At 47.5% G+C, this 72,089-nt stretch overlaps 1 long non-coding RNA gene and 4 pseudogenes across 2 annotated transcripts in view; 1 reads left to right on the forward strand and 4 right to left on the reverse strand.

The window, feature by feature from the left end:
* Positions 1-16,751: 16,751 nt before the first annotated feature.
* LOC146209753 (uncharacterized) lies at positions 16,752-18,833 on the reverse strand (annotated as a pseudogene). Its single transcript, XR_014703470.1, has 3 exons — positions 18,721-18,833; positions 17,144-17,778; positions 16,752-16,932 (listed from the first exon to the last, which is right to left on the reverse strand). The product of XR_014703470.1 is annotated as an uncharacterized LOC146209753 (transcript).
* A 7,799-nt stretch (positions 18,834-26,632) lies between these two features.
* On the reverse strand, positions 26,633-39,312 carry LOC146209754 (uncharacterized; annotated as a pseudogene).
* Positions 39,313-42,647: 3,335 nt separating this feature from the next.
* On the reverse strand, positions 42,648-49,273 carry LOC146209755 (uncharacterized; annotated as a pseudogene).
* Positions 49,274-63,494: 14,221 nt separating this feature from the next.
* Positions 63,495-65,118, forward strand: LOC146209756 (small subunit ribosomal RNA; annotated as a pseudogene).
* A 3,800-nt stretch (positions 65,119-68,918) lies between these two features.
* Positions 68,919-72,089, reverse strand: part of LOC146209757 (uncharacterized) — a 5,320-nt gene continuing 2,149 nt past the window's right edge. The window contains exon 2 of the long non-coding RNA XR_014703471.1: positions 68,919-69,267. This is a non-coding gene — a long non-coding RNA (uncharacterized LOC146209757). The remainder of the gene's footprint in view (positions 69,268-72,089) is intronic.

Below are 72,089 nucleotides of genomic sequence, written 5' to 3' on the forward strand. Positions count from 1 at the left end.
AGCAAATTCTTTTTTAGGGGTAATATATGGATCGCAGACAGCAGTTACTGTGATGTCATTATCTTGAATGCATTTAACCATGGGGGCAGTCGCGCAGCGTGTGTGATCCAAATTTACTTGTAAGAAATTTACATTAAGGTTGGGACGAGGGGTTGCCTTGGTCCTAAAAGGCATAGTTGGTTCTTGCCCGTATGCGAGCCACTCGATCCTGCAAGATAGTGCAGGTGACGTCACCAGCAGGATGGGCACAAGGGCGGCCTGCCGTTGCGCATGGGGCGCATTTTACGTTTGGGTCCTTAATCGATCTGGGACACTGTGCAAGGGGGTGCGAACCGGAGCATCGAGTACAACACGCCTTATCCGGGGAAGTTTTTTGTGTACAAGCTCGAAGGGCATGACCGTACTGTGCACAAAAGGTACACAAAGGCACATGTAGATCCTCCTGGACTTCTACTGAAGTCCGACCGATCGTGACCCTACGTGCGGCGCGAAGTCGGGAGAAGGCGGGATGGTCGACCTCAATGATGTGCACTCGCTGCCCAGATCGCTGAGTAAAAGAAAGTCTTACCTTGCATGTTTCTGGATCGAGGCATAATCCGGGGTTCGGTTGACGACCGCCACCAAATCATCCGGGAGGACGTCCGGGTCAACACCTGATAGCCGAACGTGCGGGTTCCTCCTCGAGGGAACCCGGACCTTAATTGAGGCATTGGTGGCCTCAATGCGGGTGATGGCTGTCCTCAAACGCTCAAGATCTCCTGGGTCCTTGGAAGTTACTACCAAGGCACGACGCGTGAGCCGGAGGGTGAGAGCGCCAATCCCCTCGGATTCTAGGTCTATTGATGCCTTGAGCAGAGTTGCAACTTCCTGTCCCACGTGATTTGTAGCGGCCGCAGACGTTAAGACCATCTGGTGAGGTTCGACAGTATGATGCTCGTGAGGCTTTATAAAGACCTGAATACCATCCGTGGATCTGCGAATTGCTTCGCGAGGTGCCACGGAATCTGGAGCGGCCCGCAAAGTTGCTGCGAAGGTCCGAGAAGCATTACGTCCAGTCCTCAGCGGATTAACTTCGCAAGCAGATGTCCTACAAGAAAGCTCCGCGTTGTGGGCCTTAAGAGCTTCTATTTCCCGGTCGCGAGAACAGATTTTGTCATGTAAAGAACGGATACGCTCCCTGTCCCGTACAGCACAACCAAAAAAGTGCATTGCCTGTGCATTAAGAGACGAAGCCAGGGAGACGAGAACAGCGCGAACTCCAGGGCCAATCTTACTTTTGCTGGCGTTGATCGTAGAAATCAGCTGCTCGTGTGCCCTCAAAATGGCAGCGTCGGAACCCAGCGGAAATTCATCAAGATCTGTGGACGGCTCAATGGCCGCAGGATGCTGGGAGAAGCCAGGTAAGGTAGTCAGATGAGTCAAACTCGTCCCCGAAGGCGAATGCAAATGGCAATCAGCATTCACTTCCGGGGCAGAATCTTGCAAACAAGGAGTAACATCCGGAAGGTCAGCCTTACTGTCGGAAAAGTCCGCTGTGGCTGGAGGGTTCGCGGTAGAATCAGCAAAGATGCTAGCGTTGCCCGCAACAGCAACCGTGTCAGCCATGGTTGTTCGAGCAACTGTCAGGCCTACCCAGGCTGCAGCTGAGCCCTGAAGGTTGCAAAGTATTGCTGCAGCGTGGACGGACGCCAGTAGAGGTCCCCGGAGGGTCCCTGGAAGACGACAGGGGCCCTCCGAGCAAACGCACTTGCAAACGAGACCCTGGGAACTCGATAAAACCAAATATTCCGGAGCACCAAGAGCTGCTTCCTTCTTCTTTCGTCTTCGTCTTCAAGCCCGCGCTCATAATGCTCGCCGGATAGCTCATGCCAGGCTCTCTGCATCTCAAGACTCTCAAAAGTTCCGGTACGACAGTCGCCACCGTGATGTCCACTACACTCCTGGGTCACTCGTCTTGCTGTGGCTCCCGTGCCGTCGCGTGGGCTAGTGTGAAAAACTTTTGCCCCGTTACACAGGCCCTTACAGTTTTGCGCCCCGTGACAGACGTCACATACCAAGTTGAATCTGTGCCTCCGAAATCCTCGTCCAGAGCGCCATCCTCTGAAATAGTGCATGTGTCCCGCCTAAAGCCCTATTATGCACGTTCTGTTTCACAAACGTAGAACGCACCGGGACTGTGCTTTTCCCGAGGGGGGTAGTGTTATGAAGGGTCACGAAGAGTCGGACATGACTGAACGACTGAACTGATCTGACTTTATGTGTTGCTGTTGAAATGTCATTTAGTCTGGAAAGTGCGTTGTTGAGGCGGAACAGCTCGTGCGTTTTCTCACTCGGGCGCCGACGCCGCCAGTTTTTCGCTGCATGTGGTGCGGCACGGCGACGGTGCGTCAGCGTTGCGCCGCACCGCATGAAGTTCGCAGAGAAAGTTCGCTCCATAGGGTGGCCTTTTAGGCGTTAACTTTGCATTTCAATGAACTTTAAAAATCTCCGAGTGTTGATAGAAGAGTTCGAACGTTTCAGGAGCCGCATCGACATACGATGTCTCCTTGCGATTTCGCACTTTGCTTTCACGTCCAGGGCCTCGTCGCTCATGGTTGTAACACGCACATTGATTACGTTGATCGAACACAACCTATTAAAATTAATTCGAAATTCGCACAAGTAAAGTATGCTTCGCACGCGAGCACGCGGAAGCAAGCGGAATGACGAGTGCGTGTCTACCGTGGTCAGAATGGAAAAGAAAAAAGAAAATCTTGTCTTTAAACATCTGCTTCAAACCTTCATCAAACCTTCAGAGTCTTTTTATAACAATGAGTCGGTTACTTTTCCTAACATAAACAAGGCCAGTCTTGTTCACTTATCATTTAAGGTGAAAGATATCGTCTACTTAAATTTTGGTAGCTGCTACTAGCGCCATTTCAAGCGCAGCGGTTGACAGGCGTTGTGATTGCCGCTCGACAGGTGACGCTCACGAAGAATACCTGAATTATCATCATCATCTATTTCTTTTGCACTTGCCGTGTAGCTGCGCTGCTTCTCCTTTTTAGTTTTGCTCCTTTAATGCAATACAGCTATTTTGCAGTAAAGACCTTGGAGAAGTGCTGTGTGACTGGGGTATAAGGGCCGGCGCCGTCGTTTCGCGACACCTTTCTTGCGAACGTCACCTCAAGGCAGAGTCACCAAACAATGCCCCTTTGTCTGGACGCTACGCGCCCACTTATCCCCCCCCCCCCCCCCCCGCTGCATCGGCTTTTATCGCCGAGTCAATGAACGCCCCCGCGTCGCCTCCTTGGAAAGCGCGGCAACGACATTCCAGTTTTTCAATGTATACCGTGTGATAGAGATAGGAGGAGCGCCGATGGGGAGAGGTTGTTAACCCTCGAGTGGAGTGAGTGAGCAGCATGCACACTGCTTTTTTATTTTTAAAGAATGGAAAACCTGAGTCCGAGATAATGGCTATCCCACCGGGATGGGTCGTATTAATCAACGGGTTTGATTGGCTGCGTAATTTTGAGGCCGATCATGTGAAGCGACCACCCTCATATCTTTGTTTGTCGTTGCCATGAAAAAGCGGTCATCAGACCCGGTTGAGCAGTTCTGTCTACTCGAGCACAAGCTGGCTACTCTGTGCTCGGCACCTAAGCTTTCCTCTATGTGAACTAAGCCGTTCTCTGTGTGAGATGTGTTGTGCTTCAGATGTACCCTTTTGCTAGGGCGGCGGCAGCTCTGTGTGACGCCACCAGTGTAAACCCAGTTGTCATTTGTGTATGTAAACTGTATATATATATCATCCCTTTTCGTTCAGCTTCAACACTGCCTGAATTGTCATCTTACTTCATCAACCTGCAGAACACGAACTTAACATTACTTGAGCAGTACGGCAGGGTTCAGCGACCAGCGACCACGAGCATCACCCAGAGCACCCAGGACCTGGGAACCCACTAGGCATCAAGCGTCCGCACGTCCTGCCAGAAGCAGTAAGGTGATCTAGGCCCCGAATCAGAGACAGCGCTCTGGGGAAGGAATCCGACGAGGATGCGGTACCTAGGGACGGAGGCCCCAACCGGCGACACCAGCACGGGTAAGCGGGATTTCTTGCGCTTTCTTGAAGTAGCTGTGGCTCAACTGTAAAGTGGCGCATGGTTCTAAGACGGAGCATGATGTCGAGCTTAGGCGAGAGAGCAACAGGGGGAGATATAACAGATGACAGCGAGCAGTCGCAGCAAGCGACAACTCAGCATATAGCAGGAGGGCTAGGTGAAGTAGCGGAGAACTCGGTATCCGATTCAGTTGCAATTCGCCGTATGGTTGAGCTGGAAAATTGAATATCATTTCACACGAACGCCTAGAGTTACAGAAACTTGGGCTAGATCTAGCGGTTGCATTGGCGATAGCGGGAAGCGGACAGACGTCTGTAAGGTCAGACATTGATGATCACCGTCGAGTGGGGCCCGATGCAGTCGCCCAATATGCTAAGGTGGCGGTTCCACGGTCGCCCTCTCGGGAATAGTTCAGATTCTGCCACCAGCTGGCTACTAATCGATGACTGAGGAATTGAGTACCGAGCCACCCAGCCCTCTTGACTTGCGCTGCCTGAACGCTTTTCTTGTGTTGCTGCGCGGACTTTCAAAGGTTTTTGTAGCTCCACAGCAGCGTCTAGGCAGAGAATGAAGGGCTTTTGCCCCCATCCTGCGCAGCATGGGCTGTCTCATTGAGCTCCCCTCTTCACCCCATCGCACCGCTACTTCGAACAATACGCGTCCCGCCAATGAGACAAGGGCCTTCCCTCTCTTGCCTATACTTCGTCTGGCAAGATGTTTGCAGCACAGCGAAAGGCAGAGGCACCCCGGCCGGTCCAACCAGGATCACACGTACAATAGGCAATTGTGCTCCCACCTCTGGTCCCCCAAATTGGCAGGGAGCACAATTGTCTATTATAGTGTACACGGGGGAGAGGCACTTAGGAGCACAACTGCAAGGACTCCTCTGCCTTTCTCAATGCTGCAGATATCTTGTGAGAGCAAGTATAGTTTCCGCTGCAAGCCACGAATGCGAATGCTTCCCCGCTGCGCTTGAGGCGATTTGACTTGATTACAGTAGGCTAGCTTGACTGAACACAAAAAAACTGGGTGTCAACATAATTGCACAGTGAAATTTTAGTACCAGTGAAAAGGCAGAGCGAATGGCATATATTTCTGCAAGTTCCTCCATGAACCTTAGTTGAAGTCGGCGCTTGTCTTGTGTCCTTTTGAACCTCGTCTTTAGGGCTGTGCAATCATGTTATCATTAGCGACCTTTAGAATACTGCAACCCTATCCGTAAGTGGAATAGAGTAATAACGGAGCGCAAGTGCGCATGCCCAATATAATTCCCGCACCCCTCGCCTGTTCATCCCAGCACTCGGCGCGTGCGCATTGTTGCCGCTCTATTACCCTGTCCCCTAAGCGATAGGGGTACCATATTCTAAACCTCCCTATTGTTGATGCCATAGATATGGTAGGGATCGGAACACTCCTTGACTGGAGTGTAAGCTGCCAGCTCTTTTGGTCAACAGAAATTTGCTTTATCAAACGTTATTACAAATATGATAATATAGCTATAATTAGCTGAACTTCAGTCAACTGTCGCCCTTGTTTATTTTTGTTCGTGCTTGTCCAATCTTGGAAACTAGAGTTGGTAAGCTACAATGTGCAAATAAAGTAGTAATTGCCAGTTTCTTTTTTCCTTTTGAGATGAATCGATATTTCGTAATAGACGGGAAATCCACCAAGAGGCTATATATCGCGCATGAGGCCGGCATGTATTCATGTTCTCTTCGACACTGAGGAGGCGGTGGTGGTGAAAACGTTTATTTCATATTGGGAGGTTTGACGCGAAGCCTTAAGGGCTTCCGCCTTATAATACTGGGTGGAGACCCTAGTCAGGGACCCCATTGGCGTTTGCCGCCGCCTACGCACGCCGAGTTAAGGCCCTTTGGGCCTGTAGGTTGCAGCAGCCGAGCAGGGTCGCCTCCCAGTCCTCCCGGGAAGGTTTAGGGATGGGGGGAAGGGATGGGTTTTGTTGGCAGGCCCATACCATGTGGTAGGTGTCAGCCACCTCCACACAATACTGGCACTGTCCAGTGAATTGGGAACACTGAGGAGGCGCATTCACACTAAACTATGCGGGAAATAGGGGAACGGGAGTTGATGTTGTAAAGGAAGGTTGCCTGAAGAAAGGACCAAACGGGGCAGTTTTGTAGGCGCTTATGGCGGTTGCTTCCCCTTTCCCAATTGGATGCTCAACAGAGTCCACATTTTATTTATTCGCTCGCGCGTACGTGTATGTGTGTGTGTGTGTGTGTGCAATTAAAGGAACACAGCATTTTCAAGCAATTATCATAAAATTTTAACAATCAATCTCCTATAAACATTTTTCTCCTGCAGAATTTTATTGGACACTGAAATGTGATTTGATAATTAGCATGCTATCGAAGACGCTGACCTGTCATGCTGCAGCTTTCCCTGATGATGCATACGCTTTCTGAACCAACTTATTGGGTGGACTACTGTTCATTATGAGCTTGGATCCTGACTTTATTGTACTCATTTCACAGCGCACACACACGTATGCAACATGTATACTTTAGTGTTGAACCCGCGTTTCGGCTTCATGTGTTGGTAGTTATTAATTTCGTGATGTGGCACTTGTACATTCGCACATTTGCAACGTAATAATCAGCGCCCAATACTTACTCCATGCAAGAGCACCCATGTTTGCCAAATGTTTTTCTAGAAATACTAAAAGATTCGACGCATCGATCAGATCGCCTTCTGTCAGATTTGGCATGCGCTATAATTTATGAATTTTCCATACCAGCTTCATTTCGTCAAACGAAAGCACGTTCTTTGTATGCTTCGAAATTATCACATGCTTCTATGTCAGTTTTGCTAACATGATCGGACACCTTTCAGAGCACAGGAAGTCGAGTTGCTTCAAAACAAGGTTCAAATATAAACGCAACAAATTGGGCGTTGAGACGGCGGATGAGCGGACGCCTGGGTGACACGGTATCTACCTTACTCGAGATAAGGGCCCCGTTCTTTTAGAAACGCTCTGCCTGCCGATGGGCTTTTAAAGCGTTAGCTCTGCTGCTAACTTGCACGAGTGGCACGTTTTTCTGAGAATTATAAACAGTGCCATCACCATAGCAACATCGTCGTCTTCGTTGTGTCAGGACAAACTAGCCTGAACGCTCCACGCCCTCGGCCACAGCGGCGAAGCGCGGTAGCGGGCGATGCTAGGCAGGTATAGCATTAGAGCAAAAATGAACGCCGAACCAGCTTCCCTGCCGAATGCATCAACGGTTTGCCGTAGACGCCGTAATACTTCGGATAATTCGCGGTATATCCCCTTCAAGAAGCGGAATTAGCTAGGAAGAGGACGGGACATCATGCACATGTAAAATAATTAAAATAAGCCCTGTAAGGGTACGTTGAAGCTCAGGTCGGTGTTCCGGTCGACCGTTTAACTAGCGCGTCAGTCTCTTGCGTCTTCTTCTTCGTCTGCCGCCTTCTTTGGAGCACGCGCCTTTCGACTTACGCTCGTCGTCGTTGTCACCATCGACAGTCACCGAGCGTTGGTGCGACACTACAATTATCCCCAGAAGAAAAAGGAGGCATCCTGCCGACTCATGGTGTCGACACAACAGGCGGGTCGTAATAGGGCTTGAGGCGGTCAACATGCACTGTTTCACGCCCGCGGCGACGCATATTCGATGTCGGTACAAGCGGTTTTATAACGTAGTTCACTGGAGATGTCTGGCAAATAAATCGATATGGGCCATGGTATTTAGAAGCAAGTTTGGTAGAGAGGCCGGAGGGGGTGGCAGGAACCCAAAGCCACACGAGGGAGTCTGTGCTGTATGAAGGAGCTGGACAAGACGGTGCGCGAAGGACCTGCTGGTGACCTTGGTTCTGGGTTGTAAATGATCGGGCCAACTGGCGACATTCTTCTGTATATGCTGCTGCTTGAGAGACGGTGGTCGCTTCGGAAGTCTCAGGGCGATAAGGAAGTATCATGTCTATAGTTGAGGTGTGTTCGCGACCGTATACACCATTTTACGAGGAGCAGATGAGAAAGAGAGAAATACTCTCGAACACCCACCCCCGCGCGACGGACCGCTGTTGCCATCCTCCTCTGGGCTGGTAATCCCGCTCGCGGACCAACGCTATTGCGGTTTGTCTCGTGTTCGTCCATTTGTTACTGCGGTAAAATACGCGTTTGCTGTCGTGAAATGAGTGCTCCAGTGCCCTACGCAACACCGACGTCATCTGGCCAGCACTGCGTGGTCGTGGGCTGCGGCAATACCCAGCGAAAACGGAAAAACATTGCCAGCGGTGTCTGCGCACAGCATTCCACGCCGAGTTCTCAGTGTGGGTGCGATATGTTTATGCTACACCGGTTCCCTGTCGACCCGGACTTAAATCGACAGTGGACAGCGCTGGTAAACAGGAAGGACTTTGTTCCAACAACAAACTCACGCGTATGCTCGGCTCACTTCGTGGATGGGAAGCGGACGGAAAAGAACCCGTTGCCCATGCTGAGTCTTGGATACGAACGAAAGGTATGCGCCAAGTTCCTACAATTGATTTGCTAGTTTTGCGCAGTAATCAAACCTATCGGTGTTTTGACCTATGAACTAATGAGTGATAATAGAGCGTGTACTAAATGGAACAAATGTTAACCATTTCGGCAACATCTGTTTGGGCGGCTAACCCGCACTATGTATGGGACTGACCGTACACATTGCCTGCAATTTATCTCTTGTTAAGCTAAGGTGCACCTTGACAGCAATCTTGTTATTGCGAGGGATTTCGTACTAATACATGTCCGTGACTGGTGCCTGTTAATCGGAAGCGTACACGTACCTTTATGTATTGGTTATGACCAATGTTTGCATGTGTTCAGGTGACCTACGGACGCAGGCGTCTGATGCGCGACGACACAAATCCGCCGGCAGCGAAACGAAGGGTGAGCATATGAAGCATGCACATAAAATCTTTGTGACTCAAGTGAGCTTTATTTTCATTTCAGAAACAGGGCATGCCCAGCAATGTACAAAATAAAGCATGCGGCACAACGCAGCAAACGCCTCCAAATGATGTAAGAATATTGTTTTTTTTTCTTTCTTTTTTTTAGGGAGCTCAACGTTGCAAACCGGTCGGGCTATGAGGGGTGCCATAAAGAAGTGTTCCAGATAATTCTGACCACCTTTAACTTATGCTAGTATCACACAGTACAAGGGCGCCTCGCTTTTCGCCTCCATCCAACTGCGACATCCCAGGTCGGGATTGAACCCGCATTATTCGGGTCAGTATCAGAGTATGACTACCAAGCCGCTGTGAGAGCCCTGACTGTGCCTACTATGCAAAACATGGAATAGAGGAAAAGACGAAAATCCTTTCTGCAAACTATCGCAACACTAGGTTGTGCTACATAAACAGAACTACAGCTTACAAAGGCATGGTCACATAAAACCAAATCCTCTCGCTATTTGCATGTGAGCATCAACATTCTGGTTTTAACAATTTTTGCAGATGTGTATTCTAGATTGCTGGCGAGCTGCGTGCTTGTTAGGCAAGCTCACTGTTCTAGCATTTGTATTTTATCAGGCTGCTTCTCCCTCTCTTTACTCCTTTCTCAGCACGGTTCAGGCACCAAGAATAATTACTGTGCCTCTCTTTCCCTCGTAACCATCTTTTTTTAATTTTTCAGGCAACTGCTAGTACTGAGCAAATAACATCTGGCCTGTCGTGCAGTAGTAATGTAAGTGCAAGGACGTGCTTGTTGTATTTACATCCCACAATAATATGCCAACTCACTGTTGTTGCATTGCCCATTTTGAAGGTGTCTTCCAACACTGAAGACACTGCATCACACCTGCACTCAATGCCTGAACAAAATGTAAGTATGCATGCGGCCAGTAGTTTTGATACACTACAGCAACTAGTCAAGCTGAAAGCTGCATTCTATGTGTTTCAACAGGCTGATTTTCGCATGGAGGATTCTTGCAGTCCTACTTCCATCTCCAATGGAAATGTATGTATGAACAAATGCCTTTTAAAGTTGCTCAACTTGGGTGCTGCCAGGTTATTTCTTCTTGGGTCACTGACACACAAAGCACCTCGAGTACTATCACTATGAACAATAGCCTTAGGAAAAGTCCATTGTTAACAAGCTCTGTTCATCTTCATGGACAGGTTGCTGCATTATGCATTGAAGATGCCAGCCTTGCCCAGCCCCTTGCTAATACATTGGATGTAAGTACACACAGAAGCACTGAGTTTGCCTGCACACTGGTAATTGGAAGTCCAGATTCACGGTTTTGCTTTCTCCTTAGGAGATTCTTCATCAAAGTACTTCAAGTGGCACACTTCTAAGCAGTGAACTGAATGTAAGCCCGAACTACTTCTTAGCTTCTAAACTTGATTGCAGATGCAAGAAAGCTCACTGTTGTTTTTCTCCCATAAAAGGTGAATGCTGTTTCAGCTGGCACAGTGCCTTCGCATGAAGATGTGAGTGCTCAAGCACATATCTTTCTTCAACTTCCGTGCATGCCAGAGACATCAGACTGTATTTTATTTCTATTCCAACAGGTGCTCGACAAAGAAAATGACAATGTGTTAACTCCACTTGGAAAGAAGGTACTGCTCTTTTTTATAAGTGGCATTCAGAATGTGACCTAAACATATTTGTTATTGCAGGTCAGGACAAAGGACAGTTGTACACAGTGGCATGAAACACCAACAGATCACACATATGCAGTCACACATCACACTGACACTTCTCTTGTATTGCGGTGCACTCACTCCCAATACCTCACACCACAAGACATATTCTTTTACACTGGGATCCCAGTTGATGTCTTTAACAATCTTGTTTTGAAGTTGCGAAGTATGGAAGCAACTTTTTAAACCTTCAACAACAACTGCTTCTGACTCTAATGAGGCTAAGACTTGGGCTCCTCTGTGGAGACTTGGCAAGAAGGTTTGAGATCTCAGTTGCAAGTGTGTCAAAAATATTTTCAAATATGCTATGCAACTAGGAAGTAATAATGGAAGAAGTCGTTGTTTGGTTGCCACGGGCAGCTGTGTGTGATAGCATGCCACAAAGCTTTGTCAAAAGTGGCCATGGACAAACAACGTGCATCTTTGATTGCACAGAGGCACAACTCCAACGGCCAAAAAAACGTCTGGCAAGAGCCCAAAGTTATAGTCCATACAAGGGATCAAACACTGCAAAATTCCTCACAGTAATTGCTCCCAATGGCCTTATAATGTATGTGTCCGATGTGTACGGTGGCAGGGCCTCAGATAAGCACATAGAACATGCGGCGTAGAGGGCCACCTTCTTCCAGGCGATCATATTTTGGCGGACAGAGGCTTCAAGCTTGAACCTCACCTGGCATCACAAGGTATAAACATGAATACACCGGCCTTCACCAGAGGTGAGTGCTCTTTACTACAGCAAACAGCTTTTGTTGTTTCAGAGTACTCAAAAGCATTGTCTTTATTTTAGGTAAGACTCATCTGTCAGAAGAGGATGTAACACAGACAAGGAGAATTGCATCAGTACGGATACATGTTGAAAGAGCCATTAACCGTATAAAGACTTACAGGATCTTCAAACATACATTGGCGATAAAGTCCAGAACGCGCATTAACAGAATTGTTTTTGTGTGTGCTGGACTGTACAATCTGAAGGGTCCTCTCATCAAAAAGCGTGAATGAAAGCGAAATGACAGCAGAAGCATTGCAATTGTTTGGCATGTATTCAAAGCACAACATGCAACACTGAGGTGCGAGTACAAGACCAAGCACACCATACGCAAGATATCTGATATTGCTCATTCAGTTCAGTTCAGTTCAGTTGTTCAGTCGTGTCCGACTCTTCGTGACCCTATGAACCATGTCACGCCACGCTTTCCGGTCTCTCACTATCTTCCTAACATCACATAACTTCATCTGCAGTGCCTCGAGGATGCCACTAACCATCGTGTTCGCTGTCTACCCCTTCTCCGGCGACCCTCAACCTTTCCCAGCATCAAATCTTTCTCCAGCGACTCCTCTCTTCTCATCAGATGACCAAAGTAGCTGAGCTTTAACTTTAGGATTTGACCCTTCAATGAGCAGTCAGGGTTAATGGTCGACAATATCGACTGATTTGATCTTCTGGCAGTCCAAGGAACTCTCAAAAGTCTTCGCCAACACCACAATTCAAACGCGTCAATTCTTTGGCGGTCAGCCTTTTTCACAGTCCAACTCTCGCATCCATACATCACAACTGGAAAGACCATAGCACGAGTAATACGGATCTTGGTTGGCAGACTAATGTCTCTGCTCTTTACTAGGTGGTCAAGGCTAACCATTGCTCTCTTTCCCAGAAGCAGGCATCTCCTAATTTCATGGCTGCAGTCTCCTTCCGAGGTAATCTTGGAGCCCACGAAGAGAAAATCTGTCACCGCTTCCACTTCTTGTCCATTGATGCTCCAGGACTTAATAGGGCAAGACGCCATGATCTTTGTCTTTTTAATGTTCAGTTTAAGCCCAAACTTCTCACTCTTTCTTGTATGCGCATCAGAAGTCTCTTGAGTTCCGCTTCACTTTCTGCCATTAAAGTGGAATCAACCGCATATCTAAGGTTGTTGATACGTTTTCCAGCAATCTTCACTCCAGCTGAACACTCGTCCAGACCGGCCTTCCTCATGATGCACTCTGCATATAGGTTAAATAGGCAGGGCGGCAGTATGCAGCCTTGCCTCACTCCTTTCTCAATCGGAAACCAATCAGTAAGACCATGCCCAGTTCTGACTGTGGCCTCTTGTCCTTCATACAAGTTCCTGAGGAGACAGATGAGGTGCATTGGAACTCCCATCTCTTGGAGAGCTTGCAACAATCTGCTGTGATCTACGCAGTCAAACGCTTTCGCATAATCAATAAAGCAGAAGTAGATGGGTTTCTGGAACTCTCGCTTTTTCAAAGATTCAGCGAAGGTTGGAAATTTGGTCTCTAGTTCCTCTGCCCTTGCAAAACCCAGCTTGCACGTCCGGAAGCTCCCGATCCACATACTGCTGCAGCCTACCTTGGAGGATTTTCAACATCACCTTGCTAGCATGGGAAATAAGCGTGATCGTGCGGTAGTTGGAACAATCTTCGGCACTGCTTTTCTTTGGAATGGGGATGTAAACTGACCTCCTCCAATCCTGTGGCCACTGCAGGGTTGTCCAAATCCTCTGACATATTGTATGCAGAATGTTAACAGCGTCATGGTTGAGGTTTTGAAGCAACTCAGCTGGAATGCCATCAATTCCGCTAGCTTTGTTCTTAGCAAGGCTGGCTAAGGTCCATTCAACTTCACTCTTCAGGATGCCCGGCTCGAGATCAGTAATCACAACCGTCTTATGTTGGGTTTGCACATTCGGGTCCTTCTTGTACAGTTCTGTGTATTCCTGCCACCTCTTCTTTATCTCTGAGGCTTCAGCGAGGTCCTTGCCTCGTTTGTCCTTTATCACGCCCAGCTTAGCACAGAAGCTTCCTTTGATATCTTTGATTGTCTTATACAGAGCTCTTGTGTTCCTTAATTGGCTGTTGTCCTCAACTGCTTGGCACTGTATGTTCAGGAAGGCATTCTTATCTCTCCTTGCTATTTTCTGAAAATCCGCATTGAGAGCCTTGTATCTTTCTCTTTCCCCCATACCTTTTGCCATCCTCCTTTCCTCAGCTATTTGCAAAGCCTCTTCAGATAACCAGTTTGCTTTCTTGCATTTCTTTTGCTTTGGAACTACCTTAGTAGCAACTTCTTGTATTATATCACGAACATCAGTCCACATCTCTTCGGGCTCTCTGTCTTCTAGGTCTAATTCTTGAAATCGATTCCTCACTTCCACAGCATATTCTAATGGAATTTGATCCAGATCATACCTGAAAGGCCTTCTAGTTTTCTGCGTTTTCCTCAATCGAAGCTTAATTTTGGCAACAAGAAGCTGGTGATCGGTGCCACAATCGGCCCCAGGCCTTGTTTTTACTTCTTGTATAGCGCTTCTCCATCTCTGCCGGCAAAGAATATAATCGATCTGATTCCTGTACAGACCGTCCGGTGAAGTCCATGTGTACATGCGCCTCTTGTGCTGTTGAAAATGAGTATTCGCTATGGTGAGGTTGTTTTCTTGACAAACCTCGACTAGCCTCTGCCCAGCTTCATTTGGCTCGCCAAGACCGAACTTGCCTATAATTCCGGATATTTCTTCACTCCCGACCTTAGCATTCCAGTCTCCCATGAGAAAAACGATGTCTGAAGATGGGGTGCGGTCTAAAAGGCATTGTAGGTCCGCATAAAATCTCTCAACGTCAGCTTCTTCAGCAGTAGTGGTCGGTGCATAGACTTGGATAACTGTTATGTTGAAAGGGTGACCTTGGATCCGAAGTGAAATCATTCGGTCGTTTTTGGGGTTGTACCCTAGCACTGCTTTGCCCATTCTTCTGTTTACTATGAGAGCGACCCCATTCCTTCTCTTGGATTCGTGCCCACAATAAAAGACATAATGGTCGCCGGAGTTAAATTCTCCCATTCCGGTCCACTTGAGCTCGCTGATACCCAAGATATCAATGTCCAATCTGTCCATTTCTCACTTGACGACGTCCAGTTTACCTTGCGACATAGATCTTAAATTCCATGTTGCTATGTGATATATCTCCTTGCAACATCGGACTTTCCGGTCGCTTCCCGACACATCCACAACTGAGCGTCCTTTTGGCTTTAGCCCAGCCGCTTCATTCGTTCTGGAGCTACTAGGAATCGCCCTTTGTTCATCACCAGTAACATGTGGGACGCTTTCCAACCTGGGGGGCTCATCCTCCGGTGCCATATCATTAATGGTATTGTGACTGGCCATAGGGCTTTCTTGGCAGGAAATACTGGAGTGGGTTGCCATTACCTTTTCCAGTGAATCACATTTTGTCAGAACTCTCAGCCGTGACCTGTCTATCTTAGGTGGCCCTACACAGCAGAGCTCACGACTTCATCGAGTTTCGCAAGCCCCTCCGCCACGACAAGGCAGTGATCCATAGTAGTCTAGCAATTCCCAACTTCCTTCACCATGTGTATCATTACCAGTCAAGCTGCAATTATAGCCTAGGTAGCACTATATTTATGAAGAAACTTTCTAGGGCACTGATGTGAGTGTCCATAAATGCTTCTTCCTTTTCTACACCAATCATCATTCCTCCCTTGTCAACGTGCAAGTAGAGATAGCACATAGTGCTGCCTACCAGGTTCAAGTGTAGCTGTGCCTGAACCTGGTAGTAGTACTTGTGCGTTAACTTTAATGTGCCAGTGGCATCGAAACAGAAGTCTGGCTTTGTCTGTCCTGCTTTAACGAAATCATTCGGATGCACATCTCTAAGTGTGTAGAGGCACTTAACCTCAAGTAGTGCTGGAGCGTGGCAGTCACAATAAAACAACCCATCTGGGCTGCAGCCAAGATATGGGTATTTTGGCAGTATCATCAAACCACAGTCATCTAGTCTGCCATTAATGTGCTGTGCTTTAAAGGCAGCAAGTGCACGAGCCTTTGCAAGCTCTTCAAACTCTATGCCATACTGGATGGCTGGACTAAAAATTGGTTTAGAATTCAATATTTTATCAATTAGTGACGCACACTTCAGCTGCTTCGAGCGGCAAACATCTTTGAACATTGAGGCAGTTATTCTGCCTTTACGGTGTAGAAACCATGCAGTGCCTTCTCGTTGTTTTTTTGTAGCTGCTTCAATACTGACGGAGGCGGCCATTGTGATCTTAAGTTTCATTAACGCTTCTTGGTTATTTTCTTTTCCAACTTTGATCACGTCGGCCAGTTTCAGGTGACAAAGGGGCCTTCCCAGTGTGATTTCATATCCTGAACTCTGCAACTCCGACAAATCTTGTACAATCCCAGCAGAGGCAGGTGTTGGGGCAACCTAAATAGAAAAACAAATCACCTTGAATAAACCTTGGTATGAAAGGAATGTTTTAAGTGTTTCAAGAAAGTGAAAAAAGGATATACTGATATGCTTTAGCAAGAGTTTTTGTCAAGCTAGTTGGTGAATGTCTGCAGAAGCCATGGCAAATTGCGCTAAAAACACAGCACACAAGAAAAAAAAGGACACACAGCACAGGACGAGCTCGTCCTGTGCTATGTGCCCCCCCCCTTTTTTTGTGTGCTGTTTTTAGCGCAATTTGCCATGGTTTCTGCAGATAAGTACTGATGTTACTGGCCAACCATTTGTTTGAAATACTGTGTCTGTATGCTATTGCTAAGACTCAGCCAAGCTTAAGTCTGCTAATGAGGGACTGCTACATTCCTTGTTGCTGCTGGCCATCTGTAGCACATTCGGCGACTTTCCAGCGAGAAACACGGGCAATGTCTTCATATGAAGAGAAGTCCCCTTGTTGAAACCTTGCCTCAACTTGTGAACTGAGGGTCCCCCTCAATCCTTGTTCAGTTCTCTTTCATACTATGTAGCCATCATCTTCCTCTAGTTCTATTCTGCAGCTACTCATTCAGCAAGATGGAGCTAATTTGAAAATGTTCAAAATTAAGTACCACCATAATGCAAAATATGAAGCAACATTATGTGTGCATTGTAACTTTTTACACCTACAAGGAATGTGTGCACTCTACTACACTTTTTTAGTATTGTTAGAGCACTATACATTAAAAGTTCGTGCTAAACTGAAACTTCCCGAGCATCCCTATTCACATCTGCACTAGATCCAGCTATAAGCTTGTACATTACTGCTGTTTTACCTTTGCAGCTGGATGTTCTTGAGATAGGGTATCCCCATCTGTCTGTGTGGCCTGCTGGCTCTCCATCTTCCTCCTTGTGGCATCTATTGTAGATTCAAGGAGGGTGCCTGCATGATGGAGCACAACTCTAATACCTGATATCATTTCAACATTTTTCAAATAGCTTATTTTCGCATGTAATTTCATGTAACATTAAACAATGCTTCACATCAGGGTGCATCAATTGGCATCAATAAGCATTTCTATTAACAGAAGGTAGCAGCTGCTTTTTAGGGAACAATAGGCCAGCTGAGCTAAATGCTTCGTCTGGGTACTTACCACGTATGTTGAACAAGTCTCTGAAAGGGGAGTTGTCTACGTGGTCAAAGAGTTCCTCTCTGTTGGCGAAATGCTTTATCTTCCGGGGTGGCCTTGCTTTTTTAGTGCTGGCAGGATAGTCGGCAGTGCACTGAAGCTTGAATCCAATGTCGTCAAAGAAAGCAGGCTCCACGTTCCTTTTGGTGCCCTGTTCCAGGCTGCTGCCACATCTGTACATGAGCTCCCAGTCATACCGCGCTGTACAGCAATTTCAACTTTCCATAAAAGTGCTCCGACATGGCTGCATACACGTGCCTTTCCGGCCATGCAGTCGCAGCCAGCTGTGAGCACTTCACCAGTCTTTCTGATGCAGGCCCAAGCACACCACGGTTTCTTGTTAACGGCCTGAGAGGGCCGCACCTCGGTCTTCAGGCACACAATATCTTGCCCGATATTGTGGCACAGCACTTGGCCTACCCAGCCACTCTGGACATAATTATAGGAGTCCAGGCTCTTGTAGGCTTCAGCCTGCTTGAAGTCACATGCTTTTGCTCTTAACAAGTAACACACAATGTGTCCACTTGACACGTCTGGCCACATCTTCATATCATCTAGCCAGTGTTTCACCAGCATGGGGTGCGTGTATGTTTTGCCATCTGAAAGAAAAAGGAGCATGAGTAGAGTAAGTTGATAATGATTCATTGCAATATACAGCATGAAAAAACACGGAGGCCAAAGAAACGATGACACAGGATGACCACTGCTCTATGTCATATTTTTTTCAGTCTCAACAGCTTGGCTTCCTCGCGCTGTAACAACTCCCCACCCCTCACACTTTTGTTTTAATGTCAACATTCCATTTTAGTTAATTCAAAATCCGCGAATGTGAAACGACTAGCGCTGGCGACGGCGTAGTAGCTGAGAATGCAGATAGTGTGAGCAGTCAGACGCAAGCGCTAGAAGCGACCGAACTTCGCCGGTTTCAACGTGCGTAATACATCAAACGCGGACGCCACAGCAGTTTCAGATCACTGGCGTTGCTGGCTGCAGACGCTCGAAAGCTAGTTTGCGAACAAATTTCTGTAAATCGATTTCGTTTTCGCCGCATCAGATGCAATATACTCAGCTTAATCAGTTGCAGTGCTCACAAAACAGCCTCAAATTTAACGACGTTCGAACGTACAACCGACTCAACAGCTTGGCTTCCACACGCTGCAACAACCCCCCACCGCCCAAATTTTTTTTTATTGTCAACATCCCATTTTAGTTAATTCAAAATCCGCGAATGTGAAACGACTAGTGCTGGCGACGGCGTAGTAGTTGAGAATGGAGATAGTGTGCGCAGTCACACGCAAGCGGTAGAAGCGACCGAACTTCGCTGGTTTCAACGTGCGTAATACATCAAACGCGGACCCCGCAGCAGTTTCAGATCGCTGGCGTTGCTGGCTGCAGTCGTTTGAACACTAGTTTGCGAACAAATTTACTCTTTCTGATCCGGAGCTTTCGGACTACGATCGTCCATTTCGCTCTCGGCGTATGGCCCGTCACATTTATTATTAACGAAACCGATGACAAAAACTATGTGAACCAGCACTTACCTATGGTAATCATTGCCTCCGTCGATGCCTGAGCGTCTCCTTGTCGATTGCTGCGGGCGCTTGCGGTCGCTGACGCCATATCACCAACGCAGATGCCCTCAATGACCTCTTGAAAGGAGTGTGCGAGCGGATATCGATTTAATTAAGCAATTCGCAGCTCAGCAAGCGCCAAATACAACAGCAGCAACGGCAGCGACTGCAGATTATCCGCCCAAGATGGCGCCGGCTGTAGACGGCGCTAGGGTCGGGCAACATGGCGGCACCCATGTATCGAAACTAAAATTGTGTATACAAGGAAAACGGGGGAGAAGCCGGTCATGCTTTGTATGGCAGTATTACAAGCGTACGTGGCGAATGGGAGAAGCCGGTCCCAGTTTGAGTGGTCGGACGCGACGTACTACATGGCCAGCATGTCACTTAAGGTGGGGATAAAACGTTCCGTCATGCCATTTGTCTGCTGATTGTCTGCTGATGGTAGGCAGAGGTAGAACGGTGGACAATGCGGCACTGCTCAAGAAGGGCTTCAATGGTCTCGGAAAGAAAAACACGGCCACGGTCACTGAGCAATTCTTTAGGTGAACCGTGGCGCAGATTGAGATGGTGCAGGACAAAAGATGCAACATCTGGCGCCGACGCAGAATGTAAAGAAGATGTTTCTGCGTAGCCGGTAAGATGGTCAACAGCCACGATGACCCAACGATTACCAGCTGGAGTGACTGGTAGTGGCCCGTAAAGATCAATACCAACACGATCGAATGGTCGGCTGGGGCAGGGCAAGGGCTGCATCGGAACGGTGGAGTGGTGTGGATGGTTTTTGCGGTGTTGGCATTCCTGCCATGCGCGAACGTAATGACGCACGAAGCGGTACATACCCTGCCAGTAATAGCGGAGGCGAAGACGAGTGTAAGTTTTCAACACTCCGGCGTGGGCACGCTGAGGATCGGCGTGAAAAGCGGCGCATATTTCCGAACGGAGGTGCCGAGGAATCACAAGGAGCCACTTGCGTCCGTCGGAATGGTAATTTCGGCGGTAAATCATGCCGTCGCGAATGAGAAAATAATGAGCTTGGCGGCGAAGCGTTCGTGAAGCTGGGCGCAGAGAAGGTGTAGATAGAAGCGTGAGAAGAGAAGCGATCCAAGGGTCTTCTTGCCTTTGTTCTTTGGGCATGTCGGCAATTTCTAGCGAAGATGAGTCACTCATGTTGATAGCTGTCTAGTCAGAGCCGCATTGAAGAGGTGACCTAGACATGGCGTCGGCATCAGAATGCTTACGGCCAGACCGGTAGGTGACCTGAATGTCGTAAGGCCCGTTCACACTTGCGACTAGCAGCGGTCGCGCGACCGTTTTGGTCGAAAAGCGAAAGTCGCAAATGGTCGCATCGGTCGAAAAGCGACTGCCGCGGGCCGATTGGGCACTGCTCGAATTTCCAGTTGCGCGACTACTAGTCGCAAACCATTTCACCAATCAGCGAGGTCCCGGAGTACTCGATCGAGCACCTTCTCAATGCAATTAAAGATACCCCTACCTTTTCAACAAACGGCACCCGGAATTCAAAGGCAGGGAGAAGGAATATATGGCCTGGGAGGAGATTGGAAAGATATTCAGACTATCCGGTAAGTACCATGAACTTTTGAGAAATGGGTTTTTCACGCAGGCGCAACATTTTCTATTGACACCACGGTGATTGACACCGTCTATTCATCGTCGGCGTTCTGGAAACACGAGAGTGCGGCATGCGCACCGGCTCGCCTGAAAAAGCTGAAGCGTCTGGCAAGCGGCTGCTACCGACGTTCGCTGTCATCGCCCAGCAGCTCTCCTACTCCCAACTCGTTCGGAACGAGAAGGCGACAGTCGCAAGTATGAACATCGGTAGTGGCGAGCTCCTCTCCTCTGGTCGCGCGACTGGTAGTCGCGCGTCCTCATCTAGTCGCAAGTGTGAATAGACCTGTACTCTTGTAAGCAGAGGGCCCAACGAGCAAGACGGCCGGATGGGTCTTTTTAGGGTGGACAACTATCAGAGTGCGTGATGGTCCGTAACAACAGAAATGGGACGACGTACCGTAGAGATATGGGCGGAACTTCCTAATGGCCCAAATGATGGCCAAGCACTCCTTTTCGGTTACAGAATAATTGTTTTCGGCCTTTGTTAAGGTGCGGCTGGCATAAGTAACAACGTACTCTGGGTTGCCGGGCTTTCGTTGTGCAAGGACAGCGCCGAGACCTACACCGCTGGCATCAGTGTGAACTTCGGTAGGCGCCGCAGGGTCAAAATGGCGGAGAATCGGAGGCGACGCTAGAAGGCGACGAAGCGTCGAAAAGGCCTCATCACAGTCGGATGTCCAAGATGAAAGAATGGCGTCACCGGCAAGGAGATCAGTCAGCGGCGAGGTGATCGAAGCGGAATTGTGGACGAAGCGATGAAAATACGAGCACAGCCCGATAAAACCACACAGCTCCTTTAGAGAAGTTGGGCGTGGAAACTCAGCTACTGCACGGAGTTTCGCATGATCTGGACGAACACAGTCTTTCGAAACAACGTGTCCCAATATCGGAAGCTGGCGAGCCCCGAAGCAGCACTTTTTCAAATTTAGTTGCAGGCCGGCATCAGTCAAACTCTTTAACACACGCTCGAGACGGTCCGAATTTGACGTAAACTCTTTTGAAAACACGACAACATCGTCCTGGTAACAAAGACAGTCATGCCACTTGAGTCCGCATAGAATGGTGTCCATCATGCGCTCGAAGGTGGCCGGCGCGTTGCACAATCCAAACGGCATGACGCTAAATTCATAGAGACTGTCAGGTGTCACAAAAGCGGTTTTTGGTCAATCGTCAGCTGCCTTGGGTACCTGCCAGTAGCCCGAGTTAAATTCCAGAGATGAAAAGAATTCGGCACCTTGAAGGCAACCGAGAGCGTCATCAATACGTGGAAGGGGGTATAAGTATTTTCGCGTTACCTTGTTCAAATGCCTGTAATCAACACAGAACCGTATAGAGGCATCCTTTTTCCTCACGAGAACAACTGGAGAAGCCCAAGGGCGGTGCGAAGGCTGGATGACGCCACGCTGAAGCATGTCATTAACGTGCTCGGTGATAACTTGACGTTCTCGATGCCCGATAAGGGCGCTGGAGTACCGGGACGTGCGTACCGGTGTCGATGCAGTAAGTGACTAGGGATGTGCGTCCCAAAGATGTCCGAGGAAGGTCGAATGAGGAACGGAAGCGCCGCAGCAAGCTGACGAGCTGGTCGCGTTAATCTGCTGAAAGGCTGGCATCCAGACAGCCAGAAAAAGCTGCATTTGAGTCGTCGTTCTGTACAGAAGCAGGCAAGTCAATATTATCGAGTTGAAGTGAGGTTGGGGCTTCTGAGACGGCATATGTCATAGCGTCATCAAGGGACTCGACATGACCAAGACGTTCTTCACGAAGAAGCGTTGACGGACAAGGCAACGGGTTAGAGACATATGTGGCGCTGTAGCCTCCACAGAAAGTCAGAAGGGCGAAAGGCAGGACTAAGCAATGGCGACGATAAGCGGCGTGAGTGAAAAGAACTGTCGCATCAGAAAAGCAGGGGGAGGAAACGGGCACGAGGATGGTAGAGCAGGCGGGGATGTAAGTATCTTCGACCACGGTTATCTTATCGACGTGGAGCGGTGTGTCAGACGACGCGGCCGGTGAAAGCGGAGACAATTCGATGCTGGCTCGGGCACAATCGATAATCGCATGATGACTGGTGAGAAAGTCGCAACCCAGAATCAGTTCGTGAGAGCAGTGAGGCAGCACAAGAAATTCGGCGACGTACAAAACACACTGAATGACAATTCAAGCTGTGCACGCCGCAAGCGGTTGAATGCGATGTGAGCTGGCAGTTCGGCACAGCATACGCGACAGGACAGGGTGGTGATCTGGCGGCGACAGCAGCGTACGTTAAAGGGGCTGTCACAGGCGTAATTTCAGAGCTTTGCGGTAAAACTTCCGCAACTTGCTCCTGGATGGTGCGTCGAAGTGCAGAATCTAGCGATGGGGTGACTGCGGCAGAAGCGGGGAGGAGCGACAGTTGGCGAGCCACTTCCTCCCGTATAAAGGCGTTGATCTCGGGAAGGAGGGAAGGTGGTTCAGAAGTGAGACCGCGTGCTGTCTGAGGCACGAATAACCAATCGTACACGAGAGAACGCCGGGTAGAAGCTCGTTGCCTCTTGAGAAAGCCATAACCAGTGACAGAGCTGAACCACTTCGACGACGGTTTGCGGGTTTCTGGCCGTCAACATGTGAAATGCATCGTCGGCGATTCCCTTCAGGATTTTGGTGATCTTGTCAGCTTCAGATATAGAAGGATGAACACGTCTACAAAGATCCACAATGTCCTCTATGTAGCTGGTGAACGTTTCATCAGGATTCTGAGCGCGGGCTTCGAGGCGTTGTTCGGCGCGCAGTTTGCGCACAGTGGGGCGGCCGAACACCTCGGAAAAGCTCGTTTTGAAGGCCGACCAGGTGGGTAGTTCGTGTTCGTGGTTGCGGAAATATAAATTTGCTACATCGGTCAGGTAAAAGAGGACGTTGGCTAACTTGGCGGTATCGTCCCACTTGTTGTATAGGCGCTTACGCGTTCGTAGGAGGATAGCCAATCATCTACATCTTGGTCGTCGGCACCACTGAAAAAGCTGGAGTCACGCTGGCGAAGCCCACCAGAGCACAGGATGATAGGGGAAGCGGTGGGATCAGTCGAGCGTGTAGTGGTGGCTGCTATGCCTCAGGCATAGCAGATGGCGGACCGAGTGTGCGGCTGCAAAGCTCCAGCGTGAGAGGAGGGAACGAAGAGCAGCCTCCACCAAATGTAAGGGCACGTTGAAGCTCAGGTCGGTGTTCCGGTCGACCGTTTAACTAGCGCGTCAGTCTCTTGCGTCTTTTCTTTGTCTGCCGCCTTCTTTGTAGCACGCGCCTTTCGACATAAGCTCGTCTTTGTCACCATCGACAGTCACCGAGCGTTGGTGTGACACTACAGCCCAAATAAATGTACCGAACGGGAAACCAATTCAGTGTTTTTTCTCATAAAAGAAATATGGGGACACTGACCAAGTCAAATTATTTGAAGAAGCTATAAACGAATGATTTTTGTCTGGTTTCCCCATTTGGACAACGAAGCTGTAGGGCTTCCGAAACTTTAGTACGTTTTCATGAAACTGAATTGGTCAGTGACCCTGTATATTTTTTATGCCACCACCTGATCTGACTGCATTTCGCCGAACTCTTGATTACAGTGGTTTCTCTCATTTGAGCTAAAACTCGACATTCAGTTAAGCAGAGTTGAGCCTCATCGTTGTTTTTCTCTCATTTGAGCTAAAGCTCGACATTCAGTTCAGCAGCGTTGAGCCTCATCGTTTTTTTTATTTTGAGTGAGGGGAATGGCGGAAATGCGGTTGCAAAACCCTATTCAACATCACGTTTTTGTATTGGAGAAGCTTCACATGGCTATTTGCTACTACCTCATTAACCGTAAACATCCCCGGCTCTACTGCGGCACATTACCTTTACCTTCATCACCGGAACACAACATTCGGAATAACAAACAAAAACATGACTGAAACGCTGGTGATTATCTTCGGCCGGCCAATATATCCTTTTTTCTTTTCTTTGCAGCCTGCACTGCTTGCGCTATATAGCAACTTCAGTAGGAAGGTTAAAGAGGCATGCTTGTGCATGTTCAGGTTTTCAAGTTGTACTTGGCAGACCGTCGAAACATTTTATCTGTACCAGTAAACTGGCAGAGGGTAGAAGTATTTGCGCAATTTCTCCTAAGGAGACGCTCTTTGAAATTATATTATCTATGCAATGTTATAGAGCTGTGCCCTGCTGTTCATTTTATTGTAGAAATGGGAAGATCATTTTTCTTCCTGTAAATGAAAAAAAAAGTGTAAATTCCACACCGCGAACATCTGAAGATAGCTTTGAGGCTGCTGGAGCTAAGACGAGGAATAACCAGCTCCGACAGCATTCGGGTTCGAACTGTTTTTTTTTTCGCTGCTTGCACTGAGACTCTTAGTGCCAAATTCTTCCTTGTCTAGCGCCGTGCTGTTGTTCACAATAAGAGCGCGGGGCGAGCTGCGTTACAACACTACAAAACAAAACCAGAAAAAAATTTCCAATGTCTCCGGCACGATTATATCTTGCTGAGTAAGTAGCTAGATAAACACATTCAGTACACAACGGGGCGACATGTTTCCCAGCAAGCTTTAAATAAACTGCAACAACAGAGGCAGTGAGACCAGCGTTTATTGAAGTCGGTACGAAAATTAGGTCGGTCCCTCCCCACATAACAGGCCAGATTTAGCCCCTAAGCTTGACGCTGCAAATAACAGAGTTGGATTGGAGAGTTGGATACACTGTGCTCAGCAATATGCTTGCTTATCAACATGCTGTGGTACAGAACTCTTTCTGCTTGCTTGACATGAGCAAGGGTAATCAGCATAAGTCGCTATTTTAGCCAGGAAGTGTGTTCCTGAATGAACACAACTAGACAAGATGACAAAAAAAGATCGAAGCATAAAGGGGCTTTATTCTGAAACGGTATATATTGTTACGGTGCAGGGATTATATTCGGTAAATAGACGCATACGGGTTTGACTCACACAGACGCAGCCACGGAGACAGTCACTCCCGAACACCTGCTCCATCCTTGTCTTCCTTCTATCTACCCACGAGATTTCCTATTTCCCCCCGCGCTAGCACCGTGAACGCTTCCTTTTCTTCAATACCGCAACATATTTCCACCGGAGGGGGGGAGGAAAAGAGGGACAAGGAACTCACTGTGTTCGACCACACACACACACACACACTACACAGGAAATGGACGATAACATAACACAACACACAAATCGAAAATCACCAAACAAATTCGCAGTCCAATAAGTCCGTGGAGGCCACTTAATGCTCAAAGATTTCTTCACGTCATACCATCCCACGGTGGTGTGACTCACTCCGCTCACTCCAGTGTGCGATGGCCGTGCGAGGGTACTCAGGTTCCAGTTTTACGCAGTGCTCACAGCACGGCGCGTCGAAGTTGATGAGCGGGCCGCGTGCGTTGTTGACCAACTGGTCAAAGTTGGACTGAATGAGCATGAAGACATTCAGCTGGACGATGACTCCCATAGCCTCAATGTCCACCTCTGTTAGCGTGGAAGCCGTGTCCGGCTCGACCTTCGGCTTCTTGGGCTTACTCTCGTCCTCCTATTCACCCTCCTTGCTCGATGACGAGTCCTCATTTTTAGTCTCCACTTTCATGGACTGGTCTCCCTGGTCACTCTCCCCACTGCTGTCCTCTCCGGCCTTGGTCTCGTCCTTGGTCTTTCCCTCGATGCCTTCAGTTTTCGTGGACTCGTACCTCAGGCGCCAGCTTAGACTTGCCCACATCTAGAGTCGGTTCTTTCATGCCGGAGTGTCCACTGAGCGTCAGGTCTATGTAAGCGCATGAGACCTTCCCTGTGACCACGAGGACGAAACTCAAAACTGCTATCCCAGCCTTCGCCATGGGCATGTTGATTTTTTGGACGCTTCGCTCTCCAGGCACACATCTGCCCAAGCCGAGTGTTGATCTCGGTGAGCTGCTGCAGGTGCTCCACATCTGAAGTGTAGAAACCGTCCTCCGGTGCGAGTTGGCCGCCCATACCACGCCGTAGCTGTTGTTTCTTGAGCCATTCTCGCAGCTCTCTCTCAAATCACACCACTACCTTGATTGCAGGTAACAACCGCTCCAGCAGCTCCCGCTCTTTGCGCTCACCCTCGGCCAACAACCTCTCTTCCAAGCTCTTCATTTTCTTTACGTGCCTGGTCTTCAACGTCTCCAGTTCCATTCTGAACTCCTTGGCTTGGGCTTCAGTTTTTCGTTCGTTTGCCCGCATGGCCTCTTCCTTAGTCTTCATCGCCTCCTGGAGATCAGCCTCAAGTTCTTGCAAAGCGTTAGGGCTGCCGAATGGTGCTTCCGTTCCTCATCCAGCTCCGCCTCGAAGTCCCGAATCTGCAGGGCGAGAGCCCGCTTCAGCTTCTCCAGGTTCCGCTCCCGCTTGGCCAGCTCCATCAATCAGTGGGCCTCTTGGTCGCGGACTCACGAGATTCTATGTAATGTTTCTGCGAGATCTTTCGGCTGCTCATGAACACGGCAGCTGGCACGCCAATGTATGGTGTCTAGGCCTTGCCGTCAGCGTTAGGTCCTTCATGCAACATCATACTTCTTCCTCACTTGTTCCCTTTTTCCCTGGCCTCAGCACTCCTGTTACACACCCGGCGGCGAACGTCCATGGAGCGAGCGAGGCGGGATTGTAGAATTTCTGGAATAATGCAGTCCTTATAGAAACATGCCAGAAATGGCTCCATTTTCTTTGTCCAGAAAGTGTCGCATCGGTGTACTTCTTGCACATGTATCCCTTTCGTTGTGTATACCCCGAAGTCGCAGATATCCCTTCTGGTGACATGAAGCTGGCCTTTCACTTGGTAAAATTACCTGTGTGACCATTTCAGCACTGGATCACTGTCTTTTTGCTTCTTGTCTGCGAACTTTCGTGCTGCTTTCATGGACTGGTCATCCTTCGCAGTGAACGGGCATCTGACCTCCACGATTCGTTCGTCGCCAACTATACCATCAGGAGAAGCTGCCACGAATCCATACTCAAGGTCAACAAAGAGCCCACACGGTCGAACATCTGTTTTCATCTTGGCTGCATACAACTTGTGTGCTACGCGCTCATGCTGCTTCCCGTGTTCCATGGCAGAAGTTGTGCAGTTCTTTGGATGGAGAATGGTCTTGACCAGTTGATCACAGGGTGTTGAGTCGTTTCGTATGCAGACAGCGTGGAAATTAAGAGCAGTGAGGCGGAGCCTTCTTTCTTCGAACCAATTTGAACTGTCTGCCTTCCCACGTGTTTGCGCCTCAATTCGTGCACAGCCGTCCTTATCAATCTGGAGGTCTTTCAGTTGTGTTTCTGCTCTCAGCAAACTGTTCAGGCAGTATTCCAGCTTCATACAATTTTCCCCATAGTGAGCTGAAGAGGTACTATCGGCACGGACCCTGAGAATATGTTGGCTGTTATTATATGTTGTCTTTTTCAACCACTTTCCGCCGGTATACGTCTTGTAGACAGTACAGGGGCTCTTGCAACTTATTGCTTTGATAGTTTTTTTGTGCCACTGAGGTCCCAGCTGGAAGCTTAGCCCAGCAGCTTGGCAGCGATGCTCATAGGAGCCTTTCTGGCATCGGTTAACCTACTTGCCATCAAAAAGCTTCGCAACAGGAGACATGAGGGCTTCAGCAAGGTTGCTAGTATCGTCAGTGATGAGACGGTCATCCTTTTCCGAAATACTGTTGGCAGCAGTCATTATCTTTGTTCTGAGCATGAAAGGGAGCGTCTCGAATGAGGTTTCTCCTTTGCTTCGGTCACAGAAGTAACGGTTACAGCTGTCATGGCAACCAAACACGTGTTTAGGACCGTTTCTTAAGTCAGCGGCTCAATCTCGAACAAGCTTTCTTACACCGCCTGAACATTCGCGCAACAATTCGGCATAGTGACTGACAGCCTTGCGTGCCCCGTTCTTCATCCGCTTTATTCTCGGACCCGATAGCATGGGCCGGCCACCTTTGCTCTCCTTAGCAATAGCATTGAGACGGGAAGTGTAGCACTTTCACCAGATGGTTTACACATTCGTGCTTTCGGACAAAACGGCCATAGCCAACCTTCGATTGAATCTCGTGGTATGCAGATGAGTCTCCGTCGCCTATAAAGGTACGGTATTGAGCGCAGTGCATCTCCATGCTTCACTGGAATCCTTCAACAAGGACATCCGGCTCCATGGCTCCTGATCTTTGATCCCAGTTTTGTAGCAGGTGTGCTCTTTTCCTACTAAGTTTTTCCTGGCATAGAACTGGCAAGTGCTGCACAGCTTATTCCTCACGCCTAAGTAGAGGAGCCTTTTGTGCGCTTACTGATGATGACGGCCACACCAGAAGTTGCAGAATACCGGTGGACATGGCTCCTGTAGGATCAGCCACCTTCAACTACCACTGTGATGTTTGGGGTACAGTCATCCTCGCAGAAATCACAAGCTTCTTCTGCCAGCCGCTTTTACTCCTTGCCAGCTTCGATCATTAGACCCAGGAGCACATCGTTCCATTGCTGAAAGAAAATAGAGCATACGTGAAGCTATTACTGCTCCCAACAGGTTCAACGTTGCTTCGCCACTTGCAAGTGCCAATATTGTATTTTGCTTAGCACTTCAGCATGCCCTAATGAAACTCCTCTCAACATTGCCCTTCAAAATTCAGCTTTTCGCTATTGTATGCATGATACACTGCAAATAAATGTAACGCCCCTTCTGCATGTAAGAAACAAATGAGTTCGCAAGAATGAAATGTCAAACCTTGTCATAATAATAACTGGTTTCACGAATGTCTCTCTCCCACTCATTTATGAAAAAATAACTATAGTTGCGCCCAGAATATGAGATAGCGAAAATAACATTAGCGGAGATTTTCGGAGGCTTCAAGGAGTTTTGACAATTCCTAATATGAAGTGACAAAAATAGAACGAAACCGACACATTCTGAAAACAAAAGGAGCAAGATAAATACAAATTTTGTTCATGCAAGGTATAAAGTTCAAAGTATGGAGCCCGAAACACTTATTATCTATATAGGCTTCGGCAATTTCAATCGCATCTTTTGAAATAATTTGTGTACTTCATCTCTATTTGATTTTCAACTAATTTCTTTCATGTTATATTGATTTCTGTCCATTTCCTATGAAAAGCTCCAAAATGCAGCTTTCTTGTAAAGCCAACGCTTCTTCATCAAGATGGCCGTCTAAACTTTGTGTGCAACTCTGTTTTCTGCTTTCTATGCCTTGTACTCTGTTGGCGTGTGGCGTGTTGTAGGGATGCGTTTCACTATTCACTAAAATCAGTGGATTAGCAGAATTATGCCTAATCCCTTTACTGTGGTAGCGTGAAGTAAGGTGGCACGACATTATTCATTGTACGTTTTCAGTGTTGCGCGCTACGTCTGACCTCATAACCAATACCGGTTGAGAGGACGTGGAAAAAGTTTTTCTCTGCTCAAAGAAACTTAATTCCAGAGTTTGCAAAAGGTCCAAAGTTACACACAGCCTTTCTGCCTGTCTTTCATTTTTGCGTGTGCGTGTGTATGTGTGCGCGCGCACAGCATCCTTAGGTGCTCGGCTGTTTGGTGAGCATCTCATAAACTAATAATAGATCATGTCAGATGCTATAGGATTTTCAGTCTGCATTCTTTCAGTTCAGTTCAGTTCAGTCGAGTCCGACTCTTCGTGACCCTATGGACCATATCACGCCACGTTTTCCGGTCTCTCACTATCTTCCTAACATCACATAACTTCATCTGCAGCGCCTCGAGGATGCCATCTAACCATCGCGTTCGCTGCCTACCCCTTCTCCGGTGACCCTCAACCTTTCCCAACATCAAATGTTTTTCCAGCGACTCCTCTCTTCTCATCAGATGACCAAGGTAGCTGAGCTTTAACTTTAGAATTTGACCCTCCGTTGAGCAGTCAGGGTTTATGCTCGACAGTATCGACTGATTTGATCTTCTGGCCGTCCAAGGAACTCTCAAGAGTCTCCGCCAGCACCACAATTCAAACTCGCCAATTCTTTGGCGGTCAGCCTTCTTCACAGTCCAACTCTCGCATCCATACATCACAACTGGAAAGACCATAGCACGAGTTATACGGATCTTGGTTGGAAGACTAATGTCTCTGCTCTTTACTAGGTGGTCAAGGCTAACCATTGCTCTTTCCCAGAAGCAGGCGTCTCCTAATGTCATGGCTGCAGTCTCCTTCCGAGGTAATCTTGGAGCCCAAGAACAGAAAATCTGTCACAGCTTCCACTTCTTGTCCATTGATGCTCCAGGACTTGATAGGGCAAGCCGCCATGATCTTTGTATTTTTAACGTTCAGTCTAAGCTCAAACTTCTCACTCTCTTCTTGTACGCGCATCAGAAGTCTCTTGAGTTCCACTTCACTTTTTGCCATTAAAGTGGTTGGAACAATCTTTGACACTGCCTTTCTTTGGAATGGGGATGTAAACTGACCTCTTCCAATCCTGTGGCCACTGCACGGTTGTCCAAATTTGCTGACATAATACATACAGAATGTTAACAGCGTCGTCATGGTTGAGGTTTTGAAGCAGCTCAGCTGGAATGCCATCAATTCCGCTTGCTTTGTTCTTAGCAAGGCTGGCTAAGGCCCATTAAACTTCACTCTCAAGGATGCCCGGCTCGAGATCAGTAATAGCAAGCGTCTTATGTTGGGTTTGCACATCCGGGTCCTTCTTGTACAGTTCTGTGTATTCCTGCCACCTCTTCTTTATCTCTGAGGCTTCCGTGAGGTGCCTGCCTCGTTTGTCCTTTATCACGCCCAGCTTAGCACAGCAGCTTCCTTTGATATCTTTGATTGTCTTATACAGAGCTCTTGCGTTCCTCAATTGGCTGTTGTTCTCAACTGCTTGGCAATGTATGTTCAGGAAAGCATTCTTATGTCTTCTTGCTTTTTTCTGAAAATCCGCTTTGAGGACCTTGTATATTTCTCTTGCCCGCATAACGTTTGCCATCCTCCGTTCTTCAGCTTTTTGCATTCTTTACCCATTTTTTATTCCAGACTAGCAGGGTTAAGAAGACGAAAGGCTGAATTATTTGTGTGGCAGATATTGTCACTTATTTTCTGTATTTTTATTGATGTTACAACTTGATAGAGGTTTTCCAGGGTATGGGACAGGTTATGAATTAGCTAATGAACCATCAGTCTCTGAAACATTTCTGATTATAGATCAGTTGCAAAACCTACAAACCATCTTCCCTGTGAGAAAGAAATTATGTAAAATGATGGTAGAACATGACGCAGGGACAATAATTAGGTGCAGTGCATGCATCTACTGCAGTCCTAGCAGCTCCGGATGCAGCCCCTGTCGCATAGGCCAATATGCGAGGGCAGGTCTAAGGCATTATAGACACAGGAATAAAGCCAGAGAATTGCCATGTTGGGGGTAAGGAAAGTACATTTAGAAATAAGGAGATTTGAAATAGGGTAATAGCGGCTCGACAATGTGCAGGGGGGGGGGGGGGGGGATTGCCGAGACGAATGGGCGAGGGGTGCGACTATAATTTTGCCCGCGATGTTTCAGAGCTGCTACCAACTATTACCCCAAAACAAGTCTTTCCCGCCATTCTGCAGGAATATATGCTGTACAGGGAACTTACTTGTAGGCTTTGCAACTGATCTATAAAGTAGGCAAGAACAAAAAGGGTGGGAAACAAGTGCACACAAGGAAAAATTCCAGACTACACATAAAAATTCGCACAGGATTTGGCAACATGCCAGATGTCATACCATTCCAAGTGCCTCCTCTCAACGCAGGAACGTTCCCTTGCCCATAGCAGGGATCTCCATGAGAGAGATTGCCTCCTCCAGATACGAGTGGCCGGATCCGATGCTCGTGATTGCCCATACAGCTGCATCGTTTATGCCAACAGCTGTCTTCTCTGTGAGTGGCGTTGGCTCCACAATAGGGTCGGCAGTCACTCTTCTAAGCTCGTGACATCCATTGCATCGGAATTTGAACTCTGACCACATGCCAATCCTTTGTTCCTCTTGATACTCAAAGCGCCCTTCGTTAGAACGAGGACAGCGGTGGTCGCCAAGCGCCTGTACAGATTTTATAAAGTGGTTTACAGACACAACACTTCTTCCAGGTATGCCTCCGTGCTGCGCTCTGGGAGCTGAAGTTCCATTGAACAGCAAGATCTGCCAGACTCTTGAATTCCCAGGTCTTCTCAGTAATCAGTCATTGTGACGTCACAGCTGGTATCACTAGGTGTGGGTTGTGGAGGTGAGCATTTTGAGGCTTTTGATTTCGGGCTGTCATTCATCTGCAGCACTGCATGTTTCCTGTAAAACAATGTGAGGAGTGAAACAAAAACATTATTGAACGAGGGCACCTATGCTGCTGCAAGCAGAAGTGAGGGTAAAAAATAAATTTGACAAGAAATGCAATTTTCTTAAACCGCATGTGCATTTTGATGACTGCGCTTCACTGTGTTAGTATGAGACTTCTTTAACACGGCGTAGAAAAGAAAAGGGAAAAAGGAACGGCAAGAAAAGCAAGTAAATGGTTATCATATCAACGCTGAGAGACACAGACCAGTGTTCTCTAAATAATGTGCACTATCCTTGAAAGCCTAGCCAGTTGGTAGGCGATAGTAATAACCACGCATTGAAGACAGAACGCAGAAGAGGAAAAAAAAGGCTTACCTCCAACAGGCTGTAGCGGCAAGTTGGGCCCTTCCTCAACGAGCCTTCGGAGCTTCCTTCCTAACCGGAAACGGGTTATGGTGTTATTTAGCCACGATGCGATCGAGGTTCGGGGGCCTAGTCTTAACCACAGACTGGTCACGAGCAGACGAAAGACGAGAATAGAGCTGAGCGAGGATAGCTGAGCTGAGTGAACTGATGGTGAATACAACTCACATTTTATACCGTTTATTGTCCCCAGCTAGGGAACTGTGGAAAAGTTCATGTTGGGCAATCCAATCAGGGAGACACTTATGAGCAGTCGAGGTGCCGCCCACTGCCGACGGTGGTAGTTGAGCCTCCTCGCACAACTTCATGTGGCGAAGGTGAACATCCTTAATGGCGATGGCGATCAATAGCTGGCAGTGGAAAGGCAGTACCAAGTTGAAACAGCCCCGAATTCCGAGCAGTCTGCCCCTGGAAAAGGCCACATTTCCACGCCATCTAATTCTCGGAATGTCGCGGGCACTCCTGTAATACGGGAGCAATTCATCATCATCATTATCAGCAGCAGCAGCAGCAGCAGCCTGACTATACCCACTGCAGGGCGAAGGCCTCGCCCATATTTCTCTAATTAAGCTGGTTCTGTGCTAGCTGCATCCACTTGACCCCTGAGAACTTCTTAACCTCATCCGCCCACCTAACTTTCTGCCGCTCCCTGCTACGCTGTCCTTCCCTTGGAATCCAGTTTGTTACCCTAAGCGACCATCGGTTATCCTCTCTTCGCCCTACATGTCCTGCCCATGCCCATTTCTTCTTCTTAATTTCCACTAGGATGTCGGTAACTTGAGTTATTTCTCTGACCCACTCTGCACGCTTCCTATCTCCTAATGTTACCCCTACCATTTTTCGTTGCATAGCCCTCTGAGTTGTCCTCAACTTAAGTAGAGTTCTCTTGGTTAGCCTCCACGTTTCAGCCCCATAGGTGAGTACAGGTAAGATGCAACTGTTGTATACTTTCCGATACCGGTAAGCTGCTAGTCATAATCGTCGAGTACTTGCCAAATGCGCTCCATCCCAATCTTATTCTTCTTATTTTCTTTTCATGGTCCGGATCTGCGGTTACTACCTGTCCTAAGTAGACATATTTGCCTACAACTTCCAGTGCTTCGCTACCTAACGTAAACTGCTGTTCCTTCCCGAGGCTGTTAAACATTACCTTAGTCTTCTGCATATTGATTTGCAATATGCAGGTAGGCTTGAAAGGGAGTAAATACTTATTGACATTCACCCAGGCGCAGCCGTAAGGCTACAAAGGAAAGCTATTCCCACTTCCAGTTATTGATCTATTTAATCTCGTCCTACCATATGATCTGCTGACGGTGCTGGTTAGCTGGTTGTTACAGCGATTCCGAGAAAGCTTTACTTTGTAGCCGTATGGCTGCGCTTGGGTGGATGTCTATAAGTAATAACTCCCTTATTACAAACCTACTCCGTCTTGGGAGATTACCGAGAATATTCGGGCACTCCCGTCGGCGAAAAGCTGCGTGCATTTGCTCTTGTCTTGCCAACAATAGGAAAAAACGTTCTCGTGATAACCCCTGTGAGCGTCAGGCGGGTAATTATAGAATAATGGGTCGCTTCCCGGGCATTCAGACCCGGCCAGGACGCCGCAGCACGTGGCGGTGATGCTGTAGCACCGTGGTGGCGATGCTACCATCGACACGGTGCCTTTTCTGCTGCTCACCGGGCTAGCTTGGTTCCTGTCGTCGGTCGTTGGAGCCTCGGCTGGAACTGCCAATCATAACAGTCGAGGAAATAAAAAGCTTTTGAGACAAGGACAGAACAAAGAATGGACAGCCCGTGCGCTAACTCTCAACTCAGTTTTATTCAATGCATTACAGAATTTTACACACTGTAGGAACACAGACAAGACATGATACTAGCATGCTATAACTTTTTGTCCTTGTCACAAAAGCGCTGTATTTCTTTGAGGATGAACTAACTCGCGCGAAAATACACCCTGATCATAAAAGTCATGCCTTCTCTCTATTACCTAAAATCTTCAAATATCGCCACGACAGTTTTTCACCACGCCGTCAGAGAGGTCAAACGTGAATTTCGCGCGCTCATAGCTACGTCACGAACCATGGACAGCGGCGCCCCTTAGTCACGCTCATTTAGAGGTTCAAAATCAAATTACATTCGCTTGACTAACAGACATGAGCATCCTCATGAGGGAGTCCGCTCCTTCACCTTATGAGGATTTGACTCAGTGAGGTAAGTGTGAGGGAGGATCAGCGCTGAGAAATTTCTGAGGGCGAGGATGTAGGATGCCAGAAGCGATGAGGTGAGGGAGAGGCTGCGAAAGATAGTTTTATCGTCGTTTATTTTGCGTTTACTTTTTGTCTAAGTTCCATTTCTCTTTTCATCAAGGGTCTCATCTGCAGACTAATACGCTTATGATCACTTCCCAAAGTACACTCCCCTTCTTCGGCTATTTCCATTTTTGTGACCTTGCTATAAATTTCCTGCGACATTAGACAGTAGTCAATGGTCGTCTGCCTGTTGCGGAATTCCCACGTGATTTGGCCTTCACCATTTTGTTTCTCTATTTACTATAACTAGATCGTGTCGCTCACAAAAATCTAGCATTATCTTCCCGTTACAATCCGTGTATCCATCCAGATCGTCGATGTGGCCGTTCAATGTCCCCCAGCAAAATAATATTAGCCCCGTCTCCAAACTGGCTTATATCGTCACTGAGACATTCAATAAGATCCTCGTTTTCTTGCCTGCAATGATGTCCTGTTCCTAAATAAACTACCCCTAGCCATGTCCTTATGCCGGCAAATGTTCCTGACACCCAGATATGTTCTTCACAAGATGATTTCATTATTTGCCAAATTGTTCCCTGCAGTATCAACATACCTACCCCTCCACCCTTTTTTCCGTTCTCGTTCTGTTGCACCCTTCCTAGACGTAGCCTTCTATAAACGGCGGATTTTCTAGATCCCTGAGATTAGTCTCGAAAAGAGTGTGCACACATGGATTATTACCAAGTGGCCCAAACATCGGTGTTATTGGGAATGGGTTTTAATACACGCCTATTTTGTCATCCTTCAACTGCTGTTCTATCTCTAGCCATTTCGCTCTTTTTCTGCCTCCTTGCATGTTTATGTAGCTGATCCTAGTGTTAAATTTCATTTTCCTACTTTTTTTTTCTCGACCTCCTCGTTGCTATTTTTGGGGGCTGAGCCTTGGTTATTACATTTTCTCCTGCTTCACTTCTAACTACCTCTGTGCACGGAGTCCTCGCGGACCCCCTAAAAAAGCTATAGCCCTGCCTGCCAGGCGCCAGCCGATCTCTGCTCCCACCCTTCTGTTAAAATAAATGCCATCTCGCTGAAAAGCCCTAACAAAACCTGCTTTATGCACCTCCCTGTTTACGTCAACCACTTCTAAACGCTTCTCCAGGCCTAACTTCCTTATGTCCTGATTAACTGTCACCACGTCCTTTTCCAGCTTTCCGTTCAATCCTAGCACCTCCGGTAATGTGCATACAACTATCTGCGCTTGCTGTGCTATCTCCCTGAAATCGTCAACTCCCTTAGCTTAACTTTCCACCACTCCTGCAGAGTCACCATTTACGGCATCGTTTAGCCCCGCGGCTACTATCCCCATACTGCGCTCTGCGGAATTTTTCAACAGCCTATTTTTACTCTCTTTCAGCACTGCCCTCATTGTGCTCCCTGGGAAGGCTCCAACTAACACTCTCTTATCACCCTTTACACGTTCGAAGATATCTCGCTTCACCTGCTCATGTTAGAATCTCCGGCGATAAGCACCTGGGCCTTCTCTCTCCCACTCCCAACTGTTGGCTCCTGCTTCTTCCCGACTTCTTTCTTTCTTCCCGGCTTCTTAGTAGCTGCTTCTAAATAGCTCTGTCCGTTCGGATCCGCGCCTGACCTACTTTGCTTATGCCTTCCATGCCAGGGCTTGTCCCAGCCATGCGACCACAAAGTTCGCCGCCACAGGCAATTGGTCTATAAAAGACCCGAAAAAAGAGCATGGCTTTCGCTGGTGTTGAGCTGTGCACCTGAAAGAAGGGCGTATTTATGAAATCTGGGAAGGAAGACTCGGAAGCTCTCCCTGTTCTGAACAAAAGCACATCTAATCTGCGCTCGCGGAAACCATGAACGTTTCCTGTCCTATGTTTATTTTTACATACTACAGCTTCGATGACGCTATAGCAGGAGTGGGCAAACAAAGAAAAGTGTATCCACAAAATACAAACATATAAAATCAAAGAAAAAATACAGTAATATATGGTACTAGGAAGGAATTCCTGTCGAAAATTCATCAATTGGTAGCGAGCGGACGTTTCTAGGCAGCGAATTCCAGAGTTCAATGGTCAGAGGAAAGAAGCTGTGTTTGAATGTCCCAGTGCGGGAGAAGAAAGGGATGATATTCAGGCTATGGGAACTTCTAGTAATGGAAGGCTTGCTAATGTTCAAAAAATTATTTAGTGATAGAAGGCGCTGAGTGTGAAGCAGCATGTTCAAAAACTTCAAACATTCGATTTGACGGCTAGATGATAGGCATTGAGACCTAAATCTGTATACTGGGAAGAAGGGGAAAAATCTCGGCCATTGTTGTGAAAAATGAAGCATATTGATTTCTTTTGAACTGATTCGAATTTTTTCATATCAGACTTCGTATAAGGGTTCCATTCAATACAGCCGTAATCAAGAATGGGCCGGATAAGTGTTTTATATCTGAGCAGTTTGGTATCCTTTGGGGCTCTACTCAGTGTACGATGGAGGTATCCGAGACGTTTAAAAGCTTTGTTTCATATGATGTCAATGTGTTTGGACCATGACATGTCATGAGAGAAATGAAGGCCCAGATATTTATATTCCTTGACTCGTTCTAAGTCCTGACCGTAAAAACTGTACTTGAAATGTGAAGGAGATGGGCGTCTTGAAAAGGACATGGAAACGGTTTTAGAGAAATTAATATTCATTTGCCATTCCTTGCACCAATTACAAAAATTAGCAAATGAGTCGTTAAGTATTTCGTGGTCAAGTGGTGTATTAATGTGATATAAGACGCAGTCATCAGCGTAAGACGAACTTTTACAGATACACAACATGGCAGGTCGTTAATATATAGTAAGAAAAAACGGGCCTAAAACGGAACCTTGCCGAACGCCGGATGAAACACTAACAGGAGTGGAAATAAATGATCCTAAGTGCGACTTCGAACGCTGATTTAAAAAACTGGGTATCCAGCCAACAAGGAAAGGGTATTTTAGAAAAAGTTTAGTTTGTGTAGGAGTTTAGGGTGTGGGACAGAGTCGAAAGCTTTGGATAAATCACCAAAAATGCTGTCGACCTGTCTACCTAGATATAGATCATTGGGAAGCCCCGGTTTTGTTTGGATCCTTTTTTGCGTAAATTAGTCGCTTACAAAGAAAGCCCAGTAAGGGCCAGTGAGAGCGGGCACCCTTGTCATACCCCTCGTGTTACCGCAAACCTGCCTGCGATAGTGCCATTGAGGACGAGTTGGCTGGTAATTTAATTATATAGTGATCTTATGAGTAGTAATAAATCAGTCGGTACGACAAAGCAACTCTGCACTTTAAAACGATAGCTGTATCTACGGTATCAAAAGCCTTCACTTGGTTTAAAGCAACAAATATTCTATTGACCTTTTTCACAATTGGCGTAAGCGAACATCTCTCGTTCACGCAAGTGAGGTAAACACTGACCTATCAGGCACCACGCAGGACTGGTAAGGGCTTACCAGGTTCTCTAGGTAGGGCCGCAGCCTTCTAACGAGGACACTGACCATCAGTTTTTAATCAGTGTTCAGCAGGGTGACTGGTCGCCAAGACGCTGGGCTTTACGGTGTCATGCCATTCTCCTGGAGCAAGACGATACGACCAGCGTTTATGAGGGTGGTTTTGTGCCATTTGAAAGAAAGCAATTCACAAGCTTAAGTAAACTTCAGATCGTGTCGAAAAAGGTGGTGTACAAACCTGCCACTAACCCGTCTCGACCAGATGCAGTTAACTTATTTATGCATCCTTAAACGTAGCGCACCTCCTCAATAGAAGCTGGTGATGTTAAGTGCCACATGTTCCTCTTCAGTGAGCTGAGGGAGGGGCCCACAGAAGGAGCTGACAGCTTCTTCACAGACTCTGTGTTGGTCTTGGGACGAGAACAGGGCAGCGAAATGGCCGCAGAAGATGCGTTGGATATAGGCTTCATCCGAAGAGGAAGTACCATTTTACAAGATTTCTTCATCCACTTGCGGCAGCCGAACTTCAGACTGCCCTTAGGAGCGCGCGTAACCAATATCGGTTGTGTCAACGAGGGGAATGCGTGAACCTGCAGCCAGCGTGAAGAGCGGCGACTGTTCTCAAGGATGCGATGCTACCGAGTGCGCAGTGTGTTGAGATACTCTCGCATCGCGAAAGTTAACTCTCAGCTATTACACGTCCGAGGACACCGTTAATCGCGGCAGTAACACGGACGCGCCGCGCTTACCCCGCGAGCACGAGACCACCTCGCCATCGTGGCTTCAGGATATCCCACTCCGCGGGAGTCAAGTCGGTCGCATTCGCTACCAATGCACGCAGGTCCAAGCAAATCGCAGTAATGCACTCATCATCATGCAGTGCAGATGCGTTCATTCGCCCCATTTATGGGCTGTTCGAGCTTACGGGCGACCCCCGTCGAGTAACCATTACTGCAACATGTGGTTCACGTATATTTGCAACCGCACCAGGAAAAAGCAGCACTTCACACTCTAGCAAATTGGATCCGACCCCTAGTGCGCGTTGCCATAAAATTGTCACCATGTTGTGCGACCCATGTGTTCTGAAGGCACAAGGAGCGATCAAGCTTCCCCAGCTTTTTGACATGATAATTAGAAGCTTCTGGTACAGGCCCCCTGATGCCGAGCCATGAGTCATACAAACACTTAGTCTCTGTGCAGGATGTGTGGAACATTATCCAGAAAGTGTGGTGGAATGGATCTGAAAAACGCGTTCGTCAAATTACGCGCGACAGATGCATAAACGATGACGAAATGAGTTTTCCGACCACAAAAAAAAAAACGTCCACCGCAATCAAGCGACCGTCGAGACCGAATGCGCAGTGAGCAAACGACCTGAATGCAGGGTTAAGAAAAAATTCACCCTCACCGCGAAACCTCAAGTACGCAAAGAAAACAAATTACGTCATATTTGAATAGAATATCAAATGTGAAGTAGGTGCGTAGCGCTGCTTCTCTCTGCCATAACGTTACACAGCTGCAGTTGGGCATCCCGTGATATTGGCAGCCCGTTGTCCTGGAGTTTCCAACGCACGTTTGTTCCTATTCGTTTCGGCATGCATTTAACGACGACGCTCAGTGTCTTCAGCAGTTTCCTGAGCACGCTCAGCACGTTTACTCATTCTTTGTGCTTCATATTCTTGCGACGTTTAGCTGCAATATCAGAATCAGTAATTCACGATTCTGCTGCCTTCGTAACCGTTGTACTTCAGCACGTCGAACCTGCGCCGCAGTGCCAGATGGCCCGGCTTTATCCATTGCGACACGAAGTAAACGCGCGGCGCAGCCGCGTCCTCAGCGTTCCTTACAACATCTTCAGAAATTAGCGAAAACAGGCACAATGCACCCCTTTACAATGCACTGCTCTGCAGCCGAAACGTCTGGGGTGGGGTCACGGAGGGAGAGAAAGAGATAAAGAAGCTAGAGGCGAGCTCCAGTTAAGGCGCAGAGCTAAGCAAAGGCTGCTTCACGATGCGGCGGGCAGCTCGGAGCCGAGATACAGAGAGCACCACTCGTGAACGTCTGCTGTGCGGGCAGGCTGAGGAGCGGCTGATGCGAGCGGAGATGCCAAAGTTAGGACGCGCGAGCGAGACAAGACTACTCACTTACACGTTTGTGCAATGCTGCCCAGTGACAACCGCCACGCCAAGAACGGACACGCTCTCTGTCACTGTCTTACGCTCTCACCAGGTGCTTCTATGCGGCTGCTCCGCCCCCTCAGTGTTAAGTTGCGTGATGCGGGCGTCGCCACTTTCCCTTCCTCCTTTTCAGGTTTACGGAGAGACGGATTGACAGAGAGAGAGAGCGGGGCTTCTGCTGCAACAGTGCGGCTACTCCCCCTCCTCAATGCTGAGCAGCACGACGCGCGCGTCGCCACCTTCTCTTTCTCCACTTCAAGTTCTCGAAAAAAGAGAGGAAGATGCTTCGGACAGACATGGGCAAAATATGAAAACTTCGAGATTGCGGCTAGTAGCGCGACGCACTAAAAAGGAATCTCCCTTAAAATAAGAACGAAAGGAAATGACATCTTTATGTGTACATATATTGCATTCCTACAAACGTGCAATGTGTAGCACTTGTCGCATGCTTATCGCGATTACGAAACCCTTGCGCGTTAAAATTAAGAAAGCGACACCCAGCCATCGTAACAAAACCGGGAATGAGACCAAAACAACAAATAAGCAATGGAGCACGAGAACAAACAAAATGGCAACGGACTCACGGTATATTTCTGCGACTAAAGCTTGCGAGTGCACCCTGTATCGGCGCCTTGGAATGGCATGACGGTGACCTCAGGTCTGAAGTTCCGGCAAAGCGGCTCGATGGCGATGCGGCAGTGGCGACACGTGGTCTACAGGCGGCGACAAAGTTCCTTCAGAGTAACTGGCTGCGGAAGAAAGCACACAGTCACACTCTGTCAACACACGCTGCACGCACACACCATCCATCGATCACCACCGGCGCAGACTAAGCTGTAAAAACTGATATAAGGGGAGGGAAAGGTGCGGTACCTCTCTGACTTGTTTTCTGTGGACACCTCAACCGCGCCGTAAGGGATGAAAAAAAAGGTGAGAGTGAAAGGAAAAGAGAGAAAAGGAGCCGTAGTGGAGGGCTGCGGAGTAATTTCGATCCCCTGGGGATCTTTACCGTGCGCTGACATCGCACAGCACACGGACGCCTTCTTCGTTTCGCCTCCACCGAAACGCAGCCGCCGAGGTCGGGTTCGAACCCAGGTACTCCGGCCCAGTAGTCGGGAGTCTTGCCACTGCACCACCCCGGTGGGGCTAAGCCGCAAGGCCGATAAGATAGCAGTGGCTGGTATGGAAGGCCAAGGTAGCAGCGCTTTGGCCACCACAAAGCAGGGAAGGATGAGGTTGGCCTTCACGGCATAGAGAGAGATTGGTAAAGGGCGGACACACCCATAAGGCCCAGCGGCCCATTTGACTGTAGCGCACCAAGCGGGTGGCGGTGACTACTTCCGGTCTTGGTGAAAGGCGCGCGATTTGAATGCTAGCATGCGCTGCGTCCTGCCATTTTGGCATATTGTTTTAGTTTTACATTGTCTTGTGGTGATTTCGAAGGTAGAAGTAGAGTCCAGCCGTCCCGAACGAACACACTCGTTATTCAAACATACACACATAAAACGAAAACAGAAACGCCCCCTGGGGAATAAAGAGTTCAAACCGAAAACGAATCTGAATATAACATACCCCCCGCTTATATTTTAGTGATTAGTTGTTAGTAAGTATTAGTAGGGAAACCCCAAGATGCCAGGAGACCGGGGTTAAGGTGTGGCAGGAGGAAGCACGCCAGGAGACCGGGGCTGCGGCGTGGCAGGAGGCAGCACGCAAGGAGACTGGGGCGGCAGAGTGGCAGGAGGCAGCCCCCAGGAGACCAGGGCTGCGGCGTGGCAAGAGGAAGCACGCCCGGAGAGGCAGGAGACAGTACGCCAGGAGACCGAGTCTCTGGAACCCTGGAAAGCTTGGAGGCATTTCATGTACTGCAATCTTCAAGTCTGAAAGAAGCTAGTCCTCTCCTTTTGATCACCTTTGTTGGCGGAGAAAAAGCGCAGTTTCCCCTAAACCGAACTGGTGATTTCCTGACACGGACAAAATCGCCTACGGCTATATTAATCTTCTTGGCAGCTCTCCTATTGTCCATGTAGCGTTTGCTGCTCTGCTGCTGACGCCGGACTCTTCGACGGAGTCGCGCCAACTCCTTGGCTGGGTCTTCCGCAAATTCTAGTGCTGAAAAGCGCAGAACGTCCAGCCTGGGTCGGGGCATTCTGTCATGTAGCAGGACTGCTGGGGCGACCCATGTGGTAGTGTGCGGAGTACATCGATAAATGACAAGGTACTCTGACTGCTTGCCGGAGTGGTCTTCTTTTGAGGAGCGAGACTTGAAGGAAGTTCTTTAATGTGGGAATTCATCGCTCTATTTGCCCATTCGCTTGGGGATAGTACACCGACGAATGCGAAAGACTGATGCCTCTGCTTTGCAGGAAGGTGATGAATTCGTGCGATATAAACTGAGGTCCATAATCATAGCCTATCTCTGCTGGATAGCCTTCATTGGCAAAAACACTTCTTAAAAAGTCTTTTACAGGGCTTGTAAACATTTCGCCACAAAAGTGTACCTCTGGACATTTAGAATGGCATACAACAAGCGTTACGGCAAATCTGTTGTACGCTGCATGTGCCAAAGGTGGGCCAATGTCTAGGCCAAGCTTCTGCCACAGTTGCTCGGGCCATTCAACACGTTGTAACGGTGCTGGTGATATTTTCGCGCACCTATCTGCCTCCAGGCAGATGTGGCAGTTTCTTATTGCCATTTCCACTTGCTGATCCATTCGTGGCCACCAGAACCACTCATGCAGTCGCACCTTTGTGTGCGTGATACCCGGATGTGTGTCGTCCGCTGTGCTGATGATCTGAGCCGTGAGGGAGGATGGAACAACCAGGCGCTCTGCACGCAGTAGCAAGTTGTCCGTAACGGACAGTTCTTCCCTTATCGGGAAGAATGGTTTCTCTCTCTTCTGGTATGTACTTCTTTGGTGACCAGGAACTCAGCACGAATGACTTGACGGTTTCCAGGGAACCGTCGTCGAGGGCAGCCTGCCTGAACTTTATCACACAGGCTGGCTCAATGAACGTGACGATTTCTTCCTCCTTACTAATATCTGCCTCCAAGGTAGGTGCTGGCAGCCGAGAAAGTGCATCTGCTACAGTGTTTGGGGACCCCTTGCAGTATTCAACAGTGAAATTGTAGCAAAGCAGTCGTGCACTCCAGCAAGCGATTCGGAGTGGGCGTCTACCATGTCCTTGGGACGGCAGCAAGGACACCAGTGCTTGATGGTCTCTTCGAATTTTTAATGGCGACCTGAAAGGTAGGTGTGCCATCGCTCACACGCCCAAATATATGCTAGTGCTTCCCGTTCACCGACTGAATATTCCCTCTCCGCAGGCGACAGTGTACGAGATGCAAAAGCGACTGTGCAGAGCTTGTAGCCACTTTTCTGCTGTAGGTCTGCTGCAAATCCACAGTCGGACGCGTCGGTCGACACAGTTACTGGAAGCCATGGATCGAACATCTGTAGGACTGTACTCGAGGAAAGCATTTCCTTAAAGGGAAGCTGCACCAGTTTTAGATTTCGATGATTTTCGAGCGGTTGAATGATTACAGCTCGCACTTAAAGCATGCAAAATATCTTCGCGGTAGTATTTGCAATAATGGCACAATTGGTGACTAAAACCGCGATGGCTATCAGGCTTCACCGCACTGCGCAGCGATGGGTGGGGGACACATGATGACGTCACTGACGGTACCGGTATGTTTCCTGCATATGCACACTTGGTTTAAAAAAATAAAAGCATGGCTGCCGAAAACAAAGCCCTAGAAATGTTGATTAGCACCGTGAGAAAATGTGCAGCAGCACAGGGGCAAAGGCAAGGAACATCATGTCCGTAACGTCATCACAGAGTTTATCCGCAGAACTTCATTGCTGTGAGGAGAAGCACGAGGTTTAATCGTCGATTACGCCATCAGTTTGAATGCTAGCTCAAAAACACTTTGAATGCATTACCTAGAGCCTATGTAGATTTGAATCGATGAATATCGCGAAATTTTCAAAACGTAATGTAGCTGCGCTTTAACCCTCTTGAAACTGCTGTCTGCTTCAGCTGACCAGATGTATGGCTCATTTTTCGAAGCAAGATTCTCATAGGCTCTACCACTCGCGCCAAGTGCGGAACAAACTTGGAGTAATATTCTACAAGACCCAGGAACGAACGGAGGGCGGCAACATCAGTGGGCACTGGCGTGTTAACTATGGAATCTATCTTCTCTGGAAGTGGTGAGATACCACGTGCCACTACACGTGGTATCTCGCAGTCGTGGCCTAGTGGTTAGAGCGCCCGTCTCGGCTGCGGGATGTGGTTAGTTCAAAACTCACCGCCGGACACCCACCGGTAAAAATGGGTACAAGCGTCCCCCGGCCTGGCACTCGTCTTTTATAGGGGTGTGCGTTTGGGAGAGGCTCCGTAAACCCCGCTGCGCGCCCCTCCTTCGCAGTGGGCCCTAGGAACTCAAGTTCCGGAACGTCAAAGAGGCATTTGTTGCTCAGTTTCAGGCCTGCGTTCTTGATCGTTTGCAACACGGTCTTCAAGTTCGAAAGGTGCTCTTCTGCGGTTTTGCCAAAAATAATGATATCATCAATCTAGAGCAACACTCCAGGGCAACGGTAGAGGATTGTCACCATCATCTTCTGAAATGCTGCTGGAGCAGAAGCCAACCCGAAGAAAACTATTTTAAAGCGAAAAACACCGTCATGAATGATGAATGCAGACAGGGTCCAAAAGAACTTGATGGTAAGCAAAAGCCAAGTCAAGTTTTGCGAAGTGTGCAACGCCAACCAAAGGGTGAAGCAGTTCCTCTGTATGCGGCAATAGGAAACTTTCTGGAATAACAGCTTTGTTCGGCTTTCAAAGGTCTACACATATCCTGATGCTACCATCTTTCTTATCAACGACAACATTAGGGGACACCCATTCAGAAGCATCGATGCGCTCGATGATGTCAAGGCTCCGTAACCTCTGAATCTCTTGATACTGGCGACCGGAGAGAATATGGTAGATGACGAAGCTTGGAAGCTACAGGCTGCACGCCTTGTCGCGTCTTGGTGCGATGGATGAGCCCTTTAGCAAGACCCAACTCGGGACTGAAAAACGAACTGAACTCATCTGCTAAGGCTGGCGGCAGATCTTTGTTGCGGGGCTGCTCGCTTGACGGTGTGGAAATGGATCGAGATTGCGGGTCATTGACAGTCGACAGTGGAGCAACGGACGTGTGCAATGATTTAAGAGCAGAACTCTCAATGCAAAGATCGAAGGCTTGAATGCCGTCAAGACCGATCAGACAAGTTCCTTGGTGAACAACATAAAAGCGTATTGAAGCTGTGCAGCCTTTAAACGGAACGTCTGCCTGGAATCAACCTAGCGCGGAATTAGACCGTTGAGAGTAGTCGAACAGAGTGACATGCGGAGCAGGCAAGAGTGGAACGCTCTGAAAATATGGACTGTATTCTTGTTTCGATAGGATTGAAACAGACGACCCTGAACCGACAAGAAATGTCAGTGACGTTCGAGACTTGCACATGAATATGAATTCCGCTACGTGCGCAACGTTGCAAATTCAGAAATTGCTCAGCACTGCTTCATGACGAAACATATTCATGTAACTCAACTTCGCGGACTCAGTCTTGCATTTGAGTTCGTTTGCGGTTGCATACTTTTTGAAGGTGGCCCTTGAGACCGCAAAATGAACAAGTCGTCTCATGCGCTGGGCACTGCTGTGCTGATGGTAAGTGGTCCTGCGAGCCGCATCAGAAACAATGTGTAGAACCGGAGCAGCTACTCCGTTCTCGGTTCCGCTCAGGGGGGCGGTTCCGCTGCGGCGCACGTGAGCCGCCCGCGCCAAGGTATATGTAATATGGTAGCAAAGGCTCCATAGACGCCCATACGTACAAAATATGGCGGCTCATGGGCTCCAACGACCAATGAAAATCGGGGGGCCATGACGTCACGCATACGTTCACTTTGGCGCGAATTATAAAAAAGTAAAAAAAAAACGCCGCATTGCATTGACGAGCCTGCATATTTTGAAGGTTGTTGCATTTCAGCGCGCGCCAACCTTTTCCATCTAAAAGAATTCAAGTTTCTGTTGTTTACGCCCTTGTTTCTAAGCAGTTGCTCCAGCACAATGAAAGTGGTTAGCAAGGGTGGCGGCATAGAAAGGCAGCAACACTTCCAAATAGAGACCACGCATGCAAATTCATAATACAAATACTGCAGCAAGTCATGCAAGTACTTTGGCCATTTACTTTGTCCCTCAGCACAGTAAGGTGTGATCCAGAAACACTGGTGCAACGGGGCAGTCGCATGGTCGCAGTCGTGCCCAGTTCGCAACAGAGTGTACCGAGTGAACAATTATGGCTTTCATATTCATGGTTTATTGCATCAACCAATAAAATACAGCAACAAATCACAACAATAAAAATGCATGTCGCAGACAGCACAAACAGTAGCGCTGTTTAAGCGGGCTAATCATCTCAATGATCACAGCCGATGCATGGAAAAGGCTTGAAGTGCCTGCCACAGAACATCACCAGATAAGAAACATGCATGTACAGAAACAAGCTATCGCAGCTGCAATTGAAATAAAAATGTCACGAGTTAGTAGGTGCATCAAAACATACGTGGAGCATAGAGCACTGGGATCACTCCTTCACATTTAAATTCTTCGGCAGAATATATACAGCAGTTTTCAACAAAATTTCAAGGTTGCACCAAACCAGACAGCTTAGCATCAACAAACGTGCCTAACACAAGAGTTTTAGAGCATACATTGAGCCTGTGTGCAACCTCCAGATCTGCTCACCGGTGAAAGTCAGCCGGAAAGCGGTAGACACCGACAGTTGAGTCCAAGCTGTCGCAACGTGCCACAGAGCATCGCTTCCTCACTTTGTGCGGGCTCATCTTGCAATAAAACGCTAAGCGCAATACACTGCTGCAAAGAGACTTCGCACTGGCCGCACGACGAAGGGGACGAAACCAAAGAAACACGGCTGGAGGGGGATATCAAATCTCACCGAACGGCGAGAGAGCAGCGACCAGCAAGGACGTCGAAATCTTCGCAAAAGGAACATTTTCAGACTTGCGAACTAAATAACGCTTTCCCGGGCGCACCAAGGCCCGCACCACAGCAGACGAGCAGACAACGATAAGAAACCGTTTCGTGCTTAGTAAGCTTCGTTATCTCCGTTGCCTTGGTTAGCTCTGGCAGCGCCTCCTGACCGATGCAACATCAAGGGGGTGGGGCGGCAAGAGTGTTAAAAGATTTTTTTTAATTAGGAATGTATTATAAAATACCTCATTCACAAGCCAAGTTATCAAAATGTGTATTCTTTTTAAGTTCATTGACACTTTTTATTTGTAGTAGTATAATTTCTTAATCTGAGTGGTTGGCCCCCTGACCTGTGGCTATGCTGCAGTACCGCTGAACCGCTTTCGGGCCCAGCCTTCGCAACCATTCTACTTCCGCCATGCCCGCGCCCCTCGTTGCCCCTCTGCTGAAAGGAAGCTGCTAGATGCGCATTTCTTTTCGAAAAATTCAAGGATGGTTTACGACGCATCCGCAATAAAATTGCCTCGACTGAAGCAGAAAGCTCCTTCAGTTGTTCCGCAGCTTGCTAAAACTGAAGTGCAATTCGAACTGAATTATCGAAAGATAGCGTGGAACCCCCTAGCAGTAACCGTTCACGTACACGGTTGGAAGCTACGCCAGCAACGAATTGATCCCGCAGAGCACGATAATATTGCGAAGCAAACCAACAATGTGCGGCTAGCTCCCGTAGAGTGACAACAAAGTCATGAATGGACTCGCCTTTGTTTTGGCTGCGGCGGTGAAAACGATGGCGCTCGACGATAACGTTGCACGACATCGAAAACTGCTGCCGTAATGCGGCGAGTGCAGAGTCGTATTCGTCAGGAGAGGCATACTTGTCATCGGCGAGGACTGCGGGGCTTGGCGCTGACGGTGCTGCTGCAGCGCTGGTCCCTGCATGTAACGTCTGATAAACGCGTTGGTCCTCCGCCCCCAAACAATGCAAAATAGCCTTGCGTTGCTCCGGCTTGAATGCGGCGGCTCCGCATGCCACCAAATGCACGTTGAACATCTGCTCCCATTGCCCCCATGGCAATGACGGACGGCCACGTGTCGGAAGGAAGAATGGTGGCAGAGCAAGCCCGGTGAAGTTCATGATAGCGGTCCCGGATGGTGCGGCGGGGCTGGGGGTAGGTTCACAGCAACCTCGTCACCAATGTGGTGATTTCGAAGGTGGAAGCAGAGTACAACAGTCCCGAACGAACACACCCGTTTATTCACGCATACACACATATATATAACGAAAACAGAAACGCCCCCTGGGGAATAAAGAATTCAAACCGAGAACGAAACTGAATGTAGCACGTCTGCTAGTGTTTGTAGTTGTTTTCAGCATGAATAGCATGAAAAAGAGATTCGCAGTACTCTAAACTGGCCCTCATCGCAGCTGCGCCACAGTCTTTGCAAAAACGTTTATCAAAAAAGATACCAAGTGCTTCGTGAAATGAACCGTTATTGTGCTGCATATAAAACACATAAGACGTGAAACAGATGTAGACGGAGATATTGAGAAAACTTGGCACAGGTTAGGCGATGTTCACAGTACAGAAAAAAGTACACAAAGCAAGAAACAACACTTAGGTGGAGACAAAAATAGCATGACATTGATTTCCGAATTATGGCAAACGCTATGTAACAAAACAGGCATTGCACATAAAGTACGCAATCACAGTCGCAGCTACCTTAGCAAGAGTAACTTGCATTGTATTCAGGGCAGAGAGGATGTTGTTGTTGTGTTGGGTTTTGTGGCGCATAAGCAACTTAGGCTATCATGCGTCATCTTCAAGGTTGAGGGTGTTACATTTACGTAATTTAAATTTACATTATGCTTAGAACATTTCCTTCTATTAAAAACCTGAAAACACAGGACAAATCAACGAGCGCATTTTCACCCAAAAGCAACGCTGGATGAAGAGGAATGTGTTCTTTGTAAAACCGCGTAAATTGTTTTTTTCTTAGTTGTTCAAGTTGTGGGCATGAGAGTAAATTTGGGTGACTGTTTGCTCGTGTCCGCATGAATCACACAAGGGCTTATCCAGTTTTATTAAAATGAAGCTGTGTGTTAAATGTGTGTGCCCTATGCGAAGACGGCATAGAGCCAGTTCTTTGAAACGTTCAAGGTGAGTACTCGACTTCCACTCTTCTATCACAGGCTTTATGAGGTGTAGTTTGCTATTTCTTTCAGTTTTCCAAGTGGACTGCCATTTTTGCATCAGTTTATTTTGTATCTATTTCATGCAGTCTGGAGATGGTATCTGCACTTCTTTTACTTTCTTGTCTCGAGCTTTGGCAGCGCACATATCTGCTTTTACATTACCTTGGGTTCCTACATGACTGGGGACCCAGCAAATTTTTATGCTTCGTCCTTCTTCTGTTAGTGTTGCTATGCTATGCATGGATGTTTCCCACTATTGGTATAACTGCGTTTCTTGGGTGAAGGGCAGTGACTATACTTAAGGAATCTGTGTAAATAATACTTCTCCTGAGGTTTTCTTTTATTATTTTCTCTATGGCAACAGAGAAAGCCTAACATTCAGCAGTAAAGATGGGCGCGCACTGTGGAAGTCTTATTATTTCCTCCCATTCGCCTTTAACAACTTCGCTTCCAACGTAATGATCTGTTTTCAAGCCATCCTTGTAAAAGTCAATGAAGCTATTGTATTTTTTTTTCAGCTGAAGGAATTCTTCTATGATGTGCTCTTGTGAACTGTCCCAGGTTGTACAGAATGTGGGGCCCAGTAGGTCCGATGTAGGTAAGTGAAGCTGGGGCTACCATCATAAAACCTTAATCGGTCCCTGATGGGGCAGAAGTGGGCAAGCCCCATTAGGGCTAGCCCCGGTTCCTATTGCATGGGTCCATAGCGGCGTTGCTCGGGATAATGCAGAGCACATTCCTGCATCCAGACCACTAGGGTCCATTGTCGTTTATTTGAAGGCAATCCAACCTAAATGTGGGCTGTTTATGGGAAAGCCCTCATAGAACCGAAATGAGACCGCCCCCACTAAAACTTTGTGGGACCTACATCGGCCGTAGTGGGGCAAAAAAAAAACGAACATGACCACATGCTGCCCCAATCAGCTCCTTGTAGGTTACTTGAGGGCAGGTGAAATATGAATAAGCTCAATTTGGGCAAGCTCTTGTGAAGCCCAAATGGAGCAGCCTTAGCTTAACCGCTTTAGGTCCCACATCGGCTGTAATGGGGCTGGAAGGCGGGCGTGCCTGCATGTTACCAAAATCGGTCCCTTGTGGGGAATTTGAACTAAGGCATGTGCAAAAGCAGGTGGGCTCTAGGTTTAAAAACAACACTCAGCCACCCAGCCCAATTGGGGCTGCCCACACAAAACTGCTTTATGTTCCTCATAGCCGTAATGGGGCTGGAAGGCGGGCGGGTCCGCATAATACCAAAATCGGTCCATTGTGGGGAATTTGAAGGTACGTGCAAAAGCAAGTGGGAGCTTTAGGTTCAAAAACAACACCCAGCCCAATTGGGGTTTCCCACACAAAACCGCTGTAGGTCCTACATCGGCCGTAATGGGGCTAGAAGGCGTGAGTGCAATTGTGTAATTATTCTTTCCCACCTTTATTTGTATTAGATGTTGCCCTAACTTACTATTATAGATGATTTGTATAACAGACGTTGCCATATCTAGTCAGTTAGAAATATTACATGGCTTTTGTTCTTGCGCTCATGCAAATTGCACTAAAAATACTAAAACATACTGATTGCATACTGTTGCTGCTTATGTGGTTACTGTGGACAGCCTGCAACTCTCAGCACAATATTAACGCGGTAGCGTTAAGGAGTTCGTGTCGCAGAAAAGCCGGTGTCCTCGGCGGCGTTGGCCGTGAGCGATAAATCCCGCCATGCACTTCATAAATAAACACGAACTTCATAGATAAAAAGCAACTTCCAAGATGGGCTGGGTGGGAATCGAACCAGGGTCTCCGGAGTGTGAGACGGAGACGCTACACCTCAGCCACGAGTTCGATGCTTGAAACCGGTACAAATGCGCTTCTAGTAAATGCGGTGTTGCCTTAGAAACGTGCCGCAGAACGTTATACTGCGGTGTATATCAATAATTATGAGCATGTTACTTACAGAAGTCGCAGTTACACGAGTAGCGCAGTACGTCTCCGCTACATTTCTTCTGCGCTCTGCGCACATGCAGAGCCATCTTGCGGCAAACATAGAAGAACCCCTCCTCGCAATGTGCGGCGCTGCCCCGACACGCGGTGCGCCACTCGCCCCTGACGTTTCGCCGTGCACCCACACGGGTTGTAAAGTCAAGCGTCTTTCCTTTCTTTAGATCACTATCTTCGCTCACCCGCTTCTCCCCTTCGGGCCGCGCGGGTACCGGTGCGAGGATGCCCCATACCCTTGGGTTTAATAGGTTTTCTCGACGAGGTGCAATAACGCTATCGCGTTCCACTCTTGAAGGCGAAGCTTAAGCGTCCCCCATAATTTTACTGTTCAGAACACACATCTCCATAGCCTGAACATATTACTGTTCAGAACATACATCTCCATAGCCTGAAAATGTACATGAAGTCATTTAGGCTAGAATAATGTTATGAATTATTGTAAAATTTAATATTGCGGCTGTTTAGAAAGGGCAGACACGTATCAAATAATTACTTAATTATCTGCATAAACATTGAGTGGGAGAACTTGGACTAGGGCTTCCCATCAATTACCTGCGTCGGACCCCTATGAGAATAATGTGGGGAAACCCAAGTGCGGCTAGCGTTATAGAACCCGCATCGGTCCTATGTCATTATCTGAGGGGCTAACCGAAATAAAAAAATAAATGTTCATCCAGAGTGGCTGCCCGCATCTTTCCAAAGTAGGACCATCGTGGGGAGGTGGCAGGATGTGCCCTTTTGGCAATGCGGGAAAACTGTGGGCAGCCGCGCAAGGGCTGCCTGCATCGGTCCCTAGTGGGGCCCATCAGTGCTTTGTCGACAGCCCCCTCCAGGTCTACGTCGGCCCCTCTTGCAGCACCCACATTGAGCCCACCGGGGCTGTCCTGCATTGCCTACATCGGGTCCATCGGGACCCCACCTTCATAGCCCACTTTGTGCTACCTGGTGTGTGAGAGAGAGGTCGCAGCAGAAACGAGGTACCAAGGAGGCAGAGGGTTAGGTCTTTTGGCAATACTAGTCAAACAATCCGGTTGCCCAACCGCTTGACACATTTGCTCAAGAATCTTAGGAGCAGTGGTCTCACAGCATTGGGTTTGTTGGTGAATAGTGTTCTAGAAGGGCATTTAGTTACTAGGGAATAGCAGATATGCTTTGGCAGAGACCTGATTCTAAATATATAGGCACATGTAACTGAGGTTTTGATTTCATGAGAAGGTTCATTTGTTTCCACAAGCAGACGGGATATAGGAGAAGTTGGGTATGCTCCACATGAGAGTCGAAGTCTTGAGTTATGTATCGGCTCTGATTTTTTTAAGTATGATGGTCTAGCTTACCCATACACTATGCAGCCATAGTCTAAGGAGGAGCGTACGACAGATCTGTAAATGTCTTTAAGGCATATCCTGTCAGCACCCCAGTGTTTACGTGAAAGAACTTTTAGTATGTTTAAAGATTTAGAAGCCTTTTTCTTCAGAACATTTATATGAGGAAGAAAGGTCAGTTTTTTGTCAAGCATTACGCCTAGACATTTGTGTTCGTTTTTTACCGGTAATTTCGTTTTGTTCAGGTGTAGCGTAGGATCTGTCTGTAAGCCTCGTTTGAGAGAGAATAGAACAGCCACTGTTTTTTGAAGTCAAAACTGAAATACGTTTCTGTCTGCGCATGCTGCTAGTTTATTTATGGTCAACTACACTTGTCTCTCACATGTAGATACGTTAGAGGATGTGTACGCAATCTGTAGATCATCAACATAAACTGAATACATTAAGGATTTCGGCATAACTGTTCTTACGGAATTCATTTTTACTATAAAGAGAGTTGTGCTTAAGACGCATCCCTGTAGTACACCATTCTCCTGTACAAAATTCTTTGAAAAGATTGAGCCCAAGCGCACACGAAATGAGCGATTCGACAAGAAGTCCTTCAGACAGTTTCACGTCCTACCACGTATGCCTAAATCTGCTAGGTTACGGAGGATGCCAAACCTCCATGTAGTGTCATATGCCTTTTTCATATCGAAGAAGACTGCGAGGCAGTGCTGTTTGTGAATAAATGCTTCACGAACAGTGTTTTCAAGGCGGACTAGATCGTCCGTGGTAGAGCATGCTGTTTTGAACCCACATTGGTGAAGGTCTAGAAGTTCTCGGGAATGAAGGACAAAGGCTGATCTGGTATTAAGAGCACTTTCAAAAGACTTTGCAAGGCAACTTGTGAGAGCATTGGGTCTATAACTGCTGGAGGCCGTTGGTGGCTTTCTTGGTTTCAGGAAAGGCAAAATAGTAGCTTTTTCCAGACTTCAAGAATACTCCCGGATACCCATACTAATTGTTGAAAGATTTTACAAGTGCTTCTAAAGCAGGTGTAGAAAGATGTGCAAGCATCTGATAGTGAATTTGATCTGGGCCAGGTGCAGTCTTTTTGCCGGCAGATAGGACCGTGTTTATTTCCTGTAGTGTTATTAACTTGTTATATGCTTCATTTGTTCTTCCACTTGTTGGCAGCTTTTGTTTTTCGGCCTTGTTTTTGTACATTATGAAAGATTTTGGGTAGTGTAGAGAGCTTGATATTGCAGAAAAATGCCCGCCTAGAATATCTGCCTGTTCCTGTAAGTTTGTTTGAGTGCCAGGAGATGTTAGAAAAAGGATTGTGTACGGGGAGAAGTTACCATCCAGTTTGTGAACAAGCTCCCACAGTTGTTTTGATGTGATTGAGCTATTTATTGACAATATGTATTTTTGCCAAGAAGCCTTCTCAGCGTTGCGGCGGATATACCGTGATCAGTAAAAATTAATAAAAAATGATGGCGAGCTAAATGATAAATCTAAAACGCTCATTTTCTCCGTGCTTGGGGAGCAGTATGTATGCTTTCCTGTATTTAGCAGGCAGACATCATTGCATAATATGAAATCCTCTAAAATAGGGCCTCTAGTGTCTGTTTGATTGCTTCTCCAAAAAGTGGAGTTCGCATTAAAATTTCCAACAAGCAGATATGGTTCTGGCAGTTGTTCTAAAAGCTCTTCCAGATCATGAAGGGTTACAATTAGGTGCGGTTGGAGATACTGTGAGCGTATAATTATTTTTTTATTATTAATGATAGAGGCGGAAACACCTTCGAACTCGGTTTCGAGGCTAATCTCACTTGTTGCAACTCCATTCTGCACTACAATAGCGACACCTCCAGATAGCCTATTTGCTTCTTTGCGGTCGCAGCGAAAGACGTTGTGTCCTTTAAAAATGGTTCGATGTTTTCCCATGTTAGTTTCCTGTAGGCAAAGAATTAAAGGAGAAAATGAATGCAAAATATCTTTTATATCGTTTTAGTTCTTTATGAGACCTCGGTAGTTGCAGTGTATGAGGAACGCCAGTTTGTTTCTTTTTTTTATGGAATGAGCCTGATTTTAAGTTTCAGGTTTGTCTGGTCCTGTTATACGAGTTTTTTTCTCTCCGTTTTCTTTCCAGACAGGTATGCCGCCGCTGCAGCGAGGACGAAGAAGGGGTTTTGTCCAATGCCTCGGTGGCTTTGGACGTTTGGGGAGAATTAGGATTGTTGGTTGCAGGCTTCTCTTCTGGGGGAGAAGCCTTTTGGGCTGCTGGCTGTGGGGCCAGTGTGCCCTGTTTCTGCAATGGCAGAGCAGCTTTCGCTGTTTCTGCCTGGGGCGGGGATGGCCCTGCCTGAGGCGTACCCTCGGCGGAGACCAAATCCTGTTGTGGTGTGCTACCCCCACGCTTCACCACATTGGAGTAGTTCGGTTTGGCTGTGAACACAAAAGTGCCCTGTTTAACAAGATATCGCTGTCGTGCCTCTTTAAACGTTGGTTTCCTTGACATTTATGGTATTGATGTCCTTTTCCTTCCAAGAAGGACATGACCATGAGTATGCGGCGTGTTCACCTGCACAGTTCGCGCAGTGTGGCGCAGCTTCAAACTCGTCAGATTTATGTTCATTTGAGGCACGTTTTGCGCATGTCTGTCGGCCACGGCAGCTCTCGGAGCCATGACCGAGTCTTTGGCAGTTGAAACAACGTCTAGGGTTTGGGATGTAGGGCCGGATGTCTACTTTGATGTAACCGACTTCAATGAATCAGGGAGTTTGCTAGAGTTAAAAGTCAGAACTATGTGCTTTGTTGGCATTTCTTGGTTGTTCTTTCGGATTTTGATCCCGTTCACACCGATTACATTTTGCTCCGAAATACCTTCTAGAAGTTCTTCGGTGAGTGACAGGAAGTCGTTCTCTGAGATCACACCTTGGACTGTGTTCAAGAATCTGTGAGCACTGACTGTTATTGGGATGTCCTCAAATGTGGCAAGTTGCTGAAGGTTGCTGTAAGGGTGTTTGCTTTGGAGCTCAAGCAGGAGATCCCCGCTAGCTAGTTTACTAACTTTGTATCCGGGGCCTACTATGGTTGTGAGAGACATAGATACTGCAAAAGGGGATATTAGCCGAGCTTGTTTGGCAGGGCTTTCACTGTGGAGCACATGATATTTAGGGAAGGTTTCATGCTTCGTTGAATAGAACTGGGCTGATACATCGGTCCGCCTTTTCTTGGAAAGGCGATCAGTTTGTTTGGAGGAAAGCCGCTCTATCTCAATACGCGATATTGCCCCGGCAGACGAGGTTTGGAAAAGCGGCCCGCAGTACTTCCCAGAGTATTATTTACACCCTTCTTGACGTTTCAGTGCGAATTGATTTCGAAGGCCCCAATAAACAATTTCTTTTATTGTGTTTTAACGCAGCGCTGGACACTCAACAGCCAAGTTTCTGCTCTCATGACTAATTAAGAGACCGCTGTTTAACATGCGGTGAGACTGGAAACAAGAAAATTACGGATGCGTAACCGTGGAACGAACCTTGCCGGCTTGTAAATGAATTCGTGTATTTTATATCAAATTTTTAATTTCTTACGATTTACGCATTTACTAGGATGCCGGCCAGGGTCGTGTTTTTTTTTTGACAACTTAATTCATTTGTGCGGAGTTGGTGAAAAGTCGCAATCGAAACAGTTCTTGTATACAGTGAAAATGCCTTTTCTCTCTCTCTGTGTGTGTGTGTGTGTGTGTGTGTGTGTGTGTGTGTGTGTGTGTGTGTGTGTGTGTGTGTGTGTGTGTGTGTGTGTGTGTGTGTGTGTGTGTGTGTGTGTGTGTGTGTGTGTGTGTGTGTGTGTGTGTGTGTGTGTGTGTGTGTGTGTGTGTGTGTGTGTGTGTGTGTGTGTGTGTGTGTGTGTGTGTGTGTGTCGAGAGGCAGTTTTACTCCCTTCACAGTTCTCCTCTCCCACTAGGCGACTTGTGGTCCGATTTCAGTGATAAACAGGCTTTGAGAAAACGCGGGTAAACGACGGAAGTAACAACATTTCCCCTCTCGCCGTACGTGAACTAGCGACGAGCATGAAAGGTTCGATGCCATTTTAATGCTACAAGAGTTTAAAAATATACACAAATCTAATTGAACGCGTGAAGAAATATTAAAAGGACGTGAAAATTGGTCCCATTCGCAAGACAAGGCTGCTTTTAGTCGGCTTTTCCGCGCTACACTTTTGCGACGACTCGTCCTCCGATGGAGATTTGACAGGAACGAATGATACGCGTTTGCTACAACAGCTTTGGCGCCTTTTTTTTAGTCGCAACGAGCTCCACGGAGAAAGAAATGGCAAGGTGTGCTGCGGCAAAGCCGCTCTATCTCCCTACGAGATATCGCCCCAGCAGACGCGGTTTGGAAAAGCGGCCCGCAGTACGTCCCAGAGTATTATTTACACCCTTCTTGACGTTTCAATGCGAATTGATTTCGAAGGCCCCAATAAACAATTTCTTTTATTGTATTTTAACGCAGCGCTGGACATTCAACAGCCAAGTTTCTGCTCTGAGGACTAATTAAGCAACCGCTGTTTAACATGCGGTGAGACTGGAAACTTAAGAAAATTACGGATGTGTGACCGTGGAGCGAACCTTGCCGGCTTGTAAATAAATTCGTGTTTTTTAATTCCAATTTTAATTTCTTTCGATTTACGCATTTACGAGGATGCTGGCCAGGGTCGTGTTTTTTTTTTACAATTTTATTCGTTTGTGCGGAATTGGTGAAAAGTGGCAATCGCAACAGTTCTTGTATACAGTGAAAATGCTTTTTCTCTCTGTGTGTGTGTGTGTGTGTGTGTGTGTGTGTGTGTGTGTGTGTGTGTGTGTGTGTGTGTGTGTGTGTGTGTGTGTGTGTGTGTGTGTGTGTGTGTGTGTGTGTGTGTGTGTGTGTGTGTGTGTGTGTGTGTGTGTGTGTGTGTGTGTGTGTGTGTGTGTGTGTGTGTGTGTGTGTGTGTGTGTGTCGAGAGGCAGTTTTACTCCCTTCACAGTTCTCTTCTCCCACTAGGCGACTTGTGGTCCGATTTCAGTGGTAAACAGGCTTTGAGAAAACGCGGATAAACGACGGGAGTAACAACATTTCCCCTCTCGCCGTACGTGAACTAGCGACGAGCATGAAAGGTTCGATGCCATTTTAATGCTACAAGAGTTTAAAAATCTACACATATCTAATTCCGCGCGTGAAGAAATATTAAAAGGACGTGAAAATTGGTCCCATTCGCAAGACTAGGCTGCTTTTATTAGGCTTTTCCGCGCTACACTCGCCCCCGATCGAGACTTGACGCGGACGAATGGTATGCGTTGGCTACAACAGCTTTGGCGCCTTTTTTTTAGTCGCAACGAGCTCCATGGAGAAAGAAATGGCAAGGTGTGCTGCGGCAAAGCCGCTCTATCTCCCTACGCGATATCGCCCCGGCAGACGCGGTTTGGAAATGCGGCCCGCAGTACGTCCCAGGGTATTATTTACACCCTTCTTGACGTTTCAATGCGAATTGATTTCGAAGGCCCCTATAAACAATTTCTTTTATTGTATTTTAACGCAGCGCTGGACACACAACAGCCAAGTTTCTGCTCTGAGGACTAATTAAGAGACCGCTGTTTAACATGCGGTGAGACTGGATACTGAAGAAAATTACGGATGTGTAACCGTGGAGCGAACCTTGCCGGCTTGTAAATGAATTCGTGTTCTTTAATTCCAAATTCTAATTTCTTACGATTTACGCATTTATTAGGATGCTGGCCAGTGTCGTGTTTTTTCTTTTAACTTAATTCGTTTGTGCGGAATTATTGAAAAATGGCAATCGCAACAGTTCTTTGGTCCGATTTCAGAGGTAAACAGGTTTTGAGAAAACGCGGGTAAACGACGGGAGTAACAACATTTCCCCTCTCGCCGTACGTGAACTATCGACGAGCATGAAATGTTCGATGCCGTTTTAATGCTAAAAGCGTTTAAAAATCTACAAAAATCTAATTCGACGCGTGAAGAAATGTTGAAAGGACGGGAAAATTGGTCCCATTCGCAAGACTAGGCTGCTTTTAGTCGGCTTTTCCGCGCTACGCTTTTGCGACGACTCGTCCCCCGATCGAGACTTGACGCGGACGAATGGTACGCGTTGGCTACAAAAGCTTTCGCGGCCCTTTTTTAGTCGCAACGAGCTCCAGCAAGGAAGAAGCACTAAGGTGCACTGGGGCAAAGCCGCTCTATTTCGCTACGCAATCTCTCCTCGGCAGATGCAGTTTTGAACAGCTACCCGTGGTACATCTGAGAGTAATATTTACATGCTTCATCACATTTGAAACCGAATTGATTTCGAAGGCCCTATAAACAATTTCTTTTATTATATTGTTACGAAGCGGCAAGCCGGTGAAGACAGGACAAAACATGACTGATGACGATGGTAGATGACGTTTAATGAATGTTCGCGGGCCTAGCCCGAGCGCTCCTGCCCGCGCCACTGCCCGCTTCTTCTTCCTTATCCGTAACGTGACCTGGGGCCACCGAGCGATCGTCCCGAGCGTGGACGAGGAAGCTTAGCGATGTTAATGATGTTATGACATGATGATGGGCGTGTCTGGATGCTTGAAGAAAAAGAGGAAGAAGGAAGAATAGAACGGCTTGCCGGTACAATGTCTGATGCGTGGGTGATCCGCCTCCCTTGGAGCTGTCAACCATCCGTCACCAGAGTCCAAGGGACCGATGGCTCGAGGTCACATCGGGCAGCTTGGGCGGGGGTTGCGTGTTCGTGTCCATCGGTTCCTTCGGGTCTTTCGGGTCTTTCGGGTCCTTCGTCTCGGTTCTGATTGGTATGTCTGTTCTTGTCTTCAGGCCCGGGCTGGCGGCTGGGCGGTGGTCGTTGTTCAGGTCTGGGCTTGAAGGGCTGGGGCGAAGCTGCTCGGCGATGTCCCTGAGCCCTCGGTGATGGTCCCAGCTTGAAGATGGCGTCGATGCTCCAAGGCGAGGATGGGGATGCCGTACCCCGCACCTCCAACCAAATGTTACGAAACGGCGAGCCGGTGAAGACAGGAGACAGAACATGACCGATGACGATGGTAGATGACGTTTAATGAATGTTCGCTAGCCTAGCGCGAGCGCTCCTGCCCGCGCCACTTCCCGCTTCTTTTTCCTTGTCGTCCGTAACAATATTTTGGAAATAGGAAACATTCTAAAATGCCTTTAATATTATGGATGCCAAATGTTGGCATGATAAAAACGAATTAACGAATGAATTTTCAAGTCACTTGAAATTCTGCAGCCCTAGTTTTTTTGTTTCTTTTTCCTCTTTACAAGACAGGTGCAGAGACAAACAGCTAGCCACCGGTGTAGAAACAACAATAGCGGGACCTCAAAAATGTAATGCGGGGGAGGGGGGCACGAGCAAAACTAGATTTTTTTTTGTTACTTCAGCAAACTTTTCGCAATGTGAACCTTTTCGCGTGCGACTAATCTCTTTCGATTAGTGCCGTGCGGTGAATTCCAAGGGCTAGCGACGCATCCGTAAGCTCGATTTCAAAGTAACGTGCCGTGAGGCGAAGCCGAACTTCACCCCGGCAGACCCGCAAAAAGACCCAAGTAGGTCTGGGTATTTATCGCTGCATATATATAGGGCCCTAGTGGCTCAGGCTACCACGACGTGTTGGAGCGCGCGCTCGAACGGCAAAGTCCAAAAGCGGTTTTGCGCACCCAGTCGGCCGCGAAAAGACAAGATTTCGCGACCTCGACGATCTCGGAATGAAAGCGCTTGCATAGCTAGTGGTACGAGAACGCTTACGCGCCGGCGGCAGAGTCCACGACTACGGCCATCCCGGCGGGGCGCCGAGGCGCGCCGTTGCAGGTCGCGCACCAGTCGGCACTTTCTGCGGCGCAACACTTTCGAGCAGGAGCGCGCGCGCGTGCAGCATTCACCACGAGTACGGTCGGGGCGTCGGGGCGCGCCGCTGTATAGGTCGCGCACGATTGAGCGCCTTCTGCGGCGAAGCCCCCTTTCGAGGAGGACCGCGCGCGTGCAGCATAGTCCACGAGTACGGCGGCGGTCGGGGCGCCGGGGCATGCCGCTACATGTGGCTCACCATTCAGGGCCTTCTGCGGCGAAGCCCCGTCGAGGGGGACCGCGCCCGAGCAGAGGCGTTAAAGTTCACGAGTACGCGACGCATCCGTAAGCTCGATGTCAAAGTAAAGCGCCGTGCGGCGAAGCCGACCTTCGCCCCGGCAGACGCGCAAAAGACCCAAGTAGGTCTGGGTACTTATCGCTGCGTATATATAGGGCCCAAGTGGCTCACGCAACCATGACATGTTGAAGCGCGCGCTTGAACGGCAGTCTAAAAGCGTTTTTGCGCACCCTGTCGGGCGCGAAAAATTAAGATTTCGCGATCTCGGAATGAGAGCGGCTGCACAGCTATACTCCGTTTCATACATCACGTGCAACGCAGCGAAAGCTAAGCAAGTAGTCCGCAAGAAAAACAACAGGAGGCGTATCACTACGCGCTCGTTTTGTAGGCGAGTGGTTCCTGCCAAAACGGGCTCTATTCCGAGCATACAAATTTGCAATAACATGCTTAGCATGCTTAGACATCTTCAACGAGCGGATCTTATAGAAAAAATGCGCACCAAAGAACCATTTTCTTAAAAAGAGATGCTCAGCGCGCAGGGCACAGCCAGCGCCATCTGGTGGCACAGCTGGCAAGGTTGCGGGGCAGCAAAACGCGGCACGAACAAAAACGACATAAAAAAACATACAAATTAGCCACATCCGACCTTTTCTCCCTAAAAAAGGTGCTTTTTATGAAGTTGATTGCAAATGTAAAATATATTAAGCTTGCAGACAAAGCAACTATTATTTTCTCTCATCAAGAGCAGGCACTATTTTTTATCGCGGATGCGGAGAGCGCAAACGAGAGCTGTAGCTTTGGTAGTGTTGCACTTGATGTATGAAACGCAGTATAGTGGTGCAAAAACGAGCATTGCTCGACTTCGACCAAAGTTGGGTGAGCGTGTCGCCGCCCCGCGCGCGCCGGCGGCAGAGTCCACGACTACGGGCACCGGCGGAGTGCCGCAGCGCGCCGTTGTCGGTTGCGCACGAGTCGGCGCTTTCTGCGGCGCAGCCCTTTCGAGCAGGACCATGCGCGGCCTCGGTGGGGGCGCCGCTGCGCGCCGTTGTAGGTCGCGGACGATTCAGTGCCTTCTGTGGCGAAGCCGTTTCGAGCACGGCCGCGCATTCGCGTCCGCTGCGGCCGGCAGGGTGTTCGTGTAGGCCGGCGAGACGCACCACTGTGGGACTCTTTCGCATTGAAGGGCTCATATTGTGTCAGGCAGTTTTTTCTTGGTGATCATTTCTCGAGTACGATTGCGGGCGCCGAGCGCGCGACGTGCGCGCACGATTCGCCGTCTACTTTACGGCGGATTTTCCTCGAGTAGGGCCAGTCGTTTACCCAGGAAGGTCTGGATATTTATCGCTGCTATTATATGGGGGTGTAGAGGCGGCGGACCAACACGCTGTCTCGACCCCACGGCATTCGTCTGCAGCCTCATCCGCGTCTGCGATGGGGGCTGGTTGTCGGACGACGCTGTTTCCACTGTGTTTTGAGGTGTGTTCCGTGCTGTCCGGAACTCGATTCCGAGGAACTGCGCCGAAGACGCGGGCGTGTCCCGTCGTCTGGCGGCTTGGCCGTATCGGCAACGCAGCAAGCGCCGTCCGGTGCACGAACGCCACGGCCTCGTGCCGCGTGCGCACCGATGAGCGCGTTACAAATGTTTCTGCCCAAAGGCAAGTGCTCTCTTCCCGCGCCACGAAATCCGGCCCCACGGAGCGGATGTCGCAGCGAGCTCGAACGACGCACAAAATAAGATGCGTCGTGCGCTGGGGCGCCTAAAGGCGGCCTCAAAAGCGCTGCGACAAAGGCACCCGTGGCGGGTATTGCCTATGCATCTACCTGGTCGATCCTGCCAGTAATCATATGCTTGTTTCAAAGATTAAGCCATGCATGTCTAAGTACATGCCGAAATGAGGCGAAACCGCGAATGGCTCATTAAATCAGTTATGGTTCCTTAGATCGTTTCTTTCTACTTGGACAACTGTGGCGATTCTAGAGCTAATACATGCATTGAGCCTGAAGGCCTTTGGCTGACGGGCGCTTTTATTAGACCAAGACCCATCGGGTTCTGCCCGTACCTGTGGTGAGTGGATAAATTTGTGCTGCTCGCATGGACATGAGCCGGCGACGTTTCTTTGAAGTGTCTGCCTTATCATCTTTCGATGGTAGGTTGCTTGCCTACCATGGTTGTTACGGGTAACTGAGAATCAGGGTTCGATTCCGGAGAGGGAGCCTGAGAAACGGCTACCACATCCAAGGAAGGCAGCAGGCGCGCAGATTACCCACTCCCGGCACGGGGAGGTAGTGACGAAAAATAACAATACGGGACTCTTTTGAGGCCCCGTAATTGAAATGAGTACACTTTAAATCTTTTAACGAGGATAAATTGGAGGGCAAGTCTGGTGCCAGCAGCCGCGGTAATTCCAGCTCTAATAGCGTATACTAAAGCTGCTGCAGTTAAAAAGCTCGTAGTTGGATCTCAGTTCCAGACGAGTAGTGCATCTACCCGATGCGACGGCTCGTACTGAACATCATGCCAGTCCTCTCTTGGCGCCCTTCATTGGTGCGTCTCGAGGTGGCCTGCGCTTTTACTTTGAAAAAATTAGAGTGCTCAACGCAGGCGAGTCGCCTGAATAAACTTTCATGGAATAGAACAAGACCCTGTTTCTGTTCTGTTGGTTTTTGAAATACGGGGTAATGATTAAGAGGGACAGACGGGGGCATTCGTATTGCGGCGCTAGAGGTGAAATTCTTGGACCGTCGCAAGACGAACTACTGCGAAAGCATTTGCCAAGAATGTTTTCTTTGATCAAGAATGAAAGTCAGAGGTTCGAAGGCGATCAGATACCGCCCTAGTTCTGACCATAAACGATGCCAACCAGCGATCCGCCTGAGTTACTCAAATCACTCGGCGAGGAGCTTCCTGGAAATCAAAGTATTTGGGTTCCGGGGGAAGTATGGTTGCAAAGCTGAAACTTAAAGGAATTGGCGGAAGGCCACCACCAGGAGTGGAGCCTGCGGCTTAATTTGACTCAACACGGGAAAACTTACCCAGCCTTGACACTGAGAGGATTGACAGATTGAGAGCTTTTTCTTGATTCGGTGGATGGTGGTGCATGGCCGTTCTTAGTTGGTGGAGCGGTTTGTCTGGTTAATTCCGATAACGAACTAGACTCTAGCCTATTAAATAGGTGCGGGGTTCCCAGCACCTTACAACCTTCTTAGAGGGACAAGCGGCTCCTAGCCGCACGAAACAGAGCAATAACAGGTCTGTGATGCCCTTAGATGTCCGGGGCCGCACGCGCGCTACACTGAAGGAAGCAGTGTGTCTTATGCCTGTCTGATAAGACTGGGTAACCCGTGTAACTTCTTTCGTGATTGGGATAGGCTATTAATTTAATATGCTATTAATCAGCCTCCCTCTATGCCTTTTCATTTCTACACTGACTCTCTATCTCTTCTTTCTGCCCTATCTTCAATTACTTCTTTTAATCCAAAAATAATTGCTATTAAGAAAGATATTTGTCGTTTGTCTTCTCTGGCTTCATTTTTCTGTTTCATATCCGGGGCCACTCTGGTAATTATGGAAATGAATTAGCAGATTTGGCTGCTGGAAGTGCCGGCCAGTACGGCCAGGTACATGCGTCTACTCTGTCGCGACGCTGCGTACGTTCACGTTTACATCATTCATCATTTGTTTTATGGAGCATTTATTGGCGAGAAAATAATGGAGGCACAGAATTATTCAATTGGATCCCAGATACTCTCAGTATTCCTATCATTTGTCCACCACGAAAACCTCTCATAACTTTAATTACTGGGTTGGTAGATTCCCTTTTTATTTAAAAAAATTGGCCTATGATCATCTTCTCTTTGTTCATGTGGGCTATTATGTGAAGACGTCCATCACTATTTCCAAGATTGCTCCATTACAGCTTCTTTTATTTCTCGTTTAAAGACACTGTGTTCGTCGAAAATTACACCGCGTAATTACCCCTCTCTTCTCAGAAATCCCGCTGCTTGTGCAGTTCTGATCCAAATGGTGCATCAAATAAGCAACACTATTCCCAATTATACACGCTGATTTTCTACCTCTCCCCCTCACCCACTCCCCCCCCTTTTTTCTGAAGTTTTTTGAACATTCTTTGCTATCTTAGGAATACTCTGTTCATGTTAATAGTTTTGTTTGTAATTTGCATTACACCCTCAATTTTGTTTTTCCATTTATAATTTGAATAATTAAGAACTCTTTTGTTGGAAAATGCGGTTTATGTATATACGTTTGGTGTTTGTTCCAAGGTTGTTTGTCTTCTGTTATTTTTATCTGTATCCATCCTTCGGTTCCTAGCAGAATGTGTTCTGCAACTTCTCTGTTTGCTTCCTCTGACAAGCTGTCTGGACATTATCCACGACGTGGCTGGCTTATTTGCTGCAGCCTATTTTCTGCTTCTGTTGTTCACTAGCACCAGCGGAGACCCGTTGATCCTGTGCTTGAGCCCGACTGTGGGAGGGGCGAGGATCTCGCCGGAGGGTCCTGAAGACCCCCTACCACGCTCTGCTCAGGGGAGGGATCCGTGCTCCTTTGTTGAGCATGAGTGCTTTGGGCATGCCCGCTATGCTCGCCTTTAGGTGCAACACTATGGCGTGGAGCTTTCAGCCACTTATGCCGAACGGCTATGCTCTTATGAGGCACTGTGTTCTCTTGCCTGAGCAATACATGAGTATGTTGTGGAGGTCTGAGTCACTCCCGCCTGTCGAATTTGCCTTATTGTGGCAGAGTCATACCGACACCACGCACCTTTCTTCACCAAGGCTTGAGCCCAAGAGATCAACAAAGGCTCTTAATGGGCATGCCCTTTACAGCGCATCTGCTGTCTTCCTCTTTCTTATGCAGCACTGGACTATTTTCTGATATCAGCTGTATTGTATAACATTTTTCTTCTGTCTTTTTCTTTTCTGTTTTCTTTTCCTTTTAAATCAGTCACTTGGTATTTACTAATGTAATTACTATTACTTTTCTTTTCTCTGTTCACCTCTTTGTGGCCAATTTGTATGTATACATCTATCCGCATTTTCCATTTTCATGTTACCCTAATTATTTTCCATAGACCGGTATATTATATTTTCAGATTTCAGAATTCAGTTTTTTTCTTTTGTTGTGTGTACGTAATGTACAGCTTTCTCCCAACCGATTCGGACAGAATTTTATTCTATAATTTCATAGTAATGGACGTCTTCTCAAGCTGTCAAGGATTTTATGCGTGCTGTTTTGTGTTTCTTTGTGCCTCCATTAGTTTCGTATTCGCGACGTTTTTCAATACTATTTTTTCTCATTTCATTGCAGACTTTGGTAACCGCTTTATATACATATATTTATTTCTTCTAGGCTGAAGTGCGTTTCGCATATTCACTTTAAAGTTATATTTTTTGCGAATTGGCTAATCCTTAATGCACAATTTTTATATTTCTGTTCTCTCTTTTGCAGTTTCTGGCTACCCCGGACATTTTCTTCTCTGCTTCCTTCTTTCCTGGACTTCTTTATCTTTTTGTGCTTTTCTTTCGCTTTTTCTTTCTTTCTTTATCCTTTTTCCATTTCATATATTTATCTATTGTAACTAGGCAGTTGTGATCTTTGTTTCCTTTTGTATCTTTAATGTACATTTTTTACATTTTTATGTCTATGCTTTTTTTTCATCTAAATTATTTTTTTTTATTTTGGGCGTTTAGCTCCTTTTCTTTTATCTTAAATTGGATTAAGCCTGGCAAAGCTTTGCTGGTCCGGGCTCCCTCTCTCTTTCTTTTACATTTTTTTTTCGTCATATTCTGAGAGGAATATTAAAGGTAAAAAAGGGATAGGGGCTTGCAATTGTTCCCCTTGAACGAGGAATTCCCAGTAAGCGCGAGTCATAAGCTTGCGTTGATTACGTCCCTGCCCTTTGTACACACCGCCCGTCGCTACTACCGATTGAATGATTTAGAAAGGTCTTCGGACCGATGTCCGGCGCGGCCTTTCGGTTGCGCCGGTTTGTTGGAAAGATGACCAAACTTGATCATTTAGAGAAAGTAAAAGTCTTAACAAGGTTTCCGTAGGTGAACCTGCGGAAGGATCATTACCGGACTGTACTTGTCACGCCCGGCGCCGCCCCCACTTATAAGCGAGGGAAGGCCTTTAACCGCAGAGTTGCGAGATTCTGAAGCCGCTTCTCTGCACAAATTGTTACGCCCAGCGGAGCTCCGTAACCAAGGGATTGTCAGACGGTCGGCTTCCGCGGGTACAAACGGCGTAACACACCTATGACGGTGGGCTTTCGGTTATCGAAGAACTCATCCGCTTTTTCGAAGCGACGCACGGAGTCTGTAGTGCGGACCGAGGGAAAGGCCTGCGCGCTGCCAAGGGAACGGCGGCGCTGCTGCGAAGTACGAGCGGAAACGCTGCTCGCTGGCTCTTTTGCAAAAGAAGTAAAAGAACGACTCCGAGTCTGTAGCGCTGGCCGAGGGAAAGGCCTGCCCGCTGCCAAGGGAACGGCGGCGCTGCTGCGAAGTACGAGAGGAAGCCCAGCTCGCTGGCTCTGGATGCCGTTTGCTTCGTTCATGGTGTGTTGAACGTCTGATGCTCGCTCGTCGAGCGCGATATTCCCAAGCAGCACACCAGCATTGGTCCAACAATAGTTCATCACTGGAAAAGATTGGCATCAATATTGGACTGATATTGGCATTTGGGCATTTTACTACATTCTCCATTCTTGGCCCATCTTTCGTTCCAAGATTGGTCCAGCGTTCAACCAAGCTGGAGCCACCAATGTAGGCACAATATTAGACTTTCCATTCATGCACCGTAATTCTTGCCAATACTGTCCAGCATTATACCATCATTGTATTACCAATATTTGTTTAATACTAGCTATTCCACTGATGGCCCATTGTCAATGCCAATATTATTGCAATTCACCTGCAATGGAGTAGCCATTGCAGGTGCACTGGCTACTCCATTCATGCCGCATATTGTCGATACCAATATTAATCCAATGGTTTATGGGTACACCGGCTACTCCATTCATGTACCATTGATGATGTCAAGATTACACATTTTGTGGCACTGCCTTTGCAGGCCATAAAATGCAGCCCTTTTCATTCTAGCCATATTCGTGACAGCACATCGAACTTGCTGGGACAATAATGGCCTTTCAAATAGGAGTGACCATGTAAATTCAAATTGTTGCTCATGAGCAACCAGTAGATAATCACAAAACAAGGGCATGGTTCACAAAAAGATAATATTTATTGCAATTGTTACTATAGACGGCAGTTGTTACTAGCCAGCGCTGAGGGCACACACAGCCGCAGTTAGCGGGGCAGTGGCAGGGTTGGTCAGGGCAGGGCGGGCTCTCGGGAAGTGGAAGGGGCCAGGGAGCTGGAGGGCACACTCATAGGCGTAGTGAGGGGGCTGACCATGCAATTGCATTCACAGGTGGCATGCCTGGTTCGCCAGGGGAGGTTTCAGCATAACGCCTTTTTCTTCCACCTCCCCTGTCACAGGAACCAGGCAGCCACCTGCGAATAAATGCGTGTGCCTCCAAATCGTCCACCCCAACGTTTTCGCAAATGGCACCTGCACAAAAACAATGAGGAAACAAAATTTACAACACTATTATGAGGCATATAAAATCGCGCGCATTATTTTAGGAAGATGTAGAAAATTCCAGGATTCATGTACCGAAATTCATGGTCAATGAGAAACACTATACTGATGAGTTCCAGATTAGTTTCAGCCTCCTTGGGTTTATTAGGATGAAAGACGTACATACATTGCATAGCATGTGCCCTGTTGCGTTTTGATCGCCTCCACAGCAATACGGCTGAGACAGCCAGTGTTTCATCCCACACTAGGAATTAGTGCTTGATTGTCGGCTGTCTCCGCATATGACTGGCGCGCTAGTTTTTTGCCGCTCCTACGCTTTCTGCGATGTGCAAACAGTTTATACTAAATATCGTTACCAAGAGAATGTTCGGCGACCATTTGCATTTTTTTAAATGGCTAGATATAATATACACAAGCGATCTAAGCCCACGACTTCTGCACTGGCCACTGGTTAGCTGATATACGCTTTTGACTGGTTTTGTGGGTAGTTCACTTAAACGGGAGCTCACTTAAACGGGTAGCTCACAGGTGCATCATTTTTACACATATACTGCTTGTCCAAGAAAATTTGATCCAAGGGATAAAAAAAAACATTTCGGAGGCAGGCAAAGGAAACCACCAGATACATATTGCTGGAAGCTACCTTGAGCGCCACAGAACAGGTTTTGTTTGGAATGCTTTATTGACATTATTTACCTACATTACTGATTAATGACTTACTCAATAAATAGTGTTGCTACTTTGAAGGGTACCGGCACAAACCACGTTTGATTATTTGCAATAAAGAACCCTCACGTCTGCATTTTGAACGCCAGATACAGTAGGAAACCACGAAAATACAAAAATCAGATTCCTGGACAATTCAATTGAGGACTTGGCTTGGCTCGACAGCCCTGTGTAGCGTTAGACCTACAAGTTGCCTATGGTTTCTTCGTCCGCGCCAGCACATTCGTCCAACAAGACTGTATTTGTATTTTACAGCTGAAAAATACTGTTCCACTCATTTGTATCCTTACCGCTTTGTAGCCATTATCCGCATTGCAAAGTTCGGCGCGCTCATTGTAACTCGAGCCTTCATGTGCGCCAAAGGGCCGACGCGAAGCAACCATTGCCAGCATATCACCCTTACTCATGCATGGGGCTAGCAATCATAACGGCAGGTTGTTTTGTCCGCTCAAATCATGTTGTGAGCAGTACAATCGAGGTGCGCGAATGGGCTGGTAACGGTTTCGGTATCTACATAACCCGGAATTTATCTGCAGCTGGAAAAAAGGTACACATGAAGTTTCTAACCGGAAATATTGAAACAGGGGTTTCCGAACGTGCTCACCGACTCTAAGTCCTACCTATTGTCTAAAGTGAATATTTAGTACTTGAAGCGAATAACCTCACTTCCCTACGTACAAAATAAAAAATTTTCTGCGCTGTCCTAAGTGGCTGCCAGCAAAAATGCGCCACCGGTTTCCATCGTCTGTTTCTAATGGTTTATTTATAACCCTTGACTCAAGCTATGGGGGGCAACAGGTGTAATGTAGCTTGAATAAAACCTGCAAGAGATCATATATATGGGTAGATTTGTAAGGTTTACAGATTTCACTTACAAATTCTACAGGAATCGCGTCACTGCGGCCTTTCTTTAAAATTGACACGTAATAGCGCTATATTCGTGGCTAAAATAAAGTACTCAACGCATGTATTCAGCTTAGCAAATGCAGCTGTAACAGAAAGTGAGGGCTGGCGACACCTAAGGTGTGCATAGCTTTCAAATTTTCTTAGATGGCACAACCGTTCGAAATATGGAATATTAAAAAAAGCCCTTGATATTGGCTTTCTCACAGCGTATTATGGGTGCCTTAGATAAGAAACATAATCGAGGTCCCATGGCCATCTTTCGTTTCCAATGAAATTCTTATATGTGGTGGGCAAATATTTAGACACAAAAGAATTAACCTTAGGTTTTCAAGATACGCGTAGTTTCCTCGAAAAAAATAATTTTATGGTATATCTCTAGAGGTAGAAAACGCTGTTTTTGCCATTTCAACATGTTGCAAGTTTGGATACCATGATTTTGTCCTCTACTCTTTTTTACTCACTAAATATATGCAGGATTTATATTTACAAACACTATTAGAAATCCATTTTTTTTTTTGCAGTTGAGTTATTAAAAAATCGCAAACTTTTCTTTAGGAGCGATACGCTGCAAAAATATTCATTTTTAACCTTATGTACTGGCATATGATGCATTAGGTTGGTTGCACTAAATATGTTTTCACTTCCTGACGCATGTTCTTAATTCCAGGCAGTATCTGGAGCTCCAGACAACTAGGTGTGTTCTCCACAACGCATCAAAATTGCTCAGAATTCGAAAACAGCAGTAAAGGGCAAATTTGCTGCCATTAAAAAAAGATCATCTTCGATTTTTATTCAAATCCCTCTCAAAAATCTTCAGTACCTCAAAAATATCACGGACTAAAAAGTGTTGCGTTATACTACTTAAAAATATAACATTAAATATTAAACCGAGTGCTTGTGCTGATAATGGCCAAACTCAGCCTGCATTCTTGCAAGATCAAATAATATCTTGGCACAGAAACTATTTCTCTACATCATCTAGGTTCCATTCTTTATTTCTGAAAAAATTTGAAGCTCTTGATTTGTGTGTGTATCTGCATATTATTTTGAAATTGGACAAAAGTAAGAAAATGGTAAAATAAGGAAAAGTGATTAGAATTGAAGACACGGCCGCAACATCAATTTTTATCAAAATCTGTGGAAACAATGCAAAGTACTTT

Source organism: Amblyomma maculatum, chromosome 1 (genome assembly GCF_055883805.1).
Source record: "Amblyomma maculatum isolate TAMU_Amacu chromosome 1, ASM5588380v1, whole genome shotgun sequence".
Classification (NCBI taxonomy): domain Eukaryota; kingdom Metazoa; phylum Arthropoda; class Arachnida; order Ixodida; family Ixodidae; genus Amblyomma; species Amblyomma maculatum.